The sequence below is a fragment of the Dipteris shenzhenensis genome, chromosome 28 (genome assembly GCF_047967505.1).
Source record: "Dipteris shenzhenensis isolate YYH24624 ecotype China chromosome 28, Dip_SZ_1.0, whole genome shotgun sequence".
Classification (NCBI taxonomy): Eukaryota; Viridiplantae; Streptophyta; class Polypodiopsida; order Gleicheniales; family Dipteridaceae; genus Dipteris; species Dipteris shenzhenensis.
In genome coordinates this window covers 14722619-14794707 of record NC_141623.1, presented here as the reverse complement: position 1 = coordinate 14794707, position 72089 = coordinate 14722619, and the positions used below count along the sequence as shown (strand labels likewise).

General features: G+C 44.4%; 1 protein-coding gene across 1 annotated transcript; it reads left to right on the top strand.

Moving 5' to 3' along the window:
- Positions 1 to 20854: 20854 nt before the first annotated feature.
- On the top strand, positions 20855 to 66279 carry HSA32 (Aldolase-type TIM barrel family protein). Its single transcript, XM_087400128.1, has 6 exons — positions 20855 to 21143; positions 47450 to 47641; positions 65066 to 65243; positions 65351 to 65562; positions 65713 to 65845; positions 65986 to 66279. The coding sequence occupies exons 1-5, from the start codon at positions 21024 to 21026 to the stop codon at positions 65812 to 65814; spliced, it is 804 nt and encodes a 267-aa protein (XP_087256254.1). The 5' UTR covers positions 20855 to 21023; the 3' UTR covers positions 65815 to 65845; positions 65986 to 66279.
- The last annotated feature ends 5810 nt before the right edge of the window (positions 66280 to 72089 follow it).

Below are 72089 nucleotides of genomic sequence, written 5' to 3'. Positions count from 1 at the left end.
CAAAAATTGCTCTTATCTTCTTCTTCAACATTTTCACCTTGATGATCATTTTCGAACCCACTGATGTGCTCACAATTAGCTCGAACGGACAGGGGAAATGGATTCATAGGGTCTGAAAACCCTGTAGCCGACTCTGGAAGCCAATCTGTTGCCAAAATTTTCAACCATGATCTTTCTCTCCTCTGCGCAGCCGTCCGAGGTAGGAAGAGTTACTTGGATGAATTTCCTCTCAAGTGCCATCCTTTGCTTGTTTAAAGAGGCTTGGAAGGACCTTTGAAAGGCTAGAGCAATGGAAGGAGGAATGGAGGAAGCTTGGAGAAGCAAGAAGTTGCGAGGCGTTGCGAATCATCACTAAATAGAGAAAGCTCTCTGTTTTCATTTTCTTCCAAGAAGAGACTTAGTTCAAAGTCTTAAGGCCCCTAAAAATTGACTTCACAATTTTACCACTCTCCCAATCTCCCAAGTACATTTGGAGCTCTCTTTTTGAAATCTCAATCGACACATCCTTCAACTCTCTTTCCAAGAATTTCTTGGGGAAGTACCTCTCAATCTTAGTCCTCGTGGAGTGTAGCAAGAGCTCTGATACCACTGAAACGTAAATACAATTCAAAAACATACAATAGCACCAAAAATCGAATATGCACGAAAACTCATGAAAGACAAGAGGCAATCACTGGGTACAATCTCCCCCCTCAAGGTGTGTGGCTCTTGATCCCACACCAAGAGTATTTATAATATTTTAATAAGCACATGAGCCATAGATACAAAGTCACGTATTCATCTCTTGATCATCCCTTTTCCATACTTTTCTCTTGAGCATCCTTTTAGCTTACTTTTCTCTATGTCACTCCTTTTCTCACATACTCATCCATCATTACATGTCAAAAGTGGAAGGCTTTTAAGCACTCTCCCTTATCCAAAAATGTAATGACCCTTGGCCATTTAATACATCACATAGCACTAGCACAAAACCATGGCATTTAGCCTTTATTCCCTTGAGCGTGTTTACTCCCATCCATCCATGTCATTCCCTGTACTCAATAAACCAATCCACCATTAGTCAAATACTTAGTGCAATGATATACATCATTAGCCAATCATGCTAAATAATGATATTTACAAATGATAATCCACTAATGTGAGTATTTCTAAATGGCATCACCCATGATACTTATTTATGGCACACGCTTAGTTAGGCATCCCTGACTAAACCCAAGTATCAAATCGAACCCCCACCACATCTGGTGCGATCCTATAAATGCTTTATGTCATTTCAAACAAGAGCTTTGAGAAATACTTTCTGGTAACACATCTTGATCTTCCTCAACCTCTTGGTTTGACTCTTCTTCCTCTTTATTTTCTCTATCCTCCTCTTTCTCTTGTACTTGTAGTTTCTAAGTGGAGGATTATTGCCTTTTTTTCAAAGTAGCCTTTGGAATTGTGTCCTCTTTATCTTTTACCTGTACTTTCTGAACAGAGGAACGTTGTCTTTTTGTGAAAGTAGCCTTTGGAACTATGGCCCTTGTAGTATTAATCTTTTCTATTTTGCATCTTTCTTTTCCTTTGATAGGCTGCACCAACATGGCTGTGGCTCATTCTTCCTCTTCTTCTATCTTTTGTATTTCTTTAATACGCAATGGTTGTGTTGCTTCTTCATTTTTTTGTTCGAACACAGCATCTGCTTCTGTTTCTATCTCAAAGAGTTTGCATGCATACCCTTGACGTGGGGCTCCTTGTCTAGGCTGCTTCTGAGCCAAACTAGCAGCTCTCTCATCCTGCTTGTATCCTCTTTGTTTCTAAACCAAACTAGCATCCATCTAATCCTTCTCATGCCCTCTCTATTTTTGAACCAAACTAGCATCCCTCTCATCCTCCTTATGCCCTCCCTGCTCTTAACTAAATTCATGGTCTATCTTGAGTGATGATGTCTTAAAGTACTCAACCATAATCTTTTGACGCAACCTACTTGCCTCTGCACTCAGAAATGTACTCCATTCATCCATGAGAGTGTGTAATTAAGTTTGTAATTCTATAAAGTTTGATGGTGGAGGAGGTGGCATTGCGAACCTATTTAGACCTCTTGATAAGATAAAATGATACCCCCAATATTAGGTTGTGAACACTTCACAAAAATATCTAAGTACGGTCTCTTTTCCATCGTAATTCCCACAACCATGCTAGAAGTTATATCTTTCTTAGAGAAGCTTGCATTCCATGGCTCCTCATTTTGCTCCATATCTTTCCTTGACATCATAAGATGTAGCTCAGTTTTTCTTTAAATGAGAAACCAAACTTTTCTTCCCATGTGCATGTGAGTCCACTTCCCTTCAAAGTTATCAGGGGCATACTCTTTCCCATTGAAATGTAAGGTGGTGCTAGAGACAAAAGCTTTAATCTCTTGAGAGTGTTCCATAATAATTGAAAATCCTACATTACAAATAATTCACAAGACTTTAGATATGATGCTTCAATAAAATAGCTAATAAGGCTTTAAAGTACAAACTGAAAGACAATACATTTTGCCCATCATACTGTAATGTGCCCAAGCTGAAAGACAATGCATTTTGCCCATCATTCTATAATGTGCTCAAGTTGAAAGACAATGCATTTTGCCCATCATAGTGTAATGTGTTCATTGATACAATTGTGTGTGTGTCCATTTAACAAAATCTTTGAATGGATGATCAAAAATAGCCTCAAAGGCTTTACAAGGCTCAATATATATATATATATATATATATATAGAAAAATAATAGCCAATAAGGCTTTACTATGATGAGATGAAAAAAATAAAACTATCATCTGTCCATGACTAACAATTACATTGTGCCCACTAAAACTCTGACTCTGCTCATTGATCTGTCATCTGAAACTTTGCTCATAGGGTTGTGTTATGAGTGTGAAATTGCATGTAAACATAGGATTGACGTCGATTAGGAACTACTCATGAATTTTTAGCATGGCTTTGATTGGTTGTTTTGGAGTTCTCTCCTCTATGGATAAACTAATCGATGTTAATCTAAGCTATACCAACCGTCGAATCAAAGAAAAAGCAAGAAAAATTTTCTTTTTCATATTCATTTTAATAGGTTAGTTGCAACACGAGTTATAAAAAAATTTTATTCTTTTCATATATATTTAATTTAGCAAAATTTAAATTTAAATTTAATAATACAAAATAATTATATATTAAATTCAATTATTTAAATTAAAAAACATATGCAAACTAATAAAATAAAGTTTATTTAAAAACATAAATTATAAACTAAAGTAAAATAATTAAAAATAAAATTATAAACTAACATAAAATAATTAAATTAGAAAAATAAATTAATTAATAAGCAATATATAATTCTTTTTCATATTTGTTTTAATAGGTTACTTACAATACAATAGTTATAAACAAATTTTATTCATTTCATATATATTTAAAGTATATTTAATTTAGCAAAATATTTTAAAATAACCCCTTATTCCTTGGTGGCTGCAGTCGCCAAGGAATAAGAGAAGGGGAATTACCTCCCCCTCCCCTTATTCCTTGGCGGTCGCAGCTGCTAGGGAATAAGAGAAGGGGGATTACCTCCCCCTCCCCTTATTCCTTGGCGGCCACGGTCACCAAGGAATAAGGGGAGGGGGATTACCACCTTCCCTTTATGGTGGACAGGTTAGCAAGGGGGGCACGGTGTGGACTGTGGAAGAGAGACAGAAAGGCGCGACGGAACAGCAGACTGCGGGCAGGCAACAGATGGAAGGCTAGATTGCAGGGGCGAGCGACGAACGTAAGGGCGGATTGCAGGCGGGCGATGGGCAGGGATTACGGGTGGAAGGGCAAACTACGGGCGGGCGATGGATAGAAGGGTGGGGACTGGGGGCGGGCGACAGATGAAAAGGCGCGAGACAGATATGTGGTAGAACGGCAGATGAAAGCCTGGAGGAGCGGACGAAAGCACGATGGAAGGGCGGATGGAAGTGCAGTGGAAGGGATGGCGACAGGCACCCAGCGAAAGGATGAGCGATGGGCATGTGGCAGCGGTGGGCGGGCGATGATAGAGGACGATGGACGGGGGCGACGGGCGACAACGATGGATGGCCGATGGATGACAATGGGCGAACGGCGAATGACGAGGGTCCACAGATGGGTGGCAGTAGGCGGATGGCGGAGGAGGGAGAGGAGACAGTGGGAAGGAGGTAGAAGGAGATGGGAGTGTAGAAGGGGAATGGGAGTGTAGAAGGGGATGACGTATGCTATAAAATACAAGAAAGAGTGTCGTAAGGAAATAAACTTACCCGTGTACTATTGTCGAAAAGAGAGATCTTGGGAAAGAGAATGTCATATGTGTTCAGTGAGGAACGGATGAAGCAAAATTAGATGGAAGAATGTTTAGGAAAATGTCGGCTCTTTTTGCTTAGGAGAATGTTAGCTCTTTTTATTTGTACTTTAAATTCAAATCCTCCCGCACGTTTTGTTTGCACTTCAAATTTAAATTGTCCTGCACTTCTATTTTGTAAGTTCAAATTTGAATCTCCTGAGCAAATTTTCTCCCAAACTCTTTAGAAATTAGAATCATTTCGATTCTCACTTTCTTTCACTTCTCTCTCATTTCCATTCTCTTTTGGTAAGCTTCCGACTCTCTTCTAATTTCTCTTTTGTAGAACCCCTCTTCTAAGCGACCTCTCCTCTTCTCCTAATTGACCTCTCCTGTTCTCCTTCTAATCGACATTTCCTCCCCTAATCAACGTCCCTCTTTTTTTACATCAGCCTTAAGAGGTAGAGACCCTCCTCCTCTCCTCTTGATCAGCGTCTACTCCTCCCCTCCTGATCGATATCTCCCCCTCCCCTCTTGAGCATCTCCTCCACCTTCTTGATCATCTCCTCTTGATTGTCTCCTCCTCCCTCTCCTTATCCCCTCCCCTTACCCCTTGGTGGCTGCGGTCGCCAGGGGGTAAGGGAAGTGGGGGAGACCCACTCCCCTTACTCCCTGGCAGCCGCGGCCGTCGCCGAGGGGTAAGGGAAGGGGGGGAAGAGGGAGGGGTAAGGGAAGAGGGGAGAGAGAGGGGTCGAGGGATATATTAACTAGTTTGATATATTTATAATTTATAATTTAATTATTAATTAATTTACATTTATAATGTAATTATTTAATGTTAGTTTTTAATTTTTAGTTTGTATATATATTTTAATTTAAATCAAAATTAATGAATTTTATATATAATTGTGAATTTAAATTTAAATATTTTAAATAATTTAATTTTTAATTTATTTCAATATAAATGTATATTTAAATTAGCAAAATCCCCCTTCTCTTATTCCCTGGTGATCGTAGCTGCCAAGGACTTCCTCTCCTCTCTTCCATCGCCTCTCTTCTCCTTTCCTTCCATCCCTGCTTCTCTCATTAGCCATGGCCGCCCTCTCCTTCCCAAAAATTTTCTCTCCTCCTCTCTTTTCTTTCTCAATTTCTCTTTCTTAAATATTTAAGAAAGGAAACATGAATATAAATTCTTCATACTTGGCTGGCTAAAGGTTATGTAGATAAAATGTAGACTCTCCTTGATCCTTCCTCCTTCGTGCTTTTTGCTCCAATTGATTGAGATAAGAATGAATGAAGGGAAGAAGACCTTTTTATACTTTTTTAGGGCAAATTGAGATTTTCCTTTTGTACCCTTCTTTTTCCTTTTCCTTTTCTTTGTTTTCACTAGTCTTTTTTCTTTTCCTTTCCTTTCACCCTTCTCTTTCTTTTTTATTAATAAATATCCTACTAAGTGCAATTGTTTTCATAATAATTATACTCAATTGTTTTCATAATAAACATGCTTTTTTTGAAACTACTAACCTCATAAATAGTTTTCTAATGTCACCCTTCTCTTTCCTTTTGATTAATAAATATCCTACTTAGCCCAACTGTTTTCATAATAATAATTAGACTCAATGTTTTCATAATAAACACTCATTTTTTGAAACTACTAACTTCACAAATAGTTTTCTAATGTCAATTGTTACTCAAAATCGGCTATCCATTGAATCATGCTTTTTTTTAAACTACTACCCTCACAACCGCCTAAGTACTAGCCTCACAAATAGTTTTCTAATGTCAATTATTACTCAAAATTGGCTATCCATTGAATCACGCCTTTTTGGAAACTACTAACCTCACAACCGCCTATCCATTGAATCACTCCTTTTTTAAAGTTGTTGTAAATGACTTCTATTTTAAATACATCACTTGCACACTTAAAGCATTTCCAAATTTTTCAAAGCTTTAGATTGATGACAAATGTTCTGTATGCTGGTTGTCTTTTTAAATTCTACAAAGCATTAGATGGGTGACAAGTGTCACTCCACTCCCCCACTTCTCACTGTGCTTAGTCATTGTGTTGTGCTCGGTCGTCGTGTGGTCCTCTCAAAATCAACCCTTTTAATCAGATCACGCCTTTTTGAAGCAGTTGTCGATGGCACATGTTTTACTAATAATTAGATAAAGGGTTGCTATAAAAACATCATGAGCATGTAAAAAAGTACAATACTTATCCATTTTCAAAATTTAGGGATCTTTTGACGTCCTCGGAGTCTCTCATCTCGCCAGACCTAAATTCTTTATACTATCATAATTCTAAAATGTATGATCATAAATTTAAATTAGAGATTCTATTAGCTAAATGCTAAACATGAATCCATTATTGAAAACCCATATCCTTGTATCACCATCAAAATTAAATTAAATTAAGTAAAAGTAAAATAAAAGAGAGTAATTTAATAAAAAGTTACAACTAATAGGAAAAATATTCAAAAGAGACTAATATTTTTTATAATTGTTCCACAAGAAGATGGCAACAGATTTCATTCCTGGGATGGAGGTGATACTATGTTGCCAAAGAGAAGTAGTTGCATTTTCTACAATCCATGATAGTGATCCAAATTCTCTTTGTCACTTTCAAAGACTTGGTGAAGATAAGGTTGCAGGTATTGTATCAAAGATTCTTACTGCACATGTTGAGCTAAAACATAAGTGTGGAGATATGGAAGTACTTGGAGATGTTATGCCTTATAATGTTTTCAATAAATCATTTATTGCATGGGATTGAGACTTAAATCCAACACATATCATCGGGAATACAAAGTGCATTTCTTTGGATTTCAGTGTGGGAGATATTTTGCAAATGATATCATTTGCAAATAAGAACATAGTGAAAGGTCAAGTTTTGGGGTTTGAACACTGGGATCAGTGGTCATTTGCAAAGATGAGGATTGTGAAAGTTACTAATGATGGTATGGATGATAACACAAGGTCATTGGATGGTCCCTATTATGAGGAAGGAAAAGATTTGAGCTGGAGCGTGCAATTTTTGAAGATTAAAAAGGGATATGTGGATTTCAATGAGATAAAGATAAGGTATACTACAATTTCAAAGAACTTAAATAATATGTCAACAATCCAAGCTATGTCCCTTCAGACGTGGATGATTTCAATGGACTCAAGTATAGAAGTGACATCTTATCATAGGAATGGATGATTTCATTGATACCGAGAAAGATAAAGAATTCAAGAGCAATGCCTACTCTGGAGTGGATGAATTCATGCATATTTGAGAAAGGCAAAGACATCAAAAGTGTTGTCTCTTTAGAATTAGATGATTTCAATGCAATCATCTATAGAAGTGACATCTTATTAGGAGTGGATGCGTTCAGTGGTACTATGAAGGCAAAAGATTTCAGAATTGATGTCTTATCTACAGTCGATGAACTCACGCATGTCAAAAAGGATAAAGATATCATCGGTATTATCTCCTCAAACTTGGATGATTTCAATGCACTTAACTATAGAAGTGATGTCTTGTCAGGAGTGGATGAGTTCATTGGTACCAATGATAAAGAAAAAGGTTTCAGAAATGATGTCTCATCTGGAATGGATGAATATTCATACACATTGTCAAGGAGCGCAAAGAGTTCGAAAGTGTTGGCTTATCAAACATGGACGACATGGATATTGACTCAAATGGTCCAAATATTGCCTCAAAGACAAGAATGAAATCAACAAAGGACTATTCAGTATTTGACTTTGATAGTGATAAGATCAACGATGCAACATCCCATGAAAACACAGTGACAAATAAATTTGACGGGGAGAAGTGTACAAATTCAAAAAAGGATGTACAGAAGAAACCAACAAAGGACTATTCGACATTTGAATTTGATTGTATATCTTCAATGAGATTGAAGTTGGGTTTTTGTTGGTTGGACACACACATGAGGATATCGATCAGGTTTTTAGCACAGTCTCAAGAGAGCTAAAACACAAGGACATGGAGACGATGGATGACTTGATAAGAAAATGTGGGAGGCAAGTTGGTGGCCACAAGGAAGGTATAGTATGCTCCATGGTTTAAAGGATGTATGATTGAAAGAGCTTTATTCTACCTTTCATATCAAAAGATGCCCTGATTGGTCATAGTGCTCCACACTACTTTCGCTTTTTCTTAAAGGATAAAAAGCCAGTGATGCAGTGGCAACATTATTCTCATGATACAACATGGAAACCCGAAGAACCTTACTATCTCTTAACTTCAATTTTGAGCAAAGAAATGCATCCAGTATGGGCTCCTTTAAAAGAATTCAGCGAGAAATCTAAAGGTGAAATAGAAGGCTTAAAATCTTTTATTACATACAAAGAGTAAATGCTTTGTAGATTTCCTGATTGGAAGCCCTCTTGGAAGGAACACATTGCTATCGTAATTAAGAAGACCTATCAATTGATAAAGGACCTTAAGAAAATGCGAACAGATGATGCTAAGGCAAAACAGCCTTTATTTTGGCCAAATGTTGGTAACGACTTGCACCCATCATGTACAATTGCAAGGGAGTACTTGTCAATTGAATGGCAATGGAGGGTTGCCATAAAGCCTCTAATCCTTCTTGTTCTCAGTCATATTCAACATTTTTATTTCTAAAATCAAGATTTAATTATATTTTCTAAATTTGTTTCACACAACATTCTTAGAGCATGGGCACCCTAATCGAGGACATCGGTGAGGATGAGGGAGGAGACAAGACCAAAGGTGCACAAGGCTAGGGAGGAGGCAAAACCGTAAATCGAGATGATCAAGAGGATGGGAAAGATGAGGAAGATGAGTAGAGTTAACATATATTTAGCCACCTTTCAACCATTTTTCCATTTTTTTGCTCTCTTGGCATGCATTCATTTTAGTACTACCCTCTTTGGAGGGAGATTTTGTAATACTAATGTAAGAGTTTGGACCATTTTGCAATTTTGTAGACCTGTACACTTCTTCATCCACTTCCTTTGCCTTGTCCATATAAGCATGTTCTACGTGGGAAAATTTTATCTTTACAATCAAAACTATACAAAAGTGAGTAAATACATCACTTGTGCTTCCTTTAAGGAGGTCTCTGAGTTGTTGGAAGAAATGGGTGCATGTATAATAGTGCTCCACACAATCCTTAGGCTGCTTTGTAGTAGAGGAGAATCAATCAATTCCACAGTCTTTGCCTCTTTCAAGGCCTTATCTATTATAGATAGCCTTTTTCTTAGGATTGCCATCACTTGGAATGGTCCCTCAGTGGGATGAAGGTTGTTACTTTTCACTCTCCAGTGCCTCAATTTCCACTTTGCATGCTAACATGGAATTTCAATTTTTGCTTTAGCTCCGCTAAAATAATTGCTAGCAAAGATTTAGTTACAATGGGCTTCCTATGGTCTTGAAATGCATGCAGTGTTCATGGGTGCATTCATCATACCATTGATGAGACAACTGAATGGCTCACTAGTTTCATGGACCACTTGGATATTTTTCTAAGAAAGCCATCTTCTACACTTCATTTGTTCACAATGCTCTCCTCAACTATGCAATTCATCAGCCTAGTGCACACTTCATAGAAAAATCTTGTTTGTATAGTAAATATGTTGAGATGTATGAAGATGCACGTCTCTACCCACCTTCTCATCACTAATAGGCGGAGCACACTGGTGACCAATAAGCAAGACCCACAACTTATCTTATCCTTCATTCTATATGTTGTTGTGTTGGTGTTCTAGTGCACACATATATATGGCAGACTTAGTTGTATTTCGTAATATGTTCATTTAGAAGAACAAGAAGAAGGCTTCCTCCATCTTACCCTCTCTTGCTATGTGTTCACTACATGATTCATGTCACTTCCATAATATGGTATCAGAGCTTCACTCCAGGCATTCACACTCTTGAGCTCTCATTGTCTCTCTCACCACGTCCACTTGACCTTCCGAGTATCGGTGGAGATCTCATCTACAAACTTGTGGAGTTTTGTTTTGTGAACTACATCTTCATCTTTGTGAGAGAGTCTATCCTTCAAAGCTTCTTATTGTTGCTGCCTTAAGCTCTTAGCTTCCTTGCCCACATCAATTCCTCCACTTGCCTTTGAATTTCCTTTTGTTCTATTTTGATTGACTCTATAAGGTGCTTTGCAAGGTGGAGTATTACTGGTAGGATTTCTATCATATGATCTTTAGGCCATGAACATGGTAATCCGAGTGGTAAATGTTCTAAGAAACAATCAGAGAACTGAGAGAGAAACTTTTGGTGTGTGGGCTTAGTACTTGCTTAGTATTTGGCTAAGTAGCCATCACCATATTCACCAAAATCAAATATGTGTTCTCACATTTCCTAGCTGCTCTCTTGGTTTGTGTATCATTGAGTAAAGGAATGATTTTGGTTTTCATAAAACACTTTAGGCATATTTCTTGTTTCTCCTTCTCAATCCACATCTGATGTGAGTCATAATCTATCTTACGATTATATTGTTGTCTCCCAGGGGATTCCTAAGATCATATCAACTCCTTGCAGGGGTGCTACTAGGAAGTCTCACTTATCTTTGTAGGTTTTGATTGAAATCTCTAGATTCATGACTTCTATAGAGCAATTTTACTTTGTCTTGGTGAAAGCAGCTTCAACTTTATAGGAGATGGGAGTGACTCTAAGTTTAACTTTGACAAAGCTCTTTCCAAGATGAAGTCATGTGTACTACTGTTGTCATGTAGAATAACAACTTCTTTACCATTAATAGAACATTTCATTTTCAAAAGAGCATGATAATTATACTTACCTTCACCTTCAGAGTGGACTGGCGTCGTCTCACCCTCTTGCTTGACTACATTGTCCTTGAGCATATGTACCTCTGCTGTTGGATTTTTCTTTCTCTCTCGACATTCAATTGCTATATGTCCCACCTTATTGCACTTGTAGCATCATATTTCTTTCTTCTTGAATTTCCCGCCATTAGTCTTCAATGAGAATCTGTTCTCTGTGGCACAAAACCAGATTTAGATTTGAAAAAAGGCTTTTTATCAAACTTTCTCTTTTTATGGAAGGATACAGGTCCAAGCTCTTCCCTTCCTTTGGCTCTGAGTTTAGTGAAGAGGGACGAAACATATTCGTCTCAACTCTCAATTTGGATTTTAAACTTGCCACATATTTTCTTTGTTGATCTTGCTCACCCAATTTTTTTAAGGACTATAATTGAAGCAAGGTTTGCCAAAACCTATCACCATATGTAGAGATAGTCTCTTTATCAAATTGTCTGAATATGTCCCACTATTGCCTAGCTTTTTCCTTGAAGTGTACAGTAAGGAAATCTTTCTTGATAAGCGTATTAAAAGACTTCCAAGTGTCTGGTCATCTTCTACTGTGCTTAGTGACAGCCCACCAAAGTGCCACACTCTCAACTAAATGATTTGCAACACATTTAATTTTGCCTTTTTCAAAAAAATTATCCCTTGAAAATTACTCATCTAACTGATTGATCCAGGACAAGACAATGCATGCATTTTTTTTCCCATCAAATTTTTAAAATGTGAAAGCTTTTCTACTTATTTTATTCCCTTTCTTTTGTGCTTTAGTGGTGGCTTTTATTGTTTTTAGAATACAATCATCATCGGAATCAAAGTTAGATGACTCATCACTGGATGAATGTCTTTTCCTCTTCTTACTCTTGAGCTTCCTCTCCAATCTTTCCCTGTGCTCATGCTCGTGTACTAATTGTGCCTAGAGTGCATCTAATTGCTCTTGGAGCATGGGTGGTTGTGGTTGATCTCCCATGATGATCCAATGAGTATAAATAAAGCGGGACAAAGGCAAGTAATGATCCTAAGTGCATGAAAATGTAAACAGATGAAAGATGTACATGTGCTTCAAGTGTATGAACAAAGAATGAATGGTGAACGATAATAAGTGTAGGAGATATAAAAGCAAAAAGGAAGTTACTTATCTCACTCTTGAACAGATGGAATGTGGACTAGGGTAGGGGATTTGTTGTCAATTCGTGTTGCTGGAATTGCTTTTGTGCCTACGTGCTTTCCAATTCATCACTTCATTGTTTTGTGGCTCAAAATTTCCTTTGTGATCTTTAGTCTTCATATTAGACTGCACTTTTTGCCTTCGTTGAGAAAAAATCGCTCCCTGGAGTGGCTTCATTCCTCGCTAAAGAGAGTCTTCAGGGAAATTTTCATTTAAAGGGACCCTTCTTTATACCTTTATGAACCTTTGGGATATTTAAAGAGCCATAAAAGACCGTTGAGTCTTTAACCTTTGTACTTAGCTTCCATCGCAATCAAAAAAATCTTTGACTTTGCATTCATAAGAAATACTGCTTTTGTGACACACGAAGCTCTTTCGTAACAATTTGGACATTGATTGCTTGTAGTAGTAAGCCATCACATAGGCCTATTGAGACAAGGCTTACTCAGGTTTGGTGTATACAGGCTCTGATGAGTTGCCTCAAATGGGCTACTTGGTAGATCGCCATTGATGGGAGAGACTACAAGCAATTCACCAAACAAAAGACTGGCGCATGGGTTGCAGGCAAAGAGTTAAGGCCGGCTAACTACTACTTTGGGCAAAGCGGGCAGAGTAGTTGATGGGCAGAGGCTAGAGACACAAGCGTAAGTTCCAGATCATTGCGTGTAGTTGGCGTGCAAAATGAGGCAGTACATTAAGTACAAATGAGTGAATTACCAAATAGAGGCGCATGGTAGATGTGTGGGCAAGAATGAGAAGGTAGAGTCTTGTAGATAGAGGCAAAAGGTCGCATAGGGGGTAGTGTGCTAGACAGGTAGAGAACTACTACGAGTGCTATAAGAAGACACGTGGCTAGAGCTTCTTTGGAAGCAAATTCAAGAGGCAACGACTTTGAACATCATGCGTGGCACATGGGCCAAAGAGCAGTTTGTTCCAAGAGAGTTTGAGAGTGGAGAGGCTCATTTGACCTTCATTTATTTTTTCAACACTAAACTCTTTCTTTCTCTTTAGAATTTATATGATGCTTCACATGAGGGAGCTTTCTTCCTCACCTCCTCAACAAACCTAGAGCCTAGCCAAAGTTCTTATACCACTAAAACCAAAAAGAGAATTTCCAATGCTCACAAAAACACCACTTGAGAGAAATGAAATTAACAAAGGTAGAATTGCAGACAACGACAACCAACTAGATACAATCTCCCCCCCTAGATGAGTGGCTTATGCTTCCTCATCTAGAGTGTTGATAATAAATCATTGAACTTCAAGGAGAAAAAGTTCTCTCCTTTCCCAAAAGTAATGGATTACATTGAATGCCTTTTATAATGCCTCTTCAAGCTAAAAAATGGATCACGTACCATTCTTTCTACAAAGCCACTTTGGGCTTACTTTATTCAAAAGTAGTTTATGCCTTTTTTCTCAAATATTATCCAAGATTTATAATATCCATGAAATACAAAATTGGCCCATGGCCACATGTTATGTACCATATGACACCTCAATCGATACCCTTGCACTAATTTCAATCCTTGGCACTAGTTCCATCACCTATAAGTTGCCAATTATATTAGTTGTTAACAATCAATGGAACAAAATTACTAAATCAATCAGTACCAATATAATTGCACTCAAAGTACAAACATAATGCCAATAACAGTAGCGAAGTCAGTATTGACATGGAATCACCTGCAATACTGACCATCTAGCATGGCAAATCACAACCTAGTTAGGCATCCCCAACTAAACCACAAAAAGCATCCACTAGGACCCTCACTGCGTCTGGTGTGCTCCTATGGAATACTTTTCCATAGTCACGCTTAACTAAAATAAAATAACATCCATAGCAAGAAATATCAGAAATACAATTTTCGTAAAAGGTGTAAGTCAAGTAGAGTGAGAATTTAGAAGCCCTAACAACAAGAGCACAATCAATTGAATGTTAACAAAACACCAATTTGTGCTAATTGGTTGGATTAATATCCTACTTTAAAAGGCTGAAACCTGTATTGAGTGAAGTCTTGAAGCTTCTTAGAACTTGTTCATTGATAGGTGTCTGGTTGAAAGATGTGGATGATCCATCATCAAAACACTTAAAGCCATAGCAAATGTCAAAAATGAGATCTAAATGCCATCAAAGTACACTTCCCAAGGAGAAGAGCATCTTAGATGAGAGAATTATCATCGATGAGGCAGAATGGATAGGCAAAGATGAGCACCCAAAGATAGGGGATGAACGACCAAAGGAAAGAGTAGGAATATAAGATGGCATTTGATAGCAAAGAGGATAACCTACAAGCAGACTAGGTATGATGATGCCAATTATTGCAACAATTGAGCAATTGGGAGCTCAGTGTTGACTCCCTTTGCTTTGTTTGCTTTTCCAGAGGTGGACTTTAAAGTCTAAGAAAGCGATTGCCTCCAACATGTGACTTCCCGAGATTGTGCATTAGTTTAAAGTTAGACTCTTGCAAAAACAATAGCATCCACCAAAACAGTCTCCCTTGGATGACTTTTTGCTAATTAAATAAACCATTTCTTGGTAATCAATATAGAAAACAAAGAGACCACCAATCAAATAATGCCGAACACTATAGACCATGCTGAGGGATACTCTTTTGGGGATCATGAGGTGGCTAGCATAGTAGATTGGATACTCCAACCTATCATCCCACAATACCAAAATGATATTAATTGCATACTCAAATGCATCAGCATGTATGTGAAAAACTACATCCCACCTTGGTTGGCCTAGAATGGGTGTTATAGTTTTTGGTTACTTCAATGCATGGAACGCTGCCAAAAACTCATCATTCTTATAATGACCACATCAAAGAGCATACCCAATAGTCCACGAGCCTTTGGTCTACCATGCATGCTCAAAAAGGAGATGGTTTCAACTCTTGAGCTTTATCTTCTTCACTAGAGTCTCGGAGACATTGTGACCCTAATTTGCCATCCACGATGACTCCTTGGATATTATGCTTCGTAATCGTGATTGTGACGATGTAAATTTCCTTGTCAACTATGAGAGTGTGTATTATTGGGATGGTGAATAGTGATTTAATTACAAATGTGCTTTTCTTTTGATATATGCTAAACTGCTTTGCAAAAAAATTCTCAACAATTTGGGGGCTACTACAAGATCTTGGCCATGGTAAGGCTTACCTTCATGTCGTGAAATAAACCCTAACCTTTTCTTACTTCAAATCTTGGCCCTTTGTCTTAGCTTGCGTCGAGATCACTTGTTTTTCTTGGTGAAATTTCTAGTTTAGTGGCTTATGGTTTGCTTGCAATCGTGCTAAATTTATACTATAAGGGCTTACCTTTCAACTCCCTTGCCATCTCAGATGCAATTTTGATATGCTTTGGCCAGTTCGTGTCTCGACCAAATTCTTACAATACCTCTCACTTGCAACCTTGCCCAAAAAAATGCCTCAAGATAGATGGAGGCCATTGGCACTGAAGGGTTCAAGATAGATCCTAATTGATTATTGACTAGGAACAACTAGACCCTACAAAGATGGGTGCTACCGCATGAATGATACATTGTGTTTCCTAAGGTAGATAACAGACTCATTGGTTTCCACTCTACCAAAGAGCTAACAACAAGGAAAGACCTTCAGGTAGAACTCTAGTGGAGCACTCAGTTCAAATATTTTTTGGGTGCTACCGCATGAATGATACATTGTGTTTCCTAAGGTAGATAACAGACTCATTCGTTTCCACTCTACCAAAGAGCTAACAATAAGGAAAGACCTTTAGGTAGAACTCTAGTGGGGCACTCAGTTCAAATATTCCCATGCACAATACGTAGAGTGGGATGTGTTCCACAAAATGGGAAGACTACTCCCAAGCTCGCCATTGGAAGCATTCCTAAGGTGGGGCCTAGACTTCATGGCACCTTTCAAATATTTGGCTCAACATACACAAAATAAGTGCATCATTGCAACCATAGACTACAAAACTAAGTGGGTGGACACAAAAGCATTGTGGGACAATTTGGCTCGGAGCATAGCTAAATCATGTATAAGAATGTTATCCGTAGGTATGAGTGCCCGATCAAGTTTGTTAGTGACTAGAGAATGCACTACACATGTGAAGTGTTAAGGATACTCATTGAATTTGTGATCATACATGAGCTAGCCACAACCTACTACTCAAGGTACAATGAATAATTGTTGAAAATGTTTTAATGGTGTGAAACCATTTTCAATAAAATTCAAAGGAAAATATTTTTTTTTGACTAAAGTTTATTGAGTAAAGTACAAATACCTTCGCGCTATGAAAATAATACACAAATCAACATAGGTGGCATTGGTAGAGGGCAAAGGACATCAACTGGAGAGTGGGATGCCTACGAAATATCTTTGTTTGGGCTTTAGTTCACTTCAATTGATGACCAACTAAAACATTAGTGATGAGACTCCAGTAAGGATCCCTAGGGAAAGGATGGGGATCTCTGTATGGATTTGCCTCCCCACAATATGATGAGGGTTCCTAATGCCTAGATTCTATCCAAAGTCTATAACAGCAAGTCTCTTCTGAATCTATTTGATATGGTGAAGTCAAAAGTGGTGTTTGTCTATTTGACATGGTGAAGCCAAAGGTGAAGTCAAGGGTCTTCAAAGAGAAGACCCTTGATACCTGTTTACATTTGGTGGAAGAGATTGATCAAAAGACATTCAGATGCACTATTCAAATTCCACTATCCTACATGTGGTCACTGATTTGGCAAAATGGGACCTATCTTGTGAGATCAACTCCACTTGTAGGGGCACTGCATACATTGGATATAGCGTTCATTGTAATTATGTTCATAGTGGGGATAATTCCACTATCCTACATGTGGTTAGTGATTTGGCTAAATGGTACCTATCCTATGAGGAACAACATTGGATATAGTGTTCATTGTGATTATGTTATGCACGAGGAACACTTGCTCTACTCAATTAATACAGATATAAATGAAAGATTTTGACATGATGAGATATATGGAGCTGATGACTATCAAATGTTAAGGACATGGTCTAAGCTGCAAACTTAATGAGAAAATATGCCCCATACATTTTTAACACAAAGTAATAGGATTTATCAAAACCGCAAGGTGCTCAAGAGGCCAAGTTTAGTGTATGTCAATACTCAAGCTATTTTGGGTGCATACACAATTGAAGTAATGAAGTGGACACTTAAAATCTGCTCTTCAATCACTTCAAATGTTTTCTATGAGTTCTTGAGTCTCAACAAGAACAAGGCTCAATCCAATTCGATGAGATCATAGCCACATTAACTCATAAATAGCTAGGTACTATAGTCCTATTATGCTATTGCTAGGTTTTAGCAATTACTTGAGGAGCATTGGAAGTGTCAAGTCAAAGCAAGTTTGGATATACATTTGGTGGAAATGTGGATCTAATAGTTGAGAGGACCGATCTCCAATCAACAAGCAACCTTAGGATCAAGCCATCAACCTAGGACATGAACCAGTTGAGGAGGTAAGGGATGCAAAGAGAGAGTGCAAGAGCATCTCATTGACAAGGATGTGGATCAGCCAGGCAAGCAAAGCAAAGAATATATGCCTATAGTGATGATGGTTGTTAGGTGGTCCTTCATCTAGGAATTTGGATCTCCGTCATCACCTCAAGCTAGAGAGAGGGTCCTCACCTCTATTGATTTGGATGATACTCCACAGGAGTCTTCACATTAATGGGGGGCTGAATTACTATTGTCATTTTGTTCAATACTAGAGTGAAGGGATAAGGGAATTAGAGAAGCTTGATTGGTTAGAGACAATCAAGGACACATCTTTTGACAAAGATATAAATAGTGTAGGATCATCAAATATTGAACCTCCTCTTGAGGGTAAAAGTGAAGGCACCCCAGAGGAATACTTGGGGGGAATCCAAAGGCTGCTAGAGCTTTCAAAAGGGAAAGAAAATAAGAAATAAGAGCAAGAAAATCTCTTATCAAAGATACTATTATGCTCATCTCTAAGGGCGAAACAGATTTCCAATAGCATCCAGATCAAGTGAGGCCACTTGCGAGTATATTGGTAGGCCGAAAGATGCTCAAGCAATAATGAGTACTCAGGCTTAAAGGGTGATAGAATAGTTTTATGAGCAAAGATTGAAGGCCCATTGAAATAAGGAAGCTTTCAAGGCTAAGGTAGCATGATAAAAGTGACTCAAAGAGGAATTGCACTATACCAATAAGAGTCTCTTCTTATGTGAAAACAACTTGCAATATGTCAACAAGAGGGAGCTCTTGACTTGAATGTCAAAAACTTAGGAGAAGAATGGGGAGGGAGATCTTGGCTACAATTCTTAACTTGAAGTCCTATAAACAAGTATTGGGAAATTAATTCTTGACCTAAGGTCCTATAAACAAAGTTTGAATCAGGATTTAAAAGAACTACAAATTACTTTGCACAATGAACAGAGAGACCCAAAACTTGCTCACGCACTTAAACAACAACGAGTGACCAACCTTTCAAAAGAAATGAAGGAAATTTAAGGATGAAATTCAATCAATTATTTATCTCAAGTTGACAAAATCAAAACAAAGCATGATAAATATAGATATCGTTTACTATTGAAGAGTGGTAAGACTATGTGAGTGGTGATCTTGGTACATTTTGACCACCATGGAGAAATATCACCTTCATTAGAAAGGCTTCTCTCTCTCTCTTATTTCGAAATATAGATTCTGCGTGTATGAGAGTGACTCAAAAGCTTTTCCAACATCTATTGTTTTTGTAGGGAGTTCCATTGTCACAAGTTGGTGATCTTGTTAAATGATAGACCATTGACTCTTATTTCCATTCTCTTTGGAGGAACTATAGAGGTTTCCATCTAAGCTTAACATGCTATTATTATGGTTTAACACTTATATTCTATGACATTTAAGAGCTTCCATAGAATATCATCTCATTGAGAAGATTTTTCTAGACACCTCAAGCCTAAGAGCTTACCCACCATTTGTTCCTCTAGCATCTCCTTCAATGGGTCCAAGCCTAGCACCTCTACTAGCTAGAAATCCAAATCCTTGTTAACTTAAACCTTTTAATGGCTTGTTAAAGTGTTTGTAAATTTAACTGCCCCAAAAGAGATACTTAAATAACTTCTTTGAAGAAAAAGAAGTTAGTTGTAGAAATTTAATGGTTAAGGGTGAGTAGTGGGAATGCCACTTTAAGCAAAATTCTTGTTAAGAAACTTTGATAGTCAAGATCAACTCAAAATTATACAACATGGATACTCGTTTGAAAGGTCTTGAAAAGAAGAATCCATTGTGATACTAACCTTCAAAGAATGGACTTTGGATTGATGAAAAAAACCTTAAAAGATTTAGTAAAGGCCAACTATTAGTGCTTAGCATATTGGGTGCAAATGGAAATGTAATTCCCCTGTAAAGCTTATCTTTATCTTCATGGAATTGGTTATGTTAAGTTCACTAACATAACCTAGGGGTAGGGGGGGAAAGTTTAACCCTTATTTGGAGGAACCGTAGAGGTTTCCATCCTTAACATGCTATTATGCATGGTTTAACACTTATATTCTGTGACATTTAAGAACTTCCATAAAATATCATCTCGTTGAGAACATTTTTCTAGACATCTCAAGCCTAAGAGCTTACCCACCATTGGTTCCTCTCATTCAATGGGTCCAAGCCTAGCACCTCCACCAGCTAGAAATCCATTGGAAAGTGTAGAATACTATTTATTCACACAAGGAATAGGAGTTGTCTTTTTAGGGTGATGATTGATTGACACTCAAACTAGCCATGGTGTCAAACTCTGCATCTGTAGGTTGAGGAGGTAGATACAAATGTTTGTGAGAAGGGGAAATCCACAGCCATGGCTATTAATAAAATTATTCGAACAGAGGGTTATCAAAGTGAATATGGATATAACAAAAAAATTTATAGACATTCTTACAAATGAGTGATAATCTGCCATGTGATAGTAAAGCAACCTCACCTACATTTGGAAATTGGGACATCAGGTCTACTATGGTTTGTGTGTTGTGTGCCTTTTTTAATGTTTTCACATTAGTAGTAGCGAGAGCCTTGAACTTGTTGGTGAGTATCTGATCGAAATTTGTAATCATGTCCTTTACCTCATTCATAGTATTGTTATAAGGAGGTATCAAATGGAGGTGCTGGATCAAATGGATGGACAATAGTTAGGGGCACTAGTGCAAGAGCTCCCACCTATTTGGGCATAAGTTGCTTGAAAAATTATTTTAAAATAATTGTCTATTTGATATCCTTGATTCCCTAAACGATGTGGTTTTTGGATGGACCTTTGTTGATAATCTAATTGCAATGTTGGTTTAAACACTGGTTAATTAAAAAAAAACAATTGCAATTGCCATGATTAGTGTTCACCGAAAACCTACAAACCATATAGAATGAACCTGCAACATTGTAATCTTCACCAATAAAATACATTTTCTCAATTTTGTAAAATCTGTAAAACTGTAGGCAATTTGGTTATATTGTAGCTTAAAAATCGGCAAATTCTCAAGAAAAACCTTCAAAACAGTAGGATGCCACGTGAGCAGTGAGCTTTCTTCCAGAGCGATCGGGAAGACTCCTTTTTTGAACACTATAGTATAGTATGAAAAGCTTGCTGTACAAAAGCTTGGTGGCTATGGCGTTCTTCTAGTCTGCCCTTCCTCTCCATCGCCTCATTTTCTCCTCCCCCCCCTCATCTTCGCTCCCTTTCCCCTTCCTTCCTTTTGGATATGGATATCCATCGCTTTGGCTTGGAGGATTTGGACGCTCGTCTCGTCAAGCCTCGCCGATCTGGCGTCACGGAGATCAGGGGGCCGTATTACTCTGTCATGGGCCCGCGTTGTATCCAGGTTTTTTGTGTTTCATACGTTGATCAACACTGAAATGAGTGTATGCAGTGCTAGATTCGTTTGGCCTTGAGTAGGATCAGTTTTAGCCCGATAGCGTGAAAGCCATAGCGGGGTGGTTTTGTGTGATCCAATGGCTGTTTTTTTTTTTGAGAATTGATCTTTGGAAACGACCTACCGTGCTTTGCCGCGATGCTCATCATTATCGAGCAAAACGAGCATTCCAAAACTTTGCACCTGTTTTTCATATTGTATCTGTGGAAAAGAATCGCGCGGCTAGGGGACCTACAAGTATTCGTAAATGCCACAAGAGTGTAATGTGTTTTCTGAGCAAAGCAATGGTTTTCTCTAGGACTGAAACTCGATGTCATGCGAAAACGAGATCTTGCATTTGATGTGCTAGAAGTGTAAAATCCACAAAAGTTTCTTCTCTGCTTTCTCGTTTACACTTGAAGAAAACAGGGATTTTGAATAGATGGTACCCGTACCCCCCTTCAATCGCCTCGCTGAAGCGCTTCGAGGGACTTAGGCTGCTCGCATGGTTTTGAACTCAACAGGAGCACATCCCTTAATGTAAACATGTTGTCTCGTTTACAGGGATTTAAATATATACTACCCGTGCGTTCAAGTGTCGATTGATCGCTAGACTGCTTCGAGCATGCTCCTGGACTTGGTTTGAACTCAAAATAGGAGCACGTTACCTTAAATTAAACATGTAGTCCGTGTTATAGGGAATTTGGTTCAATTTTCAAGGTTATTGTGAAATGCTCAGAATCCCAGACGACCTTGAGTCGTTGATTTTAACTTTTCTCCCTTTTATTCATCATTGGTTACAACGTTGAACATGGTAACCGTCCTGCATGGCCTGACAATTGGCTTCATGCTCCCCCCTTACGTTGAAACCTGCACATACGGCTTCATCCGAGACACATGTGCACAAGTCACACTTTGATTCAGACAGTCGTCAGAGCTTGTAGGTGTAGATTCGAATCCACTGCAGAACTCGTGGGGGTTGGTAGCATCTGCTTTATTGTCTTGTTCAGCCTCGCTGTGCGATCAATCGTCTAATGATGATGTGCACGGGAGAAGGACAGTGTTACTCCAAGGCAAGCAGCCAGGATTGACATCACTTGTGACTTGAAATTTGTACCCTGATCTGAAAGAAATGTGTGGGACATGCGTGTCTTGCCAATGACATTGTCGATGAGGAACTTTGCGAGTGTGTCGGCGGAAATGTCTGGGACTGCTGCTGCAGCTTCACACACCGAGTAAGATACTCCATGAGCACAATGACGTACTTGTTACCCGTCAATGATTGTGGAAACGGACCGATGACGTCCGATGAGATGAGCTCGTAACAGTTGGGAGACGTGAATGCTTTGAAGTAACCCTGGGGGTTTAGAGAAAGGAGGCTTGGTAGCTTGACAAATTGCACATGCCCGCAAATGGTTAGCTACATAGGATCGCATATGGCCAATAGTACTGTGTTGGATTGCCTGGAGGACTTATGGATTCCTAAATGACTAAAGGATGCGAATGAAAGTAATCGATGAATTGAAGCGAAGGGACCGTGGGACATATAAACGTGTTTCAGTATTCCTGGATATGAAATACAACAGGCTGGAAGTTATTTTTATATGTGCACGGTGCAGGCTGTCGGAGATTGGAAACCATTTATGTGGACAATAGGGTCATTCTGTTGGAAAGTCGGAAAAGAGGTAAGATCGACAGGTTGACGTTAGACGCTATGGGTAATGTATTTGGACTGACAAAGTATAATCTTTATTAGAATCGACTTCGGTCAAAGAATGTTGACTTGGGTTAACTAAGAATAAGTTATATTGTTTTGCTTTTGCTTTGCATTGGTAAAAGAGAACTCTGGGGTTGCCCACAAGGGACTAGGATTAGTCCAAGAACCAGGAATGCATGCATTTCGCTAACCTCTAATGAACTTTAATGGGTTAAGTGTTGGTGGTTATGTGGGACTTAGAAGAGTGCAAAAAGGCCCACAAATGATGGAGCAAGTGCCAAAAAGCAGGTCCCTCAAGGCCAAAAAGCAAGAAGAAGATGGCGCCATTAAGGAGGGCTCCATGGGGTTCTAAAAACAGCATAAAAGCTGCCTTGAGGTGGGATAAAAGCAAGATAGCTCAGCTTTTTTAAAAAGTAGCTTTAGGAAGGCAGGTCTATTTGTGTTAGGCCAAGTTTAAAAGAAGGGTCTCCTTGCTCCTAGATTCATTCAAGGTTGTACTCAGCTTCCTGCTCTTCTCAGAGCCGGTTGTACAAAGTAATATTCTATTGCAATAAAGACCTTGGGGGGGGGGGGGCAGCCCTTATTTCGGGCCCCTAATGTGGTGTATTGTCTTCTTCTCTCTCTCCCAGACACCTTCTCTTGTTGCGAAGCACTTTTTTTTGTCTCTCCACGCCTCCCCCCATTGTGCTGTGATTGATTCCAAGGCGGAAATCCTTTCCAGTTTGCACGCGTGAGCTTCCTAGAGAGAGAGAGCCTGTTGCGATTTGAATTTCGTCCACCAAAGGGGCTGAACGGCTGCTGCGATAAGGGTTTTCAGCCCTCATCAGTGTTCCACACCGGCTGCGATTTGAGTCCAAGACTTGATTGCGATTTGTACTAGGAGGCTAGACCTAATTGCGATTTGTTCCAGTAGGCCAGTATATGCTGCGATTGCCAGATTGGATTGCGAACAGCTTACTAGAGCTCCTAGTTACTGCGATTTTGTGCCTTGAGTCAATTCCAGTGGCATCAGAGCACGGTTTTGCCACTTTCCTTGGTGGCAACAATCCAAAGACTCATCTATTTGAGGCAGGACACTTGTGATTTTGTAGGATCCTCTGCTTGAGCTCATCGCAATTCAATTTGGGTTAGCATATCTAAAAATTTCTTTCATATTTGGCCCAAACCGTGGACTAGTGGTTGAATCATACAACCAAAAGCCACTCCCATCCTTACTTCATCGCGCATCGGGCCGTCTCCTGTCTTCACCCGTATGGCCTACCTCCTTGGAAGGAGTTGTGTTTTGCAGTTGGTTGTTTTAGGCTCAGCCAAGCTTGATTCAGTGGGTTCGATTTTTCATCTCCCACATCATGGTTTCAGAATGAGGCAATTTAGTCACAAGGCGGCCCAGTATGAGACGTCCTATTGCAATTAATGAAGATCTCGATGAAGAATTCATGAAAGGAAGAATCCAAGAGTTCCAGTCCTTGAGAAAGATACCTCGATTTCAGCACTTGTTCGAGTATATGATACCACATAACGTTCCTCCTTCCCACAGAAAAGGAATCGGTCATAAATCTCCTTCAGATTTTAAAGAATCTCCTAGGCAACATTGTGCCTCAGGGAAGCATTTCCGAAGCTCTCCTTTAGTTCAAAGATATTCAGATTCGAAGAAAAGACGACGGAGTCCCAATCCTCATGGAAGAAGAAATAGAAAGCATCGACAAAGATCTCGCAGCTTCAGGCCATCATCTTCTGTTGCTAAAGTCCAATATAGGTAGGAGAGCCGGCTACTAGGAGATGCTCCTCCTGCTCTTCTTCTACTTCTTCCTCCTCTTCATCCCGAGAGCGTTCTTCTCATGGGGGCAAAAGGAGGAAGACGAGAAAAAGATGGACTCCAAAGGAGGCAAGTTCGTCACATTGATGGAAAGTATGGGGCAAGTGAGAAAGCTTTGAACTTCATCCAACAGTTCGACATAGCTTTCCAAACAGGACACTATCATGAGAAATCACAATTGAAGATTGTAAGCCTCCATCTTACAAGCAATGCTAGAGCATGGTGGGGAGCTCTTCTAGTGGTGGATGAGGCACCCAACAAGTGGAAAAGTTTTAAGAAGGAAGTTTTTCGAGCAATTCTTGACTAAGAATTTTTATGATGATGTTCAGAAAACTTAGGAGAGTGTATCCATGACAGCTATGGATATGGTTGAGACTTACAATCAGAAGCTCTTTTCAGCGTACCTCCAGATTACTCCCATCAAGGAAATTTCAGAAAAGTCAAAGATTCGGAAGTACCGGGCTGGTCTGCATCCAAGTATTTGTACCCAAGTGAGCATTGAACTTAAGACAAAGCTGCGAGATTTGATGCTCTCAGCTCTAGTGATTGAAGAAATGAAGAAAGATTTGATACAGACGATGGCTGCCTCAAAAGGTAAAGATGGAGAAACCTTCAAAAGGAACACGACCGACAGTTCAGGGACAATTTAGATGCCGAGGGGTCCATTGAAGCCCTACAAAGGAAAGGCGAAGTTTTTACCATAGCGACTAGAGGCCTTCCGAAAGGAGAGAAACTGTTTCCATTGTGGAAAAGAAGGGCATTCGGTTGCCCAGTGCTCCTGAAAAGCCTACGAATTTGAGGGAAGAGAAAACGCCCAAAGAACCGTCAAAGCCTTTGGCGGGAAGAGTCCGTAATATGTTGGGAAGAGCCACTAATCTAGAAGCTTGAGAACTTTGCCTCTCATGGGGTAAAGTAAGAGACCAGAATGCTTTGATCTTATTCGATCTAGGAGCTACATACAATTTCATCTCAGAAGACTTAGCTTTGATGCTAAGAATCAAGACTAGATGCGGAACATGTTTTTGAAGGGAATGCAGTTAAAGTCACTCCATTGATTGTAAAGCTCAGAATTCATATCCAGGACTATGTGGACCATGAGGAGTTCTATGTTTCACCCCTCAAATATTATGATGTCATTTTGGGTATGCCATGGCTTCACAGAAAGGAAGTAAATCTTGACATCAAGGCAAGAACTCTTAGTTTCATCACAAAAACAAGGAGCACAAGATCTTGGCCAAAGGAAGAAACAAGACAATCCCAATTGTATCTAATATTTCTATTGCTAAATCAATAAAATCAGCTTTTTTTGCAAACCTTGTTTTCGTATAGGTGAACCTCAAGTGGAAGTCGATCTTGTTGAAAGATAAAAACTTCAGTTTCTTGATTCTTTCAAAGATTGTTTCTTAGATTCTCTTCCAGGAGAGCTTCCTCTTGAGCGGCCAGAAGATCATGTCAAGCTCATTTTAGGAAGTGAGCCTCCTAATCGACCACTTTATCGCGTGAGCGTTGTTAGAAATTATCCAACAGAGGGTACGCACAGCGGAAGACTGATAGTAATGCCCAGGAGCTCACACAGTGTGGTGTGGGATGTGGAATCACAAACTTCTTAACTTATGTGCATAAAATAGATGTGCAGACTCATCAATAGACAATGAACCAGCCAGATAGAGAAACCACCAAAATAATATATTTCCATCCAAAACTATGGACACAATACAAAATAGATAGATCCAGAGTCCCACCAATGGTGTGGTCCTCTGATCTAACCACAAGGTCCTCCTATTTGCTAGCTATCTCTAGACTCGAGCCCGAACATGAGCGCCTCAGTTTTGTACTATTGCTGACGTCATCCGTGACCCGTTCCAGCAAGACAGTCTTCCATGGATTTGCTCCTGACAGCTAGGTTCTTTTCTTTGGCTTACTGCCCACATGGCAGCCCATGTGCTGCCCATGTGGCAGCCCCATGCTATGCTTCTCTCTGCCTCTATGGCAGCCATTGTGCTGCCCATGTGGCCTAATCATTCCTTGGTCTCCCTCCCCCATGCTCTCCTCATTTGGGGGCTTATAGATGGGGAGGTGACCATTCCAACACCCCCTCTCACCGACACATCTCGGCCCAATGCCAAGACATCGATGACGATGCTCCAGTATCTCCCTGGTCGTAGTCCTCTGGAACACTTCGATGTCGAAATCTTTTCCTGGCTTTTCATCCAGTGGCTCCTGCTCCACCAGGTTTGGTTCCGCTCCCGCACACCATCCTGGTACACAGGTCCATCTTTGGTAGCACCTCATGGCACCACCTCCTTCAGTCACGTTCCCGCCTTTGAACTCTAGCAATCCAGCCGTCACGATCTTCTAGTTGTCCCTCTCATAATGAGTGAACCACCTGGAGTCTTCTAGGCACCATGCTCTTAGGGTCTGTTTCAACCTGTCCTTCCTTTGGCAAGGTCTCCAACCAATGAATATTTCCAGATAACCTGGACCATGAACTCTCACTAAGTTCTGAAGCAGGTACTCTTTTGGCTTCAGTACTCTTTGTCCATCACCTTCTAGCAATATGCGTTCGAGATTTGAAGAAGCACCAATACTTCCCCTTCTGCCTTCGAAGAAGGCCAATTCCTTCCAATCTCGTATCACCTGAGACAAATGAAGAACAGAGTCTCTCCACAGCATGCTATAAAGGCTCAAATGCAAAATATCAAGTACATACCAGACTGTTGTACTGTTTGTGTGTTTGCCCTGAAAGCAAACCCTGTACCTCATTGAGGCACCCACCAAGAGCCTGTGTAATCCTGCACTGTTCCCTTTTGAAGTACAACATCCATCTGACCATGAGAACCCAGGGCCTTCCATGGAATCCACCCTCGTGTCAGTGTTGACAGTCACACACCTGGAAGGTACCAAGCCCTCCATGCTGTCCTTCACTTTCACAAAGGCATCTGACTTCTTGTTGACCCACATCTCTATGTCAAACATCCTCACTGTGATTTCTGGATCAACATATCTGACCTCGGTAACACTCGGTGATGTCACCAGGAACAACTCTTTGATTACCACATTTGCTTTGGCCTCTCCCTCTGAATTTGAGTCGGACTCCTTTTTGTTTTTCTGATCTGCCTTTTTCTTTGTGCAGTCCTTTGCAAAATGTCCTGGTGTATCACAGTACAAACACTTCTTCTTCTGCTTCCTTTTCGAAGTCTCCTTGTTGTCAAAGTTGTTTTTCTTGGACTTGCCATCATTAGGCTTGCTCTTTCCTTTGCCAACGGAATCCTTCGCCAGCATTGCCTTGTCGTCTTTGTCCTCATTGTCGAGCTTTTCCCGAGCTTCCTCCTGTAGCAGTAATGGACCCAACTCCTCAAACGTCAGAGGTTTGGTTCTCTGTCGTGTTGTCACAGTCGTAACAAAGCTCTTGAAACTCCGAGGTAGTCTCCTCAGTACCATCAAGGCCAAATGGCATGAGTCTGTCTTCAGACCAATTGCTGCCAGTTGATTCCTCACCATCTTGACCTTCGTCAAGTGGCTATGTACCGTATCTCCTTCTTCCATATCAAGATTGTAGAGTTGATGCTGAAGAAGCAAAATCTGGGAGGTGTTGTCCGTCTCGTACAAATCCTTCAGAGTGGCCTACGCCTCTATTGACGTCTCGGCCATCTGGATATGTGGAAGAACAGAGTCCGCTGTAGTCCTTATGATTAATGCCAGGGCATGGGCATCTCTATCTTCCCAAGCTTCGAGCTCCTCTCTATCTACTGCCATGAATATCTTCCCTTGCCTATCCACTATGTCCTCCGGCTTCGCCTCCACTCCCGTGGTCAGCTTCCACAACTTTCGAGCCACTAAATGACTCCGGATCTTCACTTTCCAGATCGGGTAGTTGTTCCCGTCCAGTTTCCCGGACTCTCCAAAGTTAGGGATAGTGAATGAGAGAAAACTGGGGGAGGAGGAAGGGAGAGCAGGGGCTGAAGAGGCTGTAGAGGTCGACATCTTTGCTGTTATACTACACAGCAAAGTCAACCAAACTCAATTTTTAGTAGACCAGAACTCTGAACGCACTTGATTGAACCTGAGTCACCCTCCTTCTCGCAAGGGCACAATCCGATTCCCAAGAGCTTATGAATCAGGGTCGTCCTTCAGCAAGGTCCCTGCCTTCAGGCTCCTACACCTGCGAGCCTCCTACTTGGGCTCTGATACCATGTTAGAAATTATCCAACAGAGGGTACGCAAGGGTCTGAATCAGGGTCATCCTTTAGCAAGGTCCCTGCCTTCAGGCTCCTACATCTGTGAGCCTCCTACTTGGGCGATTCCCAAGAGCTTCTGAATCAGGGTCGTCCTTCAGCAAGGTCCGTGCCTTCAGGCTCCTACACCTGTGAGCCTCTTACTTGGGCTCTGATACCATGTTAGAAATTATCCAACAGAGGGTACGCAGAGCGGAAGATTGATAGTAATGCCCAGGAGCTCACACAGTGTGGTGTGGGATGTGGAATCACAAACTTCTTAACTTATGTGCATAAAATAGATGTGCAGACTCATCAATCGACAATAAACCAGCCAGATAGAGAAACCACCAAAATAATATATTTCCGTCCAAAACTATGGACACAATACAAAATAGATAGATCCAGAGTCCCACCAATGGTGTGGTCCTCTGATCTAACCACAAGGTCCTCCTATCTGCTGGCTATCTCTAGACTCGAGCCCGAACGTGTGCGCCTCAGTTCCGTACTACTGCTGACGTCATCCGTGACCTGTTCCAGCAAGACAGTCCTCCATGGATCTGCTCCTGACAGCCAGGTTCTTTTCTTTGGCTTACTGCCCACATGGCAGCCCATGTGCTGCCCATGTGGCAGCCCCATGCTATGCTTCTCTCTGCCCCTATGGCAGCCATTGTGCTGCCCATGTGGCCTAATCATTCCTTGGTCTCCCTCCCCCATGCTCTCCTCATTTGGGGGCTTATAGATGGGGAGGTGACCATTCCAACAAGCGTACCACAAACCGAAGAAATCATGGCACAGGTAGAGGATCTACTTTCTCCTCACCCTTCTGTTCACTCTTGCTTTTAGTTCAAAAGAAAGATGGCTCCTATTATATGTGTGTGGATTATAGAGCTTTCAACAAAATGACGGTCAAGAATAGGTTTCCAATCTGTCGCATAGACGATATATTGGATAGACTTTAAAAGGGGTCACAATCTTCAATCGTATTGATTTGAAAAGTGGGTACCATCAGATAAGGATCCATCCATAGGATGTTCATAAGACAGCTTTTCGAACCACTTTCAGATTGTATGAGTTCTTGGTGATGCCCTTTGGGTTAACCAATGCACCAGCCATGTTTCACCGCATGATGGACACTTCACGGGTACTTCTTTGATGACATTGGTTTGGTTTTTTCAAAGACTGAAGAACAACATAAGGAGCACTTGGCCAATGTGTTTTAAGAACTTCGAAATCACAAGCTTTTTATTAATGGCAAGAAGAGTGAGTTTTTCCTTGATGAGATTCACTATCTCGGGCACATTATCTCTAAAGAAGGGATTCAGATAGATCCCGCCAAACAGACTTTGCTGATATAGCAGCCCCATTAGATGACTTGACCAAGAAATATGTAGTCTTTAGATGGGGAGAATGGCAAAGGACAGCTTTCAATACTCTTAAAGAAAAGTTAACAACTGAGCCGATCCTCATTGATAAACAGTTCAATGTGGACTGTGATGCATGTGGGGAGCGTGTAGGAGCTGCCCTTTATTAGGATGGTCGAGTTATAGATAATGAGAGTCGGAGGTTACGTGGCACAGAAAGATTCGAAAAAGAGATGCTAACGGTTATTCATGACCATTTGGAAGCATTATCTTCTAAGATCTGACTTTACACAGTCAAGACTGACCTCAGAGTCTCAGGTATATATTGACCCAGACAAAGACCTCCAAAAAGCAAATGAAATGGCCAACTTCTTGTCCATGTTTCATTTTCAGATTGTCTATACTCCAAGAGCCCGGAACAGGGTAGCAAATGCTTTATCCAGAAGGCCCTGTGTGAACAGTGTTACCATAGTTGGACCTCGAGGCCATGAAGGAGTTTTACCTACAGGATTTAGATCTCGGAGAGACCATGACTATCCAGATTGACCATCGTCTAATCATTCCATTGCTCAAAAAGCAACATCCTCCTAGACCTTGATGAGGTGAATTCTAGCTCCTTGCCTCTGGGCCCTTTCTTTTCTGTGTGATATACAATCTGTTCTGGTTGGAGAATCTCCTCCAGCTCTTCCACTTCTGGTGGCTCTTCTTGAACTGGTTATGTGGAATCTACTCCTTCGTACTTCTTGAGAGGACTCACATGAAAAGCATTGTGAATAGTCCAAGTCTCGAGTAACTCCAGTCGATATGCGACTTCATTTATGGACTCACAAACGTGGAAGGGCCCATAATATCGAGGAGACAGCTTTGGTATACTTTTTCTTTCCCTTTCATCTTTCTGAGACATGCTTTTTCAAACTTAACTAGCACCCAGTCTCCTTCTTGGAGATTCATCTCTCTGCTGTGCTTATATGCAACCTTCTTGAGATCTTTCAATTTGCTGTCCGAACGTGGGAAAAGGTTGTCCAAGTCTTGAACATACTTATCAGCTGCAAATATCTTGCCAGGTAAAAAGACGTGTGACAAAAGATCCCAATGCTGCCGGAGAGGTAGTAGAGAGAACTGATGTCAGCTGAGCGGAGTCCTCCAGTATCTGCTGGTAGTCCTCCCTGATATGTGCATATCGGGGGCACTGTAGAGCCACATGTGCCTCCGTCTCAACTGTCTGCATGTCACAAAGGGTACAGACTCTAGCATGTCTGGGCTGATGCATCCAAGCTCCCTTCTCAATTGCAAATGTATGAGATCTGGTACGAAACCTAGCTATGTTTCTGCGATATAGAAGGGGGATAGGTGTGCTAATATAAGGCTGAGCATGAGTCTCTATGGACATGTATGTGGACCAACATGTGGGATTTATGTTGTCTTGGTAATATTCCAGCTTTACCCTCTTTTCACTAGTCAGCCAGTGAGTTTGCAAAGTGCTCAGTGAAGACATTTGAAACTCTTGCATGGTGACCTTTTCAAGCGGCATGGTCAAATATGCTTCCACTTTCCATCTACTGAACCATTTTCTTATGCCTGTTGCCCATCCTGTACACATGACCTTACTTTTGTGGTTCTTTTGAAGCTTTGTGCTGGCATTCCATGCTTTATGAGGCAACCTATTAGGTTGCATTTGCTGCACCTCTATTAGGTATTGCATAACTCTGATCAGTGCATGAAATTCAATCGGCCTCCTTCCCGTTTCCAATAGAAGTACTGAGTTTAGAGTAGTGGGTTTGACACCAAGGTGTCGCCATAAGAAAGCCTTTTGCATTTTCTCAATATCATTCCATGTAGAGGCTGAAATACTGCCTCCCCATACTTCCACTCCATATAATACTGTCTGTACTACACAGAGAGAGAGAGAGAGAGAGAGAGAGAGAGAGAGAGAGAGAGAGAGATTTTATTCCTGTTTTTTGGACGATTTTGTTTTTGGATTTGTTTGTTTATTTTTGCTTAGTCACCTCCTTTTTTTCTTATTGATTTCTTGTTATTTTGTTTAGTTGACGTATTTCAGTAAGCAAAGGGTTTTCCTAAGAGAGTCCACGGGTCTTGAGAAACCCAGTATAGCTTCTTATGCTTGGGCATTGATGATGACATAAGTGTTGCTTTGCTTGCTAATTATGTCTACCTTTTGTTTTTCAATTATTTTCTTTGTAGAATTTTGGACTTTAGATCAACAAAAATCTAAATTTGTATGATTGGATGTATTCTAGTCTTACAAAGGTATATATAAAATTTGATTGTAGTACATGCTTTTTCAATTGGAGCTTGAATTGTGTTTCTATGACGATGTGTGTATCAAGATGTTGTCAAGGTAATCGACTAAAACTTCCTGTTGGATGAGGTCATGGGAAATGGCGTTTGTCATCCTGTGGAATGTATTGGGTGCATCGGATAGGCCGAAAGGCATCACTTCAAATTGGTACAAGCTTGAAGGAGTTCAAAAATCCATTTTTGGTGCATCGTCTGTATTAATCGGAATGTGCCAGTAGCCAGCTGCAAGATCAAAAGAAGTTAATATTTTAGAGGAGTCAACTAATCCAACAAGTCATCTAAATGAGGAAGATGGTAAACATCATGAACTGTGACCCCATTCAAAGGCTAGTAATCAATGCATAATCGGAGGTCACCATGAAGATGGCTTGATAATTTTCTTTTGTAACATCTCTTCTACTGCTCGGTTGATACATTCTACTTGCTTAGGCTATCTCCTCCGGATGGCCATCTTGATTGGAGTTGCGTCTTTTGTTCAGATATGATGAGTGACTCACGCAATTGTGCGAGCTGGTTGGTTAGGAGTGGCAATGACAAATGAGTGCTTGGGCAAAAGTTGTCGGACAACCTGGACTTGGAGTGAATGAGGGACATCATTGATGGTTTGTGAACATGAGATTGCGGACAGGGGACCCCAGTTGACCCATGGAATAGAGACATCATTGTGGATTGTGAGTGTATGACTCTTAAAGTCTAATGTAGCGGGATTGTTGGCTAACCGATCACAACCTAACGTAAGGGGGAACTTTGGGTAGGAGATGCACGGGGTGAGAAAATGATTGTTGACCAAGATGAAAATGGATATCTATGAGGGTATGGGACAAGTAGAGAAATTGATGTGTGCCTAAGGTCGCAGCTATGACATAGACTTGACGGTAATGGGCAGTTGAGGCTTGCAAGTGGGGTTGGGGTGCTTCGCAAAGCCAACCACTTTTTCGGGAGAGCGCATGTTTAATAGTAGGTGAAGATCGCATATTGTAGGACTTCCACAAAGCTTGGCGACATGCCCATATTTGTTGCAATTAAATCAATGAGGACTCCTCCATTGTCGGTGAATGCCATCATTTTCATCTATCAACTTTGCCGGCAGAGAAGAGGCCAATAGTCTTAGATTCGGGTGTCAATGGACGTACATGTCCAAAACGTGCAAACCAATCAATGATCCTTGTTGACGTGAAGGGTACTAGACACAGATGAAAAAGGATATTTGATGCGTTATGCAATCTGGACAGCTTCGAGGAAAGTCTTAGGCCGAAGGCCGACAAGCAATGTCATGGCAAAGCCTTGGCCAAAGAAAAAACAGTTTCATCTCATCCGTGCAATTGGTTGAGTTTGGCAATGAATTGGGCCATTGGTTCATGTTCTGGCTGCTGCAATTCTTGTAGCTATTGTGGAGTAGTCTGCGTCACCTTGTAGCAGTTGAGCCCGCAAACTGGGCCAATGTTGCTTAATGGATTCGTCCTGTTGCACAAACCATGTAGCAGCGATTCCCTCCATCAGTGTCCGAAGTTCCAAAGCTTCCCACTTGTCTGACTAGGAATGATAGTCAGCAATGTTCTCATTCCTCGTCTAACTAGGAATGATAGTCAGCAATGTTCTCATAATGATCAATCCAAACCATTACGTCTTTCATTGGCAAACCATTAAAGGCCTTTGGTCGGACTTTGTTATCCGTCTGTTGGCCATGGAAGACGAAGCATGATAAGAAGTGAAGAGTGACATGAGCGTCTGATTTGTGTGCGATAGCTGAGCCATGAGTGTGTAAACATTTCGGCCATGTGTTGTTTGGGCAGCTATTGGTAAGCGCGAGACTGATCAAGAGAAGGGGGGAACGACATTATGCCGCTGTCTCCACCAATTTGGATGTGAAATGCTTAGAATACCAGATGACCTTGAGTCGTGGTTTTCTCTCTTTATTCATCATGCAATTGCTTATGATGTCAACGTGGTTACAACCCTCATGCATGGCCCAACACGTGGCTTCAAGCTGATTGCCATGCATGGCCCAACATGTGGCTTCATGCTGACCCCCATCATAGTATCTTCATTTTATATATGATAATGTACTGATCATGTTGTTAGATGTATGCTTTTTATACATGATTATGTATCGATCATGGTGTTAGATGTGCAGTGAAGAGATATCGAGCTACAGCTAACAACCGAGCTCAGATTCATTTGAGGAGTTGCACATTAACTATTTAAAAGAAAATTATGTCATGAATACATATTCCTCACGACTTTAGGAAATTAAAAATGAAATGCTTCTAGGCTTCTTGAGCAGCTTACAAATTTTGAGTTAACACGTGTACAGTGGTTGTACCCTTTGAATGGCTTTGTGGGACTTAAAATCAGCAATAGAGTAGTTGAAGTAAGATCTTGGTAGTGTAAAATACCAATTTTGAGACTTGCTTGTATCGATATTGTTTTGCATGGATATTAGCTGAATGCTCCATTTGCATGTATAGTAAAACCCTTGATCGTAGCATGTCATGCAATTTTGGTAACATGCTTGGGAACTATTAGCTAATGTTTCTGATTGGAAACTCAATGAGACCGTTAGTAAGCCTAGTGCAACAATGATAGTGTACAAGCTAAAGGCGATCAAACCACACAAGAAACTCCAGAGTGGCACACTCAAGTCAATGTATTCCAACAATACAATGGGGCCTTCATTTATAGATAGCCTTAAGATCCACTCTACACATCAGCATGCCACTTGTCTACCTTATCTCACCTCATCCACCCATCTTTATCTTCTAGATCTTTCTTATCTCTCTAGAACTTGTGCATGTGCTCTTGTAGGCACCATTCTCTCAACATGCGTGTTTGGTGCTTGGCTCCACAAGGTGGTCCGGTCTTTTACATCGATGTTGGTTTTCTCTCTTTTGGTTGGACCACTCTTCCTCTCCTCTTCCTCTAGAGACACATTCACATGCTTATGTGCTTCTCGGCGCGCACATATTCTAACCCCCCTTGTGTGTCAACAATTGGAACATCTAGATTTGGGGTTTACAAAGCACCTTGGCTTTTATAAAATACCTTGTCTTGACATAGGCATCTTGGCCTTGACAAAGGAATCTTGGTCCTCCTCGACTACATCATATGGTGAGCTTACAACAATTGGGTATTTTAGAAGAGATGAGCATGGCTTATATACAATCTAGAATACTAAAAGGATGCGCTCAGCGCGTAGAGCTTGATCTGTTGAACATTTTTGCTTGATGCCAAACCCATCGGATGTGCGCTCTGCTCTCCCACCAAGATATGGAGCTCTGGCTAGTACTCGAGGAGGTGGAGGAGGTGTTGTGCGCCCCTCTTACGCGCATGCAGCTCAGAACCCACGGGGGGGCTTCTTTAGCTTTCCCCTAGGATCGTGTTTTGCTCTTAGCACTGCCGGTGCAGATGGGCCCGTGGCCGCGGGAGATATACACAAAGCCCCATCCGCTCCTCCTCTCTAGTGCAGATACGAGCTTGGAAACTCTGGTAAAGACCAAGTACTCGCATGAGCCCCTGGAAAGTCAACTGGAAGTATCCAACTAGCTGAGCGGCGCATGGAATGCAAGCGTGACGTCATTGAACCCACTCCTACCAGCAAAGGAGGAACCAATCATGGAGATAAAGATGGAGCCCCTAGAGGACATGCAGATCAAAGCAGAGCCAAACCTTCCACAATCAGCAGAGATACTTCAAGAAAAGACGGACGACAGCACCATAAAATTCCTTATGGATCAAAAGTTATAATCATTTGATTTTTGGCTCAAATTTTGTGCAAGGATGATGAGATGGCAATGTGGATGATGTTGGTAATCAACCAACAGAGGGTATGCACAGCAGAAGACTGATGGAATAGCCCAAGAGCTCACACAGTGTGTGTGGTGAGTGGAATCACAAACTTCTTAAACTTATGTGCATCAAATAGATGTGCAGACTCATCAATAGACAATGATCCAGCCAGATATAGAAGCTACCAAAAGAATATATTTCCCTCCAAAACTATGGACACAATACAAAGAGAGAGAGATCCAAAGTTCCACTAAAGCATGGTCCTTTGATCTTACCACCACGTACTTGTACTATGTGCCGGATATCTCTAGACTTGAGCCCGCGTGATCCACCTCGAGCATATGTAGACTCTCCGTGCAGATCACAACACCTTCCTCCCTGAGAGACAGCCAAGGTTCAGCCCTTGAGAGCTCAGTCTGCAGCACACCTTCTACTCTCCTTCACCTCCACAGCATGAGGCCCAAGGTAGTGTCTTCTGGCTGCTGCTGGATGACTGAATGAGGCACTAGGCCTCCTTTTTATAGGCCCAAAGGCCGACCAGTCTGTCCCAAAACCGACCCCCCTGGGACCTTCAAAACTAGGGCTTGTGCCCTTATTTCCATGCAGAGCCCCTATGCAGGCCGACCTGCCTGGCCGACTTGTACCCTGCCTCCCCACTGACTTGGGCTATTTATAGCTGGGCCCTTGGCCCTTCATTCCTTGCAGAGTCCCAGATTCTTGGTCTGCTCCATCTTGGGCCTGGTTGGCTGGGTCCAACCAGCCCAACCAGCCCTTCTTCTGGCCACCTTTTCTGCTGTTCTCTCTGCTCCATTCCTGCGCGTCTTTGCTGCTCTTTAGTTGCCTCCTGCCAGGGCAGACCCAAGGCTTTGATGCCCTGCCATCTGTCTTGCACATCAGCTCCTTTGGTGCAGCCTTTGAAGCTCTGGTTTGCTGTGAGGTGCTGCCCATGTGGCAGCCCACCCCCCCCTCTCTCTCTCTCTCTCTCTCTTCTTTGGGCAGATCTTGCCCTAGGTCTCCCTCCCCCACGCTCTCCTCATTTGGGGGCTTACAGATGGGGAGGTGACCTTTCCAACAGATGATGTGGTAGTGCGCATTCACTGCTGCTTACCAAAGTGTCTACGTGGCATTGTGTGTTTAGATGGTACTAATGACGTGGTATTTGATGACATGGACTTGTTGATGTAGCACCTGTGGGTAGGGTTGCAACTTGCCATGCACTAATCATAATAGTGTAGCGGGAGATAGACTGACTCACACTCTCTCTCCTGCTGTGAGTGAGAGAATCAGAGGGAGAAAGAAAGAAAGAAAAGAAAGAAAGAAAGAAATTTTATTAGAGTCTTCGGAAGACCGATGGGTCTATGAGACTGAAAGAAAACCTGATACAAATCACAGTAAGGGTGGAGCTACTGAAACGAGCATCATCACCCGTGCTGAATCCTAAGTCTAATCATACATAATCATATACATCTGAGAATATAGCGGGCCTCTGAAGAGGAATATATAACTGAATGAATGCCCAAACGGCTGAATACAACTGTATGAAGGGATGAAACCCTCACTACAAAACTGTACTAAAATAGACACTGTGGAGAGGAGGTGAATCCTCATTGATGATCCTGTGCGCCAAGGGCTACCCTGCTGGTCTGCTGCTGGGGCTCTGGCTGCCTTTGCTGAGCACAAGAAGGCCCAAGACTGTACGAGAAATGATGGACTTAGGGGCTTGCTTTTATAGGCCCCCTTGGGCCTAGAAACTGACCGATTGGAGGGCTTCCTGCACCGGCTACAGCAGTCTGCTGTAGCGACCCCTACTAGTACCCCGACTGACGTGGCACCTCGACAGTCCACATGGCAGTGCTGATGTCATCAATTTGCCACGTGGCAGCTCCTGCGCCTACTGCGACTGCTCTGTCCGTTGCTTGCGTGGTATTCCATGTGGCAGCCTGCTCACGTAGCTGCTTGCGTGGCTGCTGTTGAGCTAGCTGCCTGCATGGCAGTCCAGTATGTCCACGGGCTTGTGGATGCCCGTGACATCCCCTTTTGCTGAAACTTGAACTAGTACATGAAAGGGGCCTCCATCGTGCTGAAGGAGGTGACTGTCTGTGATATACATGGCTGATAAATCCTGATTTGAATACCTGGTTCATGAATTCAGAGATGATCGCTAAGTTCATGAAGTCCGATCTGTAGGAATTGAATTCCCAGGTCTGGTGCTAACTTCTGGTTAGGATACTGGCTGTGGGTTAGTGTTCCAGGATGATGCTCCATTTTGTTTTCCTCAGTGCATATAGGTGATAGGGACGGAGAAAGATTTGTTTTGAGAGAAACAGCCTGGTCCGGCTGTAGTAATGTGCCTATTGAGTATGTTTGCTCCGAATCACTCCTACGCACTTATCAACTAATTAAGTTTTCAATCTATCTTACATTCACGCATTAACCTAAGTCTGGGCCCCTCAATTCCCGATTAATCGCTGATTAACCTAAGGGGCTTAGTGTTAGAATTATAGATATAATTCAGCAGTGACCAATGTAATATAATAAGCTAGTTAGGGGCACTTTTCCCTCTTTAAGAGGTTTTTCCCCCTAACCGTAGTTAGTTCACTAACTATGGTTAGTGACTCTAAGGTTTTGTCACTAGGACAAAACCTTATCTTTCTCTCATTGAGTTGTACACTCTCACACTCTTCTATTGCAACTCAGCTTTCAGCTTCCAAGCTTCCAGCTCTCACTCTCTCTTGCTCTCTCTCACTCACCATCTCCTCACATTTGGTATCAGAGCGGGTTCAAGAGCTCCGTGCTCCCTTCAGCTCCTGCTTTTTGCCTCCAGCTCCAACCTCCCCGTTGAGCTCCAGTTGCAACTCACCTTCGCTGTTACAATTCGTCCGTACAGTCCGTACGACTGTACGGAATCTCGTCGTACCAATAGACTGTACCTGTCGTACCTATCTACCGTACCGTACCGTATCTGCTCATCTGTGCATTGTGTACCAGATCTGCTCGTTGTACATCGCCTCCGTACTCCGTACAGATCTGCTCGCCGATTAGCACCGTACTGTACGTGCGCTCCGTACAGATCTGCTCGTCGATCAGCACCGTATTGTACCTGCGCTCCGTACAGATCTGCTCGCAATTCAGCACCGCACTGTACCTGCGCTCCGTACAGATCTGCTCGCCATTCAGCACCGTACTGTACCCGCGCGTCGTACAGATTTGCGTCGTACAGCTCTGCTCCATACCTCGCCGTCCGTACTCCGTACAGCGCTGTTGTACGTACTCTGTACATTCGTACGGAATCCGTACCTGACAGTTCCGTACTGTCAGCTCACTGTCCGTACACTTCTGCTACAGGCATTCTGTGCAGAGTTTTACTTCTGCAGGTACTCGAGCAGTTAGTTTTTTGGGCAGGCTTTGTTTGCAGATAGCCATTGTTTGGCTGTATTTTTGGAAATACATTTGGAGCTTTGACAGAAATTACAGATTTGGGGCTTTTGCAGACAGATGTGCAGATCTAGTCTGAAATTTGGGGCTTTTGTTCAGAAATTGCAGATTTGGGGCTTTTAGTAAATCAGCCCCTTTTTGGTTGCAATTTCAAGCCACAAATTGGGGCTTTTGTGTTGGGAGAGCAATTTCTAGAGTTTTCAGTTCATACTGCCTTTCTTGGAGTGTTTTGCAGCACTTTTGGCAGATTTTGGAGAGTTTTTGATGCTTGGATAGATTTCTGACAGTGCAAGTACAGAAATCTAAGTTGCATTTACAGCCCGTGCTTGGCTGTGTTTTTTGGGAGTTGTGCATTTCATTCCCAGTAAGGGAATTCAGCTTTGTATCTGCTTCAATCTTTTTCTCAGATATGGCCCATCAAAATCAGAATGAGTTCCAGTTCGGTGGTCTTTCACAGGAAGACAAGTTGGATGGTACCAACTACTCCCTCTGGAGTTTCATGGTACACAATATTCTGATTTCTCACAATTTATGGGATTATGTCAATGGGGATGAGATCTGACCAGCAGATATTGCACCTGCTACCCCTCCCCAGCAAGGAGGTGGAAGAGGTCGTGCACAGGGTGCAGCTGCAGGACAAGTTGTTGGTGCAGCTACAGTCACTACTCCAGAGCAGAAGAGATGGGATTCACGGGATGCCTTAGCTTTGTCATGCATCTCTCTTTCAGTAAAAAGATTTATCATTCCGCATATCCGGTCGTGTAAGACCTCCAGGGCAGCATGGGATATTTTGGAAAGCATGTATGCAGCTCGGAATGATGCAAGGGTATCTTTCTTGAAAAGAGAGTTGAGTAATACACATATGGAAGAGGGTGACTCCATGTCAGTCCACCTCACAAAGCTACAGGATCTCAGAGAGCAATTGTTAAACATAGATGAAATTATTCCTGATTCAGAGATGATTACAACCACTCTGAATTCTCTTCCTGAGTCTTATCTCAGCTTTCATACCTCGCTGAACTTATCATTGAGGGGGGGTGCAAATCCTCTCACTTTTCATGAGTTGATAGGACTTCTGCTTCAGGAAGAGCAGACCAGGAAAAATTTGGCTTCACGTGCAGGTGAACAAGCCATGCTCTCAAAGTTTAAATAAAAAACAAAGGGACAGGCAAAGACATCAGTAAATCAGCCTTCCAGTGGGTCAGGACAGCCTTCCCAAAAGGCTAAAAATGATGCAAGTAAGCCCAAGAAGAAGGGTTTTTGTCACTACTGCAAAAAGCCAGGTCATCACATAGCAGAATGCAGGAAAAGGCTTGCAAAAGAAAAGAAAAACAGCTCAGGTATGGCTGTTTCAGATTCAGCTCCTCATGCATTTGACAGTGGGGATGCTGCAGCCAACTTTGTTGGACAGGATTATGCCTTTTTATCTTGCATTTCAGATTCTAGGTTGGCTGTTCCAGATGCTCGGGATAGTACAGTCACTTGCAGTGATGATACATATGCATTTTTGACTTGCAGTTATGACTCTTCTACAGATGCATCTGCTTTCAGTGTCAATGAAACACTGAACACTTGGTATTTTGACAGCGGTGCATCCAAGCACATCACTTCTAGGAAGTGTCTTTTTACTTCCTTGCATCCACCTCCCGTTGGTAAGAAAGTCACTTGTGCCAACAACTCATCATATTCAGTACGTGGCACAGGAGTTGTTGAGCTCACTGCCATTGATGGCTCAATTTTCAGACTTTCAGATGTATATGTGCCTGGCATAACCAAAAATCTTCTTTCAGTGTCCACTCTTAACAGAGGTGGATTTCAGGTCATCTTTGAGGATGAAAAATGTGCTGTCCGAGACAGGGAAGATGACTATGCCTTAAGGTTATCTGGTACTCTGCTGCGTGGGCTTTTTCAACTTGATATTTTTGAGAAAAGAGCAGCCCATGCTCTTGCAGTTTCTACCCCTACAACTGCCATGCAGAATGCAGAATTATGGCATGCCAGATATGGCCATATGCATTACAACAGCTTGATGACACTTCAGAAGTTTTCCATGGTTGATGCATTGCCACCTCTTGAGATACCTCCTCCACATGCCTGTGAAGGGTGCATTTTAGGCAAGATGCATAGATTCCCCTTCAAGAAGGATGGTTCAGTTAAAGCTGTCCGCAAATTACAGCTTATACACAGTGATGTCTGTGGTCCCATGAGGACTCCATCGTTGGGTGGTCATCTCTACTTCGTTACATTTATTGATGATTACTCCAATTTTACTTGGGTTTATGGGTTGAAACAGAAATTTGAAGTGTTCACGGTGTTTAAACACTTTTCAGCCATGGTTGAAAATGAAACCGGACTCAAGATACAGACATTGCGCACAGATAGAGGTTGGGGAATACTTGTCTACAGAATTTGATGCTTTTCTGAAAGCCAAGGGTATTGTGCATCAGTTCACAGTCAGGCTGACCCCTTAGCAAAATGGCAAAGCTGAAGAGGAAAAATAGAACCCTCATGGAGATGGACAGATGTATGCTGAAAAGCAAACACATGCCTCACAAATTCTGGCTAGAGGGTTTGATGTGTGCCAATTACATTTTGAATCGGGCTCCCACTAAGGCTTTAAAAACAAAAACTCCTTATGAGGTCTGGAATGACAGGAAGCCTTCAGTGGATCACTTCCGAGTCTTTGGATGCCTTGCTTATGCTCATGTGCCAGTTGAATTTAGGCACAAGTTGTCAGATAAAGCCATCAAATGAATATTTGTTGGCTACAGTGCAGAAAGCAAGGGGTACCGTCTCTACAATCCTGCTACACGCAAGATCATAGTAAGTAGAGATGTGATATTTTCTGAAAATTCAGCTCACACTCAGGCTGAATTTCAAATGCCTTCGTCTTCAGAGGATGTCTTTGAGGGGTTGCTACCCATTGCCTTGGGTTCCCCTGCTGATTTTTCTGATGCAAATCAGAATTTACAGCAACCTCCAGATGCTTCAGTTCTGCCACAGGATGTCTTGCACCCTCCACAGGCAGTGGAACAGGTGGTGCAGCAAGAAATTGCAGACATACATGCAGCAAAAACAGTCCCAAACTGGCTGTTACAGACTCTCAGGGAGAGTAAAATTGATGCTCCGTTATCTGGCAGGACTCGCAGTGCAACAAGGCACATGGAAGGTGCTAATTCAGTGGAATCAGCATATGCAGGTACTCTCCTTGATGAGGAGGAGCCTGCCACATTCGAAGAGGCAAAGGATAATGTGCATTGGATGAATGCCATGCACGATGAGTTGCAGTCCATTGCAAAAAATCAGACTTGGGATGTTGTAGACTTGCCACCGGGTAAACATGCCATTGGCACACGATGGGTTTTCAAGGTCAAACGGAAGCTAGATGGCTCCATTGACAAATATAAGGCAAGGCTGGTTGCTAAAGTCTATGCTCAGAAAAAGGGCATAGATTATGAGGAGACATTTGCTCCTACATCCCGGATGACCACCATCCGATCAGTTATTGCAATGGCCGCACATTTTGAGTGGAATGTTCATCAGTTGGACATAAAAACAGCCTTCTTAAATGGGGACTTGTTGGAAGAGGTGTATGTCAAACAACCTCCAGGCTTTGAAATTACAGCAAATGCACTTCAAGTATGCAGGCTTAACAAAGCTTTATATGGGCTGAAACAGGCCCCTCGTGCATGGTATGCCAAGATCCATGCCTTTTTGACCAGCAAGGGGCTACACAATAGTCCTACTGAGAGCACCCTCTATATCAAGATGGATGGGGGGGAAATTTTAGTCATCCTTCTTTATGTCGATGACTTACTGCTCACAGGGTCCAATGAAGACAAAATTGCAGATTTCAAAGCTGATTTGCAGACTAAGTTTGACATGTCAGATTTGGGGCTGCTTCACTTTTATTTGGGGATCTAGTTCTCTCATGAGAGACGTGGCAGTGTTATGTCTCAGTCCAAGTATGTTCAGAAACTCTTGGACAGATTTAACATGCATGAGTGTAACCCCATAGCCACTCCCATGGAGCCGGGGCTGAAACTCACAATGCATGATGCAGGAGAATCAGTTGATGCCACACTTTACAGTCAGGCTGTTGGATGCCTCATATATCTCTGCAACACTAGACCTGATATTCAGTTTGCAGTATCTCAGGTGAGCAGGTACATGCACAGCCCAAAAACTATGCATTGGCAGGCAGTTAAGCGCATCTTCCGTTATTTGCAGGGCACAAAGTCTTTTGGCTTGCTATTTCCCAGGGGGGGTGACTTGCAGATGCATGCCTACAGTGATTCAGATTGGGTTGGTGATTATGACACTAGGCAGTCCACTAGTGGCAATTGTTTCTTTTTGGGTAAATCTTGCATTTCTTGGCTGAGCAAGAAACAATCTACAGTGGCTACCTCATCATGTGAAGCTGAGTACAGGGCAGCTTTCACAGCAACAGTTGAATGTGTCTGGCTGCGACATCTATTTGCTGATCTTCATCTGTCTTTGGAGGGTCCTTCTCCAATTCTCACTGATAGTCAGAGTGCCATTGCAGTGGCAAAGAATCCAGTGTTTCATGCTCGCACGAAGCACATTGAGGTTCACTATCACTACGTCAGAGAGAAGTTGCATGCAGGAGAGATCAATATGATCTTTGTGTCCACACATGACAACGTTGCAGATATTTTCACCAAAGCACTACCACGTGAAAAGTTTGAGGCATTTCGCAGTGTCCTGAACTTATATCCGTTTGGTGATTGATCAGCCTTGTACATGACATTGGCACTGCAGGGGGGTGTTAGAATTATAGATATAATTCAGCAGTGACCAATGTAATATAATAAGCTAGTTAGGGGCACTTTTTCCTCTTTAAGAGGTTTTTTCCCCTAACCGCAGTTAGTTCACTAACTATGGTTAGTGACTTCTAAGGTTTTGTCACTAGGACAAAACCTTATCTTTCTCTCATTGAGTTGTACACTCTCACACTCTTCTATTGCAACTCAGCTTTCAGCTTCCAAGCTTCCAGCTCTCACTCTCTCTTGCTCTCTCTCACTCACCATCTCCTCATACTTAGGACATGGGAAGAAATAGGATGGGAATGGGAAAAGGTGGTCCCAAGTGGTCCCATGCATATTTCTATCCTATTCCCATCCCACCATATGCTAACAAAAAAATAACTAGGGATGGGTTTAGGTGAAAGAGGACACATGGCATCATTTCATGTGTTTAGGAGGTGGGGATCACGTGGGGACAAGGACTCTTGTCATCCTCCCATGTTTTGGAATCCCTAAAAAAGGGGAACCCATTCTGGTTGCCAGGGTATAGAGGCCATGGTTCAGGATGGGAGAAAAAGTGGCTACTCCCATTCTAAATCCATCCTAGACCATTTGGTCTAGGATGGGTGTAATGATGACAAAAAGATTCCCATCCTAAACCCATGCTAGTCCCATCCATGTGCTAATGCCCTAAGTCTATCTCTCTTGCGTCTCCCCTCCATCGCCACCAATCCCTCCTTGGGTTCTTCCTCCATCGTCACCTCTCCCTCGCTCGCTTCTCCCTCCCTCGTCGCTCCTTCTCTCCCTCCCTCCACTCCCTCCCCCTCCGGCCTCCCCCTCCCTCCTCCCCCTCCCCCTCGTATCTCCAGCCTCTCCCTCCCTCCGTTCTCCCCCTCGCCTCTCTCACTTGTCCCTTAGGCCCTCTCGCCTCTCTAACTATTCTTCCTCCTTGACTCTCCTCTCCCTCAGCTAAGCCGCTCCCCTCTCCCACTCTTCCCCATATCCCCTCCTCATCCCCTCCCCCCCTCTAGAAGTTTTTGGAACGAAGGTTCTAGTGCCTGTGCTGATTTTCATTCGCAATTTTTACGAACCTTATCGAGTTGTTAATTGTTTGGGTCTAATCGCTTGGGTTTAATCACGCCCCCTTTGCATTCCTCCCCTCACACACCAACTAATTAATTAATAGGTGGCTTTTACCAACTGGGGGGCTCATAATTCAATTAAGTAATTAGGCCTTCCTCTTACCCGACTCAATTAATCTAAACTTAAGAGTCTCAATTATTCTAATGCACAATTAACCTATCGCTCTTCCTCCCTACCTGGCTTCCCCCTACATCTGCGCCTCTCTTCCCCCTCTGTCTATGCCTCTCAGTCTCTCCCTCCCCCTCGAGCCTCTCCCTCCACTCCCTCCCTCCTCCCCCTCGCCTCTCTCACTGCTCTCACTCCTCTCCCTTCCCCTTGCCTTCCGATCAACCCCCCTTCTCTCCCCCTTCCTGCCCTTATCTTCCTCCTTTCTGCTTGCGCTACATTCACTCAGCTTGTCGAGATTCGAGCTACAGTGTCTAGGAGATGGTCACAAGCATCGCTAATTGTAATATATGGGTAGCGTGTTGTAGCTTAGTGATGGGGGCATACCAAACATGTCTTGCGGCCACCCTCATCATACGGCGTAGGTAATAAGTTTGAATTTTGAGAAGCATGCGGTATGGCTTTTGTTTGGTCATCGCCTGAGGGATTGCTGGTTTGTATTGGTTTTCCCTCAAAATTTCTAATAGAGGGCTTTTTTGTCTAGGAAAAAAACAATTGGCACACTAAGCGGATGTAGAGCGCATTTAGTTGGAGGAAGGCTGCATGGTGGAGTGTGGTAATGTGATATGGGAAGAGGTCCTTATTGAGTTAGAAATACCTACTCTTTATATGGGAAAATCTTACTAAAAACGTTAGTTTATAGTATTTGATTAAGTGGAAAGACAAATGGAAGAAGATGTAGCATGGGAAAGTTTAAACAAACTCGAGAAAAGGTTGTTTTCGAAGTTGTCAACAAATACAAGGAGTAGGGGAGTGTTTGCACCATGTATACACAGCGATGATGATCCCTAGTAGAGTAGTAGTGCTTGGAAGGCATGTATCTGGTGATAGAGACCCCTAGTAAGGTATTGGTGATAACAACTACCTCAAGAGGCCTTGGTCTAAGGGGTAATCAGCCCTATGATATTTAAAATGGTACCTTTGAGTTGGGGAATTTCAAGGCCAGACATAATTGCAACAGTAGGATATGTAATTCACTACCATTGGTTAAAAATATGAAGCATATAGTTGTAAACCTAGTAGAATCATGAGCACACATGCTTTATTTGTATTTATGGCATCACGTTTAGGACAAATTGTTGCTTTTAATTGAGATAGGAGTACTATTGGACTTTGGATTTTGAGCTGGCTGATGTATGCCAAGTCTTCCAATCCTTGGTGCAATCGGTTATTCCTTTTATTGCTAACAAAATATTTACCCGTGTTTTCCTTGCAGTATATTTCAGTGAGCATGTGAATTGCAAAGATTTATCTCTTCACAGTGGTTTTTCCTTGGATGTTTGTTGTAAGGACTAACTTGGGCTTGACCTTCCAAGAATCTCTCTCTCTCTCTCTCTCTCTCTCTCTCTCTCTCCATATATATATATATCCTGATCTATGCATATTATTCTTCAAGAGCATGTAGTTCACGTGGTGTACATGGTAATTTTTAAATTTCAGGGTTTGTAAATAGACCAGTCAAGACTCTGTGTTATGGTCAAGTTTTGTGGGGGTGTATATGGACACAAGCTTCCTGTCTTTACTAAGGATGTAAGTTCTCTTCATGATCAGGATATTTTGGAAACAACAGGCCATTTTATTGATGGTCTGAAATTCAAAGGCGGCTCAACAAGCTTGATGCCAAAAGGATTCCTGAGAGAAATCACTACTATAGCACATCAACATGGTGTATATGTCAGCACAGGAGGTTGGGCTGAACATGTACTTGCAAGGGGGCCAAGTGTTTTCAAGCAATATGTCCAGGTGAGGTCTCTAGAATTGGCTGTAAAAAGATAAGTGCTGATTTAACATCCCATGACCTACACTCCAATAAATTTTTTTGTTTTCTTTCTGATTCACAAATATGTTGTGGGTTAGTAAAGTGGTTTGATAAAATGAGACCTGTGTAGAGACTGGAGACAAAACTTGAGAATGCATGTCTCCTTTCCCTATGTCTGGTAGGTTCAATGATAGGCAGTTCTTTTACCCCTCATTGTCTGTAACTTGCTTCAAGGCACGAAACCTTAGGTGTCATTGGTATTTTTTAGTACAGAAAACCTTACATTATGTGTGATTCTAGTTTCAAGAATAAAAATTTTAGTAGGGTGTCATTCAATTCTTTTATGAAATGAAGGTTTGAGGACTTCTTACATTTTGTAAGTGGTAGGATCATTTTATAATAGTGTATTGATTGCTTATTGCGGGTGAAAATAAAAATAACAAAAATGATGCTGCAAAGGATTTGTCAGGAAGGGATGAAAAGGGCAGTCTCTTTTTTAGGTCATCTTCTCAGTCTGTTTTTCGGAGGCTTGTGGACGGATCCTTCAGACACCTACCTTTTTCCACAAGCAGTTTTTTAGAGTACAAGTAGTCTTTGACTATACTGTAGAAACTAAAGTCATCAGGAGGACGAACAAATGCCACATCTCACGGTGAGTGGTCCTCCCTAGTTAGTGTGTAGCCTGCGGGGGCCTTGCTCTATCATTGCCCTAGACAAAAAGGCCTGCACTCGTAGGAACAACAATCCCCTCCCACATTCACTTAATGAAGAGAGGGTCATTCTTTAGGAGGGACTAGTAAACCTCTTCGTAGTAGGAAGCAGCATGCTTTTCTAGCACAACAGAGTTCCCATTGTTAGCTCTTACTGATGAGGGCTTCCCATAGAGGTGATGTGTCCAACCTTGCCAGGTCTAGGTGATATAGCAAATCCGGCCTATACTTCTATGCGAGGATAGAATCATATACCTAGGCACCATCATGCTGAGTCTGCAGTGTCAGATGAGATGAGACAGGAGATTTAGCTCCCTCGCACAGCAGACAGGACTTCCAAGGATCTTCTCACCGATTTTCAGGAGTAGGTCAACTTTGTGGTTGAGGTGATTGGGTGTCTCGGTATCGGTGTATTCTTTTGGGCGAAATTTCACAAATTTTGCAAAATTTTGGCACCCCCAAGGGTTTTTAGGGGGAAATATGGCTCCAAAATAAAAAATAATAGACAAAGGTTTGACTAAAATGTGACTTTATACACAGTTTGGACAAGTTGGCGCCAAAAACTGAACTAGGACTGTATTATACTGGGCATAAGTATATGGAATATAGTGTAAAGCATCATGATACTTCCTCCAAAATACACTGCTTGGTATCTGTCCCTCACTTGCTGGACACCGCAAACCCTGTTTCCTTTTCTTTAGAGTGTTGGGTTCCTGTCTAGTCTGCTTGTAGACAAGTGACTTCAGCTCCTCACGTGTTGCAGGCTCCCTCATCTTTGCACAAATGGTGTCTGTGATGCCTAGGTGGGCAAACAGCCCCAAGCGTTGTTTTCATATTTGGGGTAGCCACTTCAAGTAGAACCTATCATGCTCTCATCATAGCTTGCAATCTGTCAAGACACAACATAGACATCATAAACGAGAAATCCATTAGAAAGACTTCATGTACATCATAAGCATCATCCAAAGCCCATAGGGGAGGAAGCTACGAGCTCGCTCCCACTCCTACATGATATAGGCCCTTACCTTGTAGGGTGGCCTTGTCAGGAAGGACCCAACATCTAATACCATCAGGTGTGTTAGTCAAGGTTCCTAAACAAGTGCCCTCAGTTTATATTTTGTTAATTTTGATCTCTAAAATGGCTTTCTTTTCCTAGATTAGCTCTTCCAAAGCTTCTAGACTTCATTCCTGCTAACTCTAGTCCCTCCATCGGCCTGTTGCCCGTCCCTAGATCAGTTTGAATTTTGGAGTCATTCAGGTTTGACTTTGGATCCTACTAGTTGTAGGCTAGTATCAAGGTTAGGGCCATTGAGGGCAAGGCATTATTTTTCCTTTAACAGCAGATTTTGTCGCCATAAATCAAGGAATAGAGATGGACCTTCGGAAATTGCTTTTATTAGTAAATGATACTCCCTCCAATACCCTCGTCATTTGTCCAGGCTTGTCCACAAGGTTGTTGGGCTAACTCTCAATTACGAATGTTGAAATGAACAAAAACAACCTGTCCCTTGTATACTAAATGTTTTCAAAGTATGTCCCTTAAATATACCAAATGAAGACCATATTTGTGATGACCCCAAGGTCATAGCATGATGGCATTGTGATGGAAGCAAGAGACCCTTGAAAGGGTTCTAGTTTGACTTTAGTCTATACACAGTGTACGGGGTACCTAGGGTAGCTCTCTCTCTCTCTCTCTCTCTCGGTGGCTTTCACCAAAGAGAAAGAGAGAGTGAGAAAGAAAGAAAGAAAGAAAGTTTATTAAAGTCTTCTCTCTCTTTCTATGTGTGTGTGTGTGGGGTGGCTTTCACCAAAGAGAAAGAGAGAGTGAGAAAGAAAGGAAGAAAGAGAGTTTATTAAAGTCTTCGGAAGACGGGACTAATAGAAAACTGATACAAATCAAGCAGAAAGGGTGGAGCTACTAAACGAGCATCAACACCCATGCTGAATGCTAAGTGCTAAGTAGTACATAGTCATATCATCAGTAGTGACATCATCATCATTGTCATCAACATCATCATCATCCTCATACTCGGGTCAGGCACCATCAGGGCTGGCTGGCACTAGTCCATGCAAGCGGCCCCATAGAAGTATATGTGTCAGGGGGATATTGATATGTAGCCAGTGATGGAGTGCTGGCGACTATCTGTGGGTGCCACCCGTCTCGGTCTCCTGGCAATGACTCTGCTCTTGACCAGGGCTATAGTAACCCCTGTGGCCGAGCCCCAGGCCTGAACAGGGATGGGAGGTCGCTCAGTGTGATCTGCATGTCCATCCGTTGTCGAGTGCAGCGTGCCTCAGGCTCTAGGATCAGTGACTGTAGGGCGCGTGCGGTCTGACTGGAGGAATTCTGTGATCCTGCTCTGAGAGGAAATGGGTCTTGTGTCTGAGGACTGTCTCTGCGTCTTGAGTAAGTGCTCCCTATAGCGGACCACCTCATGGATAAAGGCGGCGAGGTATCCTTGGTTTGGGTATGAGAGAAGTTTGGATAATGGCCCAAGACCGGTCCCTAAAAAGGCGATGGTATCGATCATGGATCTCGTAGTACACGGGGCATCTGAACGCGAAGTGCTCCTCTGACTCCACCTCCTGTCGATCACATAACATGCATATGCGTCTCTGCCTGGGTATCCCCTCAGCTCGCCCTCTCTCAATACGAAGTCAGTGTGATGAAACTCGAAACTGCCCGATAGAGATCCTCAGTGAGTGTGGTAGGTGGATCTGAGTGTACTCTGGTGGGGCAATGAAACCCTCCTCAGAGATGTGTAGACAGTGGTCTCTGTAGAAATTGAGCTTCACTGGAAGCTCCCTCGGCTCCAACCAGGTCCTGAATGTGTAGATCTTCTTGAATGACCTGGTTGACCTCATGGTATCCCAGTGGGATAGATGGAGCGTCTAAGCTGTACTGAAAGGGAGGCAGCCTGTCTATGTGAAGCCCCAATCTCTCAAACAATCTACGTGTCTAGGCATACCAACCTCTCTCATCCCCCCCATCTGCGAGGCCCATGGATGAAGATAGAGCCAGCCATGGCAACTTGTGTCGCTTCGCTATACTGGACCCGTAATGTCTGACGCGGTGTAGATAGGTAATGGTCTGGAACGCTGCATCTAGTTGCAGTGGGGACGTGCCAAATGATATACTGTGGCACTGATGGCTTGCTTCAGATCATCCGCGAGAGCAAGAGGATCTGTAATCTCTCCACTTGAGCTCACTGTGTGTCTGAGAGATCCAGCCCCAACAAGGGTTGCCGTACGTGCTTGCTGGTCGAACCAAGGAGTCAAAAAGAAGAGCCTTGGTTTGAGGGTTTTGAAAGTGTGATTGGAAAGCACTCCAGGCGAGCAAGTGAGGCATTGTACCAACTATTGCAGGGCATAGAACCAGGAGGTGGAGGTCTAGTAGAACGTGTGGTGTACGGGAAGGCATACAGGGCAGCCTCATGGAGTGAGCGGCTAACTAGGGCAGCACGATCCTCGAGAAGGGGTATGTGATTAATGTGTGAGTAGTGTGTATAGCCGTGCGGAGTAGGCAGGTGATAAGTCGCGATCAAAGTGTATGTCATGATAAGTGGTGTATGCGATCGGCGGTGTGTGTGGTCCTGTGAGACGGGGAGTGGAGATGTTGAAAAAGAGGTGTGGTCTGCCCCATGTGGGAGTGGTGAAACAGAGAAGTCAATGATGTGTGATGTGAAGGCAGGAGATCCCATGGTGTAGTCAACTATGCTAGAGCCCCCCCCATGTGTGAAACAAGTGAAGCCACCTGAGGAGGGCTATAGCTCAAGACCATTACTAGATGATGAGGTCGTGTACCCTACCCATGTCCAGAAGTGAATGCCCGTATGATGTGATTGGCCCCTGTCTGTTCGCAGATGCATGTGTCATCCTTGCCTCATCAACGTGAATGTCTGGCAGCAATATGGAGTCGTCTTGGAAGTCTAGAAGCGGTACTTGACGTGTGCTCGTCATTGTGTTGAAGTCCCCAACAAAGAGTACTTCTCCACGGCTCGAGAGATCCAGAATGTCTGGAAAGAGAGCTACATATGGGGACGTATCGCCCTCCTCACGTGTATCCCTAGCGAATTGAGATGTCTCAGGTGGGAAGTAGCATATTGCTATGAATAGATCACGGCCCCCTGTGCGTCGGATCCGGATCCACATGAATCTAGAGTGTGCATCCCTCCTCTCGATCGAGATGACCCCAATGAGAGAAGATCTGTATAGGACCGCCACACCTCAAGATCCTCGTACTCCACCCGTCTCCCTCGTCTCATCCCTGAATGCTGACTCCCATGTGTATCCATTGATGATCGGTAGTGGTGTGTCTTTGTGTAAAAGACTATGTCTCGTCCTACAAAGGATTCCGAGAAGTTCTCTGGATCAGACCATAGGGTACCATTACAGTTCCAGATGGTGCATGAAAGGGACTGGGTATGTTGGGTCTCATAGACCCTGTCTCCCTATGCGGAAGAGCGGGTGGGTGCTCGACGGGGGCCTATCAGAAGTCGGCCGTCTCGGACCACAACCCACTTTCCCTCCCTGCGGGCCACTTCCCGCTGTTGTAAGAGAACGTGCCTCTCCTCGACCTGCAGGGGTGTCAGGTCCTCATCCATGGATATCGTAGGGTGATCACGCAAGGCCTGTCTATGTTGGAGCGCTGCCAGTCGTGCCTGGGTTTCTCGAAAGTGCATGACAAGGGGGTGCTCTCGGTTGGGATCTCTCCCTACTCGCCAAGCCCCCTCGATCCCATGCTCTGAGACCCCCAAGCTGGTGGTCACAAAGGTTATCGCATCGTCGACAGGAATGGCATCTGTACGTGGAATACCGCGAACTCTGATGTTGAGGGCCTTACTGGCCCTTTGCTGTTGTTCCAAGAGGGTGGCTGAAACGGTTGTCTTTGCAGGCCCCTGTTTTGCCACATCTACCCACTTGGTCGTCTCTGCGATGACAGATTGCATAGTGGCGATTTGAGCCTCTACAGTCGTTGATGGGGTAACCTCTAGGGGCTGTCCTTGGGGTGGTCACCTCCTCCCTGATTTGTGTGATGTCTCGCCTGAGCTTCTGTATGACTCGGGGGGGGGGGGGGAGAGAGAGAGAGAGAGAGAGAGAGAGAGAGAGAGAGAGCACCCTCCTCCTTGATCTGTGTGATGTCTCGCTTGAAAGAAAGAAAGAAAGAAATTTTATTAAAGTCTTCGGGAGACCGTGAAGGTCTATGAGACTAAAGATAACTAGTACAATGAGCATAACGGTGGCTTCTGTATGACTCGAAAGAGGGGGGGCGAGAAAGAAAGAAGAAAGAAAGTTTATTAAAGTCTTCGGGAGACCGTGAAGGTCTATGAGACTAAAGATAACTGATACAATGAGCATAACGATGGTGGTCTCAAAACGGGCCAACCAACCGTTTCTACAAAAAAGAGGTTATGAAGGACTATGTGTCTAGTCCTGATACAAAAAATATGTGTCTACCTCCAGATGATACAAAGAAGAAGAAGGGGAGGGCACAAAAAAATGGGGCAGAGGGGGGAGATACAGTATACATGTGCAGGTGGTGATCGTCAGAGACCAATCATAGAGGGGCCGTCAAATGGGAAGTCGGAAAAAACCCTGCGATAGAGAGAGAGAGAGCGAGAGCAAGATCGAGATTGAGATATTAAAGTCTTTGGAAGACCGATGGGTCTATGAGACTGTGAAAAAACTAGTACAAACGAGCATCCGCACCAATGCAAAATGCACAAAATGCAGAGTGATAGTACTAAGTCCTAAGTACAATATAGTCATGTCGGTGGTCGATTATCAGTATCAATCTCATCATCATCATCATGAGGACATCAGCGTGGATGAGGCAATGGGGACATGAAATCGGTGACAGAGTGTTGTCGGCAACTCACGGGTGCAGCCCTGGCACGTCTCCTGGTCATAGCTCAACCCGGCAACTAGGGCTACTGTGACCCTTGTCGGGCAGGCTCTGACTCTGAACAAGGAGGGGATGTCCCCAAGTGTGATCTGTGTGTCAACCCTCTGGCTGAGCTGCCGGGTCTCGGTTGGGATCTCTCCCTTCTCGCCAAGCCCCCTCGATCCCATGCTCTGAGACCCCCAAGCTGGTGGTCACAAAGGTTATCGCATCGTCGACAGGAATGGCATCTGTACGTGGAATACCGCGAACTCTGATGTTGAGGGCCTTACTGGCCCTTTGCTGTTGTTCCAAGAGGGTGGCTGAAACGGTTGTCTTTGCAGGCCCCCGTTTTGCCACATCTACCCACTTGGTCGTCTCTGCGATGACAGATTGCATAGTGGCGATTTGAGCCTCTACAGTCGTTGATGGGGTAACCTCCAGGGGCTGTCCTCAGGGTGGTCACCTCCTCCCTGATTTGTGTGATGTCTCGCCTGAGCTTCTGTATGACTCGGGGGGGGGGGGAGAGAGAGAGAGAGAGAGAGAGAGAGAGAGAGTACCCTCCTCCTTGATCTGTGTGATGTCTCGCTTGAAAGAAAGAAAGAAAGAAATTTTATTAAAGTCTTCGGGAGACCGTGAAGGTCTATGAGACTAAAGATAACTAGTACAATGAGCATAACGGTGGCTTCTGTATGACTCGAAAGAGGGGGGGAGGGGGGGCGAGAGAGAGAGAGAGAGAGAGCGAGAGCAAGATTGAGATTGAGATATTAAAGTCTTTGGAAGACCGATGGGTCTATGAGACTGTGAAAAAACTAGTACAAACGAGCTGTGGTAGTGGAGCTACTAACCGAGCATCCGCACCAATGCAAAATGCACAAAATGCAGAGTGATAGTACTAAGTCCTAAGTACAATATAGTCATGTCGGTGGTCGACTATCAGTATCAATCTCATCATCATCATCATCAGGACATGAGGGTGGATGAGGCAATGGGGACATGAAATCGGTGACAGAGTGTTGCCGGCAACTCACGGGTGCAGCCCTGGCACGTCTCCTGGTCATAGCTCAACCCGGCAACTAGGGCTACTGTGACCCCTGTCGGGCAGGCTCTGACTCTGAACAAGGAGGGGATGTCCCCAAGTGTGATCTGTGTGTCAACCCTCTGTCTGAGCTGCCGGGTCACTGGCTTCTGGTCTAGGTCACGTCGATGCCTCATCTCGTGGGGGTCCATGCGATCTAGCTGAAAAACGCTGTGATAGAGCTGATACGTGATGACCTGAAATGCAGCGTCTAGCTGTAATGTGGGTGACCCAAACTCAGCTTGAATGATCTGGTGAGGAACGGATGGCTTACCACGAATCATCCGTGATAACATGAGAAGCTGTAGCTGCTCCACACAGGCCCACTCTGTATCCGACAAATCTGGCCCCCAACAAGGGCTGTTGTACATCCCTGCTGGACAGACCAAGGAGTCAAAAAGCAACCCCTTGGTCCGTGGATCCTGAAAGTGTGAGCGGAAGCACTACCTCTCTAGTCTGGCCAATAAAGCATATCCTCTGCTCAAGCGTGCCTGCATCGCGGGTCTCATAGTAGAGAATGAGTTTGGGCATGTTATTGGATTCATCTCTCTCTCTCTCTCTCTCTCTCTCTCTCTATATATATATATATATATATATATATATATATGTGCATGCATGCATGCATCTATCTATCTATCTATCTATCTACACACACACACACACACACACACACACACTTACATACATACATATGTATGTATGTATGTATATCTATATGTGTGTGTGTGTGTGTGTGAGAGAGAGAGAGAGAGAGAGAGAGAGAGAGAGAGAGAGAGTTTATTAAAGATCGATGGGTCTATGAGACTATTAGAAAACCTGATACAATGAACAAAAAGGGTGGAGCTACTAAACAAGCATCCTAACCCATGCTAGAAAATCGTGTAGGACATGGTCAATGTCATCATCATCAATATTACCTTACTCAGTCCTCACTAACATCATTATCATCATAACAAATATAGCCTGACCCAATACAATACAATACAACACACACATGGCATGTGATGTCAAAGTATGCCAGTGATGGGCTAGGCTATGCAGACATAAAGCCCGTGATAGCTCGTTGTCTGCTATCTAGAAGTGTATTCTGTTGTGACCTCCTGGCGACGGCTCTACGCTTGACAAGCGCCACGGTAACCCTTGTTGGCCTGCCTCAGGTTTGAACGTGGATGAGATGTCAGCTAGTGTGATCTGTGCATCTGTCCTCCATCGAATGTGTTGCGTATCGGTCTCGGGGTCTCTACCTCACCTGCTATCCGTGATCAGTGGGGCAGCATGCTCTGGCTGGAAGAACTTCGTATTCACTCTCAGAGATGAGTTTGATAAGGCCTCCCATCTTATGATTGGATGAGACATTCTCTATGATGAACCACCTCATGAATGAAGGCGGCGAGGCACCTCTGGTCAGGGTATGAGAGAAGTATGGAAAGGGGTCCAAAGCTGTCTCTGAAGACGTAGTGGTATCGTCCACGGATCTCATAGTAGACTGGGCAATGGAACCTCTGACTCAATCTCATGTCGGTCACATAGTGTGTAGATACGTCTCTTTCTAGGGATCCCCTTCACTCGTCCACTCTTGATCCGGAGTTGGTGTGATGAAACATGGAACTGCCCAATGGAAATCCTAAGCGAGTGTGATAGGTGAATCTGAGTGTACCCACCCTCCTTGGAGATGCACAAGTAGTGATCCGCTCTGAGGGCTCTTTTTTTGGGGGCCCCCATAGGGTGGACTTTGTGGGAGACTAGGACTAGAGCAGACCTAAGCGACCTCGGATCTCATAGTATGCAGGGCATTTGAAAGTGAAATGCTACTCCGACTCCATCTCTTGCCGATCACAGTGTACGGATGTGACCCTCTTTGGGTTTTTTTTTTTTTGTGCCGAAAAAACAGTGCTGATTATATTACTTCGAAAACAAGATACATGAGGTCAGCTTTGCAGCTGACGGGGCTGCGTACACAAATCGGACGCAGCCCTAAAAGGAAACAAAAAATAAAAAAAGCTCTCTCTCACGGAGGGATCAGGCGAGTGTGAATGAACAGCCAGAGAGGTGGTGAATAGCGCCACTGAAGGCCTTGCGAAGTATGCTCGAAGAAGAGGCCCTGCGTATCCCAATCACGGAGGAAACGTCTCCGCTTCTCCCTGCCAGCCCGGGAATCTCCCTGTATCTGGTCCCACTGGCCTCTGAGTGTGTGTATAATCTCACTCCAGATGTCGGTCATGACCTGGGCAGTCGAAAGAGAGGTGCCGCCGAGATTTGCGCGCAGCGCGAGGACCAAATGTGCCATCCAGCGATGCTGCTAATAATCTCCCAGACTGGCTGCCTCTCCTGAGATCTTGTGTCAGCCTCTGCCAGGTGCGGCGGAATGCCCTCTAGCGGCCCCCAAGTCCCCTGTGTGATAAGGAACATGGGGTCCTGCGGGCCTGCCTCGAACAACTGATGAAAGCCAGGTGTGGTGTTGCACCAGCAGAACGCGCCCCAAGTGATCAAACCTAGCTCCGGTGCTGCGCGAGTAAGGATCCCGAAGGTCCACCTCCACACTTCCTGGGCGCGAGTGCAGCTCCATAGGCAGTGTTTTGGTGACTCCTCGTCCTCATGACAGATCTGACAAAGTCCATCCTGACCAACCTGCCGCAACCAGCTCCCCACTGGAAGACCCTTGTGGGCGAGTAGCCAAAGGAAGTAGGAAATCTTCCGCGGCCGCCAGCTCTCCCACAAGGCCTGCAAAAATAGCCTGGAGATACCCTGAGCATACCAACTGGGCCGCTGGGTGGGCGGGCGGCTCTGCATCCTCATGAGAACTCTCCTGCCCAATGTCGTGCTGTAAGTGAAGAAAGGGGCCGGCCCCTGGCCTGCCACAACCTCTGGCCATCTCCACTCTCCTGGGTCCCAATCAAGCTCTGACAAGGCCCGCCCCTCCCAAAGCCAGAGTCGCCATAACTGTAGCTGATCCTGCTCTATACTAGGATCGGTCCGCCAAACCTTCCCCACGAGGCCTATGACCCGAACCCTCTGCCACGGGAGGAGGGGGTTGATGAGCACACCCTCTCTCCTGAGTCGACCGTCCCCCAAAACCGCGAAGAAGGAAACAGAGGTGTCGTCCATCCGGCCTGCAACCACCAGTGGGATGCCACGGGGGGTGAACTGTCCAAGCCAACGGTCATCACCAGGCATGAGGATCTGAAACTCGGGTGGAACCAACCAACCGGCTGGAATCGCTCCGTCTATCTCTGTGCGTCTCGCCTGAGCTCCACGGGCACCTCCAGCTGCGGCTGCTAGAGCAACGGTCTCCAAGTGTCTGTAAGTGTCCCTCCAAACTCGAAGGGACCGGGCTGGCCCCCGCATCCAACCGTCCCACATGATATGTGATCTCTCCCCCAGCTGAAGGCCCAAGGCATCTCTGACCTGATCGTTCCAGATGAGCGGCTGGCGGTCGATCTCCTCCTGATAGCTAGGAGGGGACTGTATGAGACTGAGACGGAGCCGCCTCCAAACCATGAGAAGGCTACGAATGAGCGGGGAGCGGGGGTGAGTGAGCGGTGCAGAAGTGAAGATCCACCGGAGGGACGGTAGCCACTCTCCACCTCGGCGCGGGACGCAAGAACCGATCCCCTGCTGAAGTAACAACTTCCACGTTTGCCCCCCCGGGGTCAAACTGCGGATAACCAACTTGCCCAGCAGGGCCTGACTCTGAAGCTCAGGATCGATGACCCCCAAGCCACCCTCAGCCTGCGGAAGAATGACTGTCTGCCAAGCTACCCTGGCTCTGGTATCTCTGAGACCATCTCCCCCAGACCACAGGAAATTCCGGACCAACCTTCTGAGCTGTGCCACGCTGGATCTCGAGAAGCACCAACAAGAGGCCACATACCAGGCCATGGCCAGGAGAACCTAGTTGACTACAAGAGCACGACCTGCAAGAGAGAGCTTAGCAGTGCTCCAGAAAGCCAGCTTCCGTCGAATGGAATCTAGCACCGGGAGAAACTGCTGAGCTGGCGTGATGTCCAAGCCGACCTGAAAGCCGAGATATCTAGCTGTCTGTCCCCGCGGGATCCATCTGAAACCCAAAAACCTCCCCCACTGTGAGCATGCCCCAGAGTTTGTGAGAAAACCAACTGATTTGTTCCAGTTGATTTTCGCACCGGCTGCCGAGCAGAAGACCTCTAAGGCCAGCCTCACCCTCTCCAGCATCATCTCATCATCCTGAACGTACAGCGCTGTGTCATCTGCATACTCCGAGTCCAGGAGCTCAGTGTCCTCCCTAATGGGAAGGCGAACACCACGGATCCCGGTCGACCTCGCCCGAAGGTAGTATGTCATGGCCTCGGCGAAGAAGAGAAACAGGTAAGGAGCGAGGGGGCAACCCTGACGCACTGATCTCTCCAAACGAAATCGCTCTCCCATCCTGCTGCCGATGATGACCCTGCTGGAAGCTGTCCTGTATAACGCTGAGATACCCTGAATCCATCCTACTGGGAATCCTAGTCTCTCCAGAGTACCCTCCAGGAAGGACCAGTCCACTCGATCGTAGGCCTTCTCAAAGTCGAGAAGTAGGATGGCTAAGTGCGACCCACTGTGCTGAGCCCACTCCGTCGCCTCTGAGAAGGTGAAGACATTATCCAGGATATTGCGATCCTGGACAAACCCTGTCTGAGTGTCATGAATGAGGTCAGGAAGTAGAGGCCGAACTCTGGCGCTGATCATCTTGGCAAGGATTTTGTAGGCAGTTGTGAGGAGAGTGATCGGGCGCCACTGACGAATCTCCTGTCGATCTCCTTCCTTCGGGATGAGGCAAATCAATCGCGAGGAGAGGCTCTCTGGCATATGTCCGTTGCTGAAAATCCTCTGAAGGGCTGCAAGGAGGGGCTGATGGATCTGATCCCAGAAGGAGGTGAAGAAAGCGCGAGAGAGCCCATCCTCGCCAGGGCATTTCTGCCCATCGATGGCCATCAAGGCCTCCTGCATCTCGTCAGTAGTGAACGGTGCCATCAACGTCGCTTGCATGCTGGGCTGAACAAGGGCTGGAATGTGCCTCCACACCTCCTTGCAGGACCGTCTAGTACGAGGGGCAAGCTGCTCCTGCTGGAAAAGAGTCCTGTAGAAGTCGGTAGCCAACCCCAAGACCTCATCCGGATCAGTAACGATGTGCCCCTCCGCTGTCCTAAGACTCCGGAGCTGATCACCTGTTGCTCTCTGGCCATGCGTCCTGAAGAACTCTCTGCTCATCCGGTCGCCCTTCCGAGCCCAGAATGAGAGGGAGGCGTGGTAGGAAAACTTTGAGCGGCGCTGGAGAGTCTCCTCAAGAAGGGCTTTGGCTCGAAGGGCCTGGATCCGAAGCTCCTCCGAACCCGGAGCTGCCTGCTGGAGTCGCTGAATGGAGGCGAGGTCCCTACGAAGAGCTCTCTCTCTGCCCCACCACTCCTGGCGAACCTGAAGGGCTGCGAGCTGGCAAATCTGGCTGGACTCCTGCAAAGCCTGCGCCACCGAATCTACCAGATCCACGCACTCGCCCCAATCTCTGTCCCAAAGGCTACCGATACTACTGCGCACCTCCTCCCTCGAGAAGATGGAATCGGGAATCCGGCACGAACGGGGAGGAAGGGATTGAGCTGCCGAGTCTAGTGATAAGAGCACAGGCGTGGTCAGAGTGTCGTCCCTGGCACTATACCCACCTGACCACCTCTGCTGATGGCCCAATCGCTGACATAAAATCTATCCAGTCTCTCTAGGAGTCTGCCTCCTTCCCTGCGGAAGCCCCACGAGAAGTCCAAGCTCCCGTGCCATCGGCGGGAGGACGGGTCTCTCCAGCTGTCCCTACCTCCTGTTGCGAAGATAAAGGAGTCCCAAGCGGACTGCTCTGCGTGAGCTATACCTGTAAACTCTGGTCCTCTGCCCTGCTGGTCCTCCAAAGTCTCCAGATTGTTGAAGTCACCTCCAACAATCCATGAATCCATGTCTGGGAGAATCCCTGTGAGTGTCCTCCAGAAAGTGACTCTGCAACGGAGGTCTGTGGGAGCGTAGATGTTGAGGATTCCTATTTTGGAACCCTCCAACTCTAGGCCAACCCAAAGTGCACGGCGTGGAATCAACATACCATGACCAAAAACTCCCTGGGCAAACAACTCGCAAACGGAAGTACAGACACCGCCACTCCTCCCCTGTGTACCAATCGAGGGCTCCCAATAAGTGTGAGAGCGTCCAGGGAGGATCTTCTGGCAGCTACGGGAATGAGCCACTGAAAGCTTATGCTCCTGGAGCAGAAGTATAGCCAAGCGACCAATCACTGCTGGCTGAAGTTCTTGTCTCAAGATGAGCTTCCTAGGACCATGGGTGCCAGAAGAATGAAACCCGTTCACGTTCCAGGAGACAAGGTGTAAGCTCATGATGAGGACTGGTAGGCTGCGAACAACTGTCTGCTCGCGGCTGATGTCGATGAAGAAGCTGACATTTCGGAATGGAGGCGCTGACGCTTTTGAGAGGGTTTGGAGGGGGAGGCGGGGTCGTCCTGCCCGTTCTTCAAAACTTTTAGCAAAGGCGTGAGGCCTTTAGTGCCATGGACAAACGCTTTCTCGAGCCAACTCGAGATCTCTGAGGTAGTCATCCCGTAGAAGGCTCGGAGTTTCTGAGGAGTCCAGGCTCTGACATCATGGGGAAGGGGCCACGACAGAGGGGGCCTGAGGATCACAATCAATCTGAAGCGCTTGGCGGCGCAGCGCCACCGCATGCGCACGTCACCCTCGGACCACTGAGTCTCGAGAAGCTGTCCACCCGACGGGCCTATCCAGGAGCAAACCTGAGCGTGCGTCTGCTCTCTGAGAGCCTCCCAGACCGAGTCGTCTGTCCAAGTCTCAGTGCCGTCGCTGAGAAATGTGAAAGCAAAACTAGGGCCATCCCTCGGGGCCAAGGCTGCGATCTTCCCATCCGCCCCTTTACGGAGCAGGAAGATACTGATGTCGAGGCAAGCAGGGAAGGTCCCAAGGTCGGCCACATCCAAGTAATCCCAGGGACCAGATCTGTAGAAGTCGCGAGGAAGCTCTCTCTCCTGAAGCTGAGGCCCGCCAGAGTCTGCAACTGAGGGGGTCTGGCTAGCAGACAGGGAAGACTGCTCCAGGGATGGTGTAGACTCGGGGTGTCCTGCCTGGGGTGGGGAAGGGGGAGGAGGCTGAGGGGTAGGCAGCTCAGACTCCACGGAAGCGACTAGCGGGGGGGGCGGAGGAGGGGGAGTGGGGGCTGCCCGCGGCTGAGGAATCATCGGTGCAGCTGACACTGCAGGAGAGCTGAGAGGGGCGGGGGGGGGGGATGGGGCTGAAACTGGGACTGGGGCTGAGTAGGAAGAGGAGGGGGCTGAAGAGGAAGAGGTGGGGGCTGATGCTGCGGGTCGGGAAGAGGGGGCTGCGACTGGGGAAGGGGTTGGGGCTGAGTGGAAGGGGACTGGGGAGCGGAAGAGAGGGGGACCTGAGGCTGCGGAGGGCGGGCTACAGTCAAAGAAGAAGCTCTCCCAGAACCTTGGGGCGGTTGCTTGTCAGGTCTCTGAGGCGCTGCTGCAGGTTGGGTAACCTCTGCCTCCTTGCCTTTATCAGAAATCTTCTTATTCTTTCCTCTTTTTCTTCTGACCTCGGTCCAGCCGCCAGCCACCTCTGGACCGGACTCCGGCTGCCTCTGCTCCTCCTGACGTGGCTGCCCGGAGGGGGGGAGGGGGCGGAGGGGGGGGCGGGGGGGGGGCCGGGGGGGGCCGAGAGGAGCTGGAGAAACGTGGACAAGTAGCAGCCAGGTGCCCAAAGCCGTGACACCTCAGGCACTGGCCTGGCTGTCCTGTGACTACCATGCTCTGAGTAATGCTGCCAGCATTTGTCACAATCTCAATCACTGCAGGGAGAGTCGCAGGGTCTGCCACAGCCACACGGACTCGGGGAGCTCCTGCCGCAGTAACCGCGTCGACGAAAGTGTCATGCATCACCCAGCCAAAGTGGGAACCCAGGTCCCTGACTATCGGCCGCAACTCAGCAGCAAGGCCTGGAAAAACTAGCGTCACTGGGTGGTGAGGTATGCGGAAACGAGCATCAAAATCCGCTGCGCTGAATCCACGGTACCAAGGGACTATCATGATGATCTTTCCATCCACAGATGTGGGGGAACCAGCAATCAGGTTGCTCGCAACTTTCGCAGTGGAGAGTTTAAGCCAGAAGATGCCCCTTCCGATAAGGGCCACCTCCTCGATGTGGCTGTCCTCTAGCATGAGAGTGGACTGGAGCCAGTCCCTGATGGCTGATCTGGAGGGAGAGTGTCCAATGACTCTGCCATAGACGGAAGTAAGGGCAAAGTCATTGGCAACCTGTTGTACCCGAGACGACTGTTGCTCTGTCAAGATAACGCGGTAGGCATCTGGAGAGGGAGGGTCCGGCTGGGCCTCCGGTTCCAGGCAGGGAGCCGCCATACCGCCAAGACAAACTGCGAGACCTCCGATGAAGAAGAGGCTGCCACCAAAAAAGGGGGGGGAGATAGATGAGGGATGGAGCCTGGGTGTGACGGAGAAGGATGAGGCGAGACGAATCGAGGCGGGTGGGGGAAGCAGAGGCGAAGGCGGGGGCGGAGGCGGAAGGGGCGGAGGGCAGATGTCGGAGGCGAGAGCGGAGGCGGAGGTCGAAGGCGAGGGGGAGGGGCGGCGGCGGAGGTGAGGGCGGAGGGGGAGGGGCGAGGGCGAGGGGCGAGGGCGGAGGGCGGAGGGGGGGTGAAGGGCGAGGGCGGGGGGGTGAAAGGTGAGGGGCGGGGCGGAAGGGCGGAGGGGCGAGGGGTGGGCAGGTGGGGGGCAAGGCGAGGGGCGGGGGCGAAGCGAGGGGCGGGGCGAGGCGAGGGGTGAGGCAGGGGGTGGGCGGAGGGGCGAGGCGAGGGGGTGAGGGCGAGGGGTGAGGCGAGAGGTGAGGCGAGGGTCGAGGGGCGAGGGGTGAGGGCGTGCTGAGGCGGGGGGGTGTACGGCGAGGGCGAGGCGGGCTGAGGCGGGGGGTGTGCGGCGAGGGCGAGGGGGGTAAGGCGAGGGCGGGGGGGGGGGGCGAGGGCGAGGGAGAGAGGCGAAGGAGGGTAGGGAGGTAGAGGCTGCGGAAGGGAGGGAGGGGGGCTCGCAGGAGCTGCTTTCAGTCGAGGAATCTCAACAGAAATTTGTTTTTACTGTTTACAGTTGAAGAGTGTTGACCCTCTTTGGGTATGCCCTCAAAGTCAGTGTGATGAGACATGGAACTGCCCGATCGATGTCCTCAAAGAATGGGGGATGTGGATCTGTGTACATCCTGGCAAAACAATGAAGCCCTCCTTTGAGATCCACAAGCAATGGTCCTTGTAGAAGCTGAGCTTCACCGGGAGGTCGCTGGGTGCCAACCAGGTCTTGAAACTGTGTAGCTATAAGAGGTTCTCCCGAATAACCTGGTTGACCTCGTGATATGTGAGTGGGACGGAGGGTGGCCTCGTGATATGAGAGAGAGAGAGAGAGAGAGAGAGAGAGAGAGAGCGAGAGAGAGAGAGAGAGAGAGTGATTCTGGCAGCAGCAAAAACTTCTGCATGTGCCATGTACCGTGGAGATCTCTCTGTAAATTAGATGCTATGCCTGGAACTTCTCATTGACTATGTTGCTTACATTGTTAGCTTGGCTATTTGTGTACGTGTTCTTTTATTGAGAAGTCAAATGCTGAACTTATGCAGGATAGATGCTCTTTATGCGATTAAATGCCTTATTAACTGTTGCTTGCAGGACTGTAAAGACATCGGATTTGACATTCTTGAATGGAACACAGGCTTTTTGGACTTCTCTGAAGAAGATCTTTTGAGGCTAATACGTCTCGTAAAAAGTGAAGGACTTAAGGCAAAACCTCAACTAGAGGTGCAAATTCCAAATTTAGAGGATGCCTCTTCTCAGCAGTTACGTCAAGGTGGCCCATCAAAAGCTTGCAGCCAGTTACGAGTGTTTTAGTGTCTGACACCTTGTAATATAAGTCATTAGCTCGGCCTCCTTATTTTCTTCTGTTGTTTGCCACAGAAATGGATGCTCTTATTCGAAGGGCAGAAAGATGCTTGGAAGCTGGGGCTGACATGATCATGTTTGATGCTGAGGGTATAACAAAGGATGTTGAGTTGTGGCGAACTGATCTGATAGCGAAGATCATTGAACGGCTAGGGCTCCAAAGAATTATGTTCGAGGCAGATGAGCCTGAAAGTTTGCAGTGGTTTGTTAAGAACTATGGATCAGGGGTATGGAACGGACAGTTCTTTCTTTTCAATTTTAATATCTGGTTTGGGTGCGGTTTTGTTATCAATGCTTTGTGAGCATGTTAGCTGTTAATCTTGTATGGGTAAGGATTGCATTTCAAAATACTGAGGGTGAAGTAATGCACATTGCAGGTTAATTTGTTCGTGGACCACTCTGATGTGATGAGGCTGGAGTGTTTGCGAACTGGTTCATATCATTCTGGGAGGGACTGGGTTTGTAGTTACAAAATATGAACCAGTGGTTTCTTAAGAACTTGGAAAAGCGGTATGCAATGGTCACTTCGTTGTTTGTTATTTACATATCTTTTGGGGTGCAGATTTGCTTATATTTATCCATCTGATTCCTCCTGTATAGGCCAGGAGTGCATTTCAAAAAACTGAGGGTGAAGCAATGCTACATTGCAGGTTATTTTGTTCTCTTCTGCAATGATCTTTGGAGCGTTGACACACTGGCCTGTATCGGGGCTTGATGATAGATACCACTTAAATGCATGATGAGAACATACATGAGAACTGATATTATAAAAGAAGCATACTTATCAGTAGAATTGCAACTACCCAGGTTACAACACGCGTGCTAAGCTGAATCTTGTGGGAACGATTATAGGACGTGTCATAGAAACCGAGCATGTACCAACTATCAGAACAAAGGTCGTGATACCATTTCCGATATAATAGAGAGCTTGCTTGCTACAACCAGCGGAAGACTTAAACAAGATTACACAACCTTTACATGAATCTCTCACTCCATGTGCACACAATACATAAGAGACAGAAGCACAGATCTGAGAAGTGCACAGCATATAGCACACCAAAACAGTATAAAGAAGGCTCCAAAAGGACATACCCTGATATGGAACGGGATCTCAGTGTACCACCATCAAGCAGCAAGGTGCTGCCATGATGTGGAAACCTGTGTCCTCCAGAATGCTGTTGTCTACCTCCTCCTGGCATCTTCAAGCTTCTGTCAGCCTGCATAGCTTCAGTGGGCTGTTGACTCACTTCTCCAAGGCTCCCCTTATATAGGTGAGGACAAGGCAGCCCTCATCCATTTAAAATGGACGAATGGCCTGCCTGCTACATTGTATGGTTGCCTACATCTTGCCCCACTGACTGTTACTGCAATCTGCTTCTGCAGACAAATTCCTGGGCCTATAGATGACCCCACTGCATGGGGATTCTGTGCCCTTGTGCAGGGCTGTCATACTGTCAGCCTGGCCAATGTAGCCTACGTGACGGCCTGGCCTGGACTGGCCTGGTCAGCATGACAGCCCACTAAGCTGCCCATATGGCTGCTCTTTGCCGCAGCATAGTTGTGGCTCTTTTTCTCTTGTATCAGTGCCCGTAGTAGCTTGCTTTTGCAAGTGGCTTTCCTCTCTTCCCTTCCCATGTTGCAAGTCTTCCTTCTCGATGTCCCTATAAGGGGGCTCATAGGTGGGGAGGTGATCCCTAGAGTCCGAACACCCCCTCTTGACTGTCAACCATAGAAAGCATCCACACATGATTCACAAGGCAGTTTTGCAGCATTACAGAACTAGTTGTACTAGTGTCCATCACCACTCCATTAAATTCTTTCTAGTCGGGTAGCCAAGCTGTGTTATACACTGGCAGTAGTCCCATGCTTCCCCTAGAGCTCTGTACATGAAGCACACACAAGTCTATCACCATGCAAGAAACCACAACCAATCAATCCATGTTTTCAATCACCGACCTTGTTACATCTTCTAAAAGTAACCTTTGTCTAATTTGCATTAGAAATTGATCCAAGAATCGAATGGATTTAGGATTCAAAGTATCCAAGGAGATCTCTACCTAAGTTCAAATATAGTTCCGGGTTGAAATCAATGTTGGTGTTGAATAAGATCTAGGTGCAATTTATTTTGTGAGTACGCCTTTGTAGTTAAGAAGGGTGCCAAGTAATTAAGAGCTGTGCCATCAATGTATTGGATGTTTGATTGTGGCAAACTACTCTTGAGCATGTTGATTTAATGGGATCTTGATGAGGTAATTGTTTGGGGTGAGAAGTTGCACTAAATATCATCCCAGTCGTGGCAACAAATGCAATAAATATGGGTGTTGACAAGATCATGATGGCATGTGATTTGGATGCATGCTTGATGATGATCTCTCGAGTTGTTTTGGACCTTAGGATCAGGGGGAGTCCAATGTAGCAAATCCATGGTTGGGTGGTGAGTTGCTTGCCCTATGGGGCTTGGGTGATGGAGGATTCATGTTACTGTATCAATATCACCAAAAGGTGTCCCATTTGCGAGGAGCTCCCGCCTAATACCTGACAAAGCGAATCTTGGTTTTCGTTTCCCTTGTGATGGCCCCGGTAAAGGAGGTACCTACTAGGTATTTGCTTGGGATCCTGGATGATCCCTACAAATGGATTTTTTCTTAGAGTTTCCAATAGACTATATATGATTGTCATTGAAAAATAATGTGGCAATGGGCAAGCTTGAAATTGGAGAGTTGATCAACATGCTTAGATCGAGGAGTGTACTTCCATGAACACTCAAATGTCACCTTTATCTTGTAGTGTGATAAATTGATAAGGATGTACATCATTCAATGAAAAGTATGATTTATCCAATTCTCTTGGAATCACCTAGATTTGATATCACATACGGTTCACCTTTAACATATACATTAGTGCATTTATTGCTTGCGAAATGAAGATTGTGGGACTTCTTGCTTATGTTGAAATAAAGGCACCTTTTGACATGATACCTTTGTAAGCCCAATTTACAAAGGTTGCACTCCCATTTAATATTCTTGCTAGAGAGAGAGAGAGAGAGAGTTCTTTTGGCCTTAATGTTCATATTGTCTTGAACTCAAATTTACCTAATCTACCTATTCGCAATTAATTAATATCTGTGTTACAACCGACCTATGCCTCAATTAACCTATGTCGAATACATGTAATTGACGTAATTTTTCTCTTGCGCCTCACTTTGCACTACCCTGTCAGGCCCTCTTCTCTCTTGTCCCTCCTCTCCCTCTCCTCTCCTCCCTCCCTCTCCCTCCACTACGCTCAGCCCTCCCGCATTCTCCCTTCCTCTCCCTTGTGCTCAGCTCTCCCTCTCCCTGCCCTCTTCCTCCCTCCACTTAGGCCCCCCCTTCTCTTCTTCCTTCTCGAGGAGGCTTTCACAGCCCCCCTTCTCCTCTACCCCTCTCGCATCCCCCTCCCCTGTCCCCTTATATACTCGTTGGGAGGTTAAGATCCTTCTAGATCTTTAACCTTCTAGACTTCACATGGATATTCGTTAATCACGCCTCCTCCCTTAGCTTAAGTCGTCGTGCTCGTCCTTCCTCCCACACAGAGAAATTAATTAATATTGGTCTTTTTCTTGTTGGGGGGCACTATTGGCTTGAAGTCATATAATTCATATCGGCTTGAATGGTACACTCGAGACAACTCATGAGAAATCGTATGTCTTGTTTTACGTCGTATCACATCATGAATCACATATGTTTGATATCACGTGCCCATGTTTCACATGTATAGTGGTGTATTTAGTGCTTGTCAAACCAAGATAATGGAAATTCTTGGCTCAAATAAAGACACTTCTTGACGTGACACCTTTGTAAGGAGAGAGAGAGAGAGAGAGAGAGAGAGAGAGAGAGAGTTTGGCCTTAAATGTTCATATTGGCTTGAACTTACATGATTGATAAAGGTGAGATTTACATTCCAACTTGTGAGATACCATGGTATTGGCCAACTCACTGATCGGGGTAGAAGACTACTATGAAATGTAGTTTCTACTAGGATGGGACAAACATTCTATTTTGGCTTTAATAATCAATTACCAAGTTGCTCATGATGCTTCTGATTGTGGTTGGGGACATGTCATTGTTGATGTTCTCCTCACTTAAAGTAATTTGCTATAAACATAAGAAAGGTGAAGCAACAAGTAAGGCAAATGGAAATGAAGATGAATAAAATGCTCCAAATGATCGATGAGATGGCGGTACAAAATAATCACCACAAGGATATGAAAGAGCTCGACAAAAACAAGTTGATGGTGTCCAGTTTGCCGGCCAAGCTGATCCTTTTAAGCTTGGAGCAGTTGCTCCAGGCTGCAGCAGAGATGCTTGGCAAAGGAAACTCTGGAATGGCTCACAAAGCATTGTTGGTCGGAGATAGTTTGAACTTGGAAAGACAAGGTGCAGAGGAGAGAAGGAAGAAAAGTGAAAGGAAAAGTTGAGGCAGGGAGATGAGGGAGACGGAAGAGGGGAAGAAGGTGCATGGGTATGACGTCTTCCGACAAACTCTAGTTCCGACAAACTCTAGTTCCACCACTTCCATGGCTGCCAAGTGTTTATCAGCCCACAGGATTTCCAAGGGTAACTAAACGTTGCTATAGCCTGCCCCTTTTAGGGATAGTGCTAATAAAAGAAATGAAAAAGTGAGCTCAAGGTTTCAAAATCTTTTTTTGAAAAATTCCAAAAAATATGCACTAGAAAAATGACAATTGATTGTAGCCTTCTTCCCACATGAAGATGCTTGATGTGTGTAAAATGCAAAATTTTGTCCTTACAAAGATGTTGGCTCTTTAGCCCACAAAGATCCTTTAGTATTTTGAGGAAACATCAAATGGATTTCAATGCCATGTTGCTATACAACGCTATGCATCTAGTATTATTTTCCCTTGTTTATCTCCATTTATCACATTTATGTATCGTTCCAAGTTTTCTCCTAGAATTTCATCAGATTGACAATCATTTATCACATTTATGTATCGTTCCAAGTTTTCTCCTAGAATTTCATCAGATCGATTGTCAACTTGATTTATAGGCACTATAGCCTTCATTGTTGGTTCATTTCTTTGGATTGGCTATTCTTCCATTGTAAAACACTTTTACTTGTATGATTTAGAGTATTCAGAGGGCATTGTGCTTGGTGTTTAGCTTGCATTCTTCTCTAGTATCTCTACCCTTTGTTTGTACACTTTCCACACCACATGTCGGTTCAAAAATCTAGAACCAACTTCCATGGATCCTTGTGTTTGTGCATAGGCCTCCACAATTTGAGCTACTAGCTTCTTGGTGTCCTCCTTTTTAGGCTTCTCCTCATAGTTCATCTTTGCTTCCATTTTTTATTCCTTAGCTCCCGTGGCCAATGTGCCCTTCTTAAGGGAAGTAGGGGAGAGACAAGTGCACACAATATGTTAATTGTATGCTACTTGTATTATGAACATATTGGAGAATATATACATCACCTCTTAGGGTTTTCCTGTGTTGCTTTCCCATGCAAGTAAACTCAAACACATCTTTTTCAAAATATACATGTGGAATCCCTTGCACCATGTTCATCTTCTAGAGGTATAGAAGTCTTTTGAAATTGAGGTGACCATACCTCTTGTGCCATAGTGTAATCAAATAGGCATCCCAACTGTGGTGATGAGAATCAAAGATGGATTTGAGACTCTCTGATCCCTTCTTGTGGGGCATATCATCAGCCATCACTATGTTCTCGATTCTTGTAGGGATGGAGGTATAGAACCATTCCTTCTCGGGACTTATGTGGTTGCTCATGCTAGAGTCAAACTATCATGTGTCCTCATCCTTCTATGTCTGACTTGTGGCCATTTTGTGAGATGAGGACTTTATGTTCATAGTCCTAAGAGTTGTCTTCATCATAGGCATAGTTTGTAGGTTGTTGTTATTGATTTTATTGACGATAGTTTTTTGTCTCTTTTCATGTTTCTGCATTCTACTTCCCAAAGGCCTGGGATGCCACAATAATTTTAGTTCCCTTCTCTTTTATGCTTGCATGGTTTCCTCCTCTTCCAAAGTTCCTTTGCCTCTAGAAATTTTCTAGTTCCTGTGAGGAAGATGGAGCTTGTTTTCCCTACTTGTGTTCTTTGCCTTTATTGTTTGGGTGACCAACATCCTCTGGCTATGAAAGCAATGTCATGATTCTTGGAATCCATATTGAGACCACGTCCCAAGTGCTCCCGAATGAGCACATTTGATATGAGTTTGAATGAGGGAGGTGTATCTCATGTGACTATCATAGCAACCATGAACTGTTTGATGTCCTTCCCAAGTCTGTTCATGACAATCTAGACTACATGTTATGATTTGACCTCTTATCTGATTGAGCTGAAATAATCACCAAGGTCCTTCAATGTGAGCAAGAAATATGGGCTTGATTTAGTTGGAAGCTTGGGATTGTTCAACTGGTTTCCCAACGAGAGTATTCGTGATATGCTGTTAGTGTTGAACCATCACTCAAGGGCATTCCATGCGACTATGGCCAATGTTTGACCTTGAAGTATAGGGATCATGACATCCTTCACATTAAATACTATTATTCAGGGGACCTTTCGTCCCAACCCGACCGTTGCTTAGTGAGCTCTAGAAGATGATCTAAGTTGAGGGGAGTCGCCATAATCTCTTCAGCTAGGGAATCAACATTTTGAACTTCTAGTTGCCTTAATGTTATCACATCGATCTTGCTATTGTGATCTATAAAAATGACATTGCCGTGAGATCTAGCC

Coding starts and splice junctions, on each gene's coding strand:
- HSA32 (XM_087400128.1), top strand. CDS start 21,024: ATGGATATCCATCGCTTTGGCTTGGAGGATTTGGACGCTCGTCTCGTC. Junction 21,144..47,449: donor TGGGCCCGCGTTGTATCCAG/GTTTTTTGTGTT, acceptor CTTCATGATCAG/GATATTTTGGAAACAACAGG. Junction 65,244..65,350: donor TTCTCAGCAGTTACGTCAAG/GTGGCCCATCAA, acceptor TGTTTGCCACAG/AAATGGATGCTCTTATTCGA.